The sequence below is a fragment of the Phyllobates terribilis genome, unplaced genomic scaffold (genome assembly GCF_046119375.1).
Source record: "Phyllobates terribilis strain yellow unplaced genomic scaffold, ASM4611937v1 Scaffold_8__6_contigs__length_399053987, whole genome shotgun sequence".
NCBI lineage: Eukaryota > Metazoa > Chordata > Amphibia > Anura > Dendrobatidae > Phyllobates > Phyllobates terribilis.
Window position 1 is genome coordinate 230,778,653 of NW_027362768.1, and position 72,089 is coordinate 230,850,741.

Here is a 72,089-nt window from a genome sequence, read left to right on the forward strand (position 1 = left end):
GGGGTACCCTCACACATATTATTCCCTCATTTAGTGGATATTTTCACAAAAAAGAGAAATTTTCAAAAATCCAGAAAATTGGCTGAAAACGACTAAATATCAAGGACTCATTGGGCAAATCGCTCTGGAACTGAAATCGGAACACTCACTGACATTTGCCCTATCTGAAAGTCTGATAAACGCCGGAAAAATGACTAAATCCAAAAAAAAATTTTTTTCAACTTTTTTCAATTTTACCCCCGTGGGATATATATTCTACCCACACACATTTGGAACTCTCCTGGGGTACCCTCACACATATTATTCCCTCATTTAGTGGATATTTTCACAAAAAAGTGACATTTTCAAAAATCCAGAAAATTGGCTGAAAACGACTAAATATCAAGGACTCATTGGGTGAGTCGCTCTGGAACTGAAATTGAAACGCTCACTGACATTTGCCCTATCTGAAAGTCTGATAAACGCCGGAAAAATGACTAAGTCCAAAAATGTTTTTTTCAAGTTTTTTTAATTTTACCCCCGTGGGATATATATTCTACCCACACACATTTGGAACTCTCCTGGGGTACCCTCACACATATTATTCCCTCATTTAGTGGATATTTTCACAAAAAAGTGAAATTTTCAAAAATCCAGAAAATTGGCTGAAAACGACTAAATATCAAGGACTCATTGGGCGAGTCGCTCTGGATCTGAAATCGGAACGCTCACTGACATTTGACCTATCTGAAAGTCTGATAAACGCCAGAAAAATGACTAAGTCCAAAAAAAATTTTTTTTAAACTTTTTTTAATTTTAACCCCGTGGGATATATATTCTACCCACACACATTTGGAACTCTCCTGGGGTACCATCACACATATTATTCCCTCATTTAGTGGATATTTTCACAAAAAGAGAAATTTTCAAAAATCCAGAAAATTGGCTGAAAACGACTAAATATCAAGGACTCATTGGGCAAATCGCTCTGGAACTGAAATCGGAACGCTCACTGACATTTGCCCTATCTGAAAGTCTGATAAACGCCGGAAAAATGACTAAATCCAAAAAAAATTTTTTTTCAACTTTTTTCAATTTTACCCCCGTGGGATATATATTCTACCCACACACATTTGGAACTCTCCTGGGGTACCCTCACACATATTATTCCCTCATTTAGTGGATATTTTCACAAAAAAGTGACATTTTCAAAAATCCAGAAAATTGGCTGAAAACGACTAAATATCAAGGACTCATTGGGTGAGTCGCTCTGGAACTGAAATTGAAACGCTCACTGACATTTGCCCTATCTGAAAGTCTGATAAACGCCGGAAAAATGACTAAGTCCAAAAAAATGTTTTTTTCAACTTTTTTTAATTTTACCCCCGTGGGATATATATTCTGCCCACACACATTTGGAACTCTCCTGGGGTACCCTCACACATATTATTCCCTCATTTAGTGGATATTTTCACAAAAAAGTGAAATTTTCAAAAATCCAGAAAATTGGCTGAAAACGACTAAATATCAAGGACTCATTGGGCGAGTCGCTCTGGAACTGAAATCGGAACGCTCACTGACATTTGCCCTATCTGAAAGTCTGATAAACGCCGGAAAAATGACTAAGTCCAAAAAAAAATTTTTTTCAACTTTTTTCAATTTTACCCCCGTGGGATATATATTCTACCCACACACATTTGGAACTCTCCTGGGGTACCCTCACACATATTATTCCCTCATTTAGTGGATATTTTCACAAAAAAGAGAAATTTTCAAAAATCCAGAAAATTGGCTGAAAACGACTAAATATCAAGGACTCATTGGGCGAATCGCTCTGGAACTGAAATCGGAATGCTCACTGACATTTACCCTATCTGAAAGTCTGATAAACGCCGGAAAAATGACTAAGTCCAAAAAAAAATTTTTTTCAACTTTTTTCAATTTTACCCCCGTGGGATATATATTCTACCCACACACATTTGGAACTCTCCTGGAGTACCCTCACACATATTATTCCCTCATTTAGTGGATATTTTCACAAAAATGTGAAATTTTCAAAAAATCCAGAAAATTGGCTGAAAACGACTAAATATCAAGGACTCATTGGGCGAATCGCTCTGGAACTGAAATCGGAACGCTCACTGACATTTCCCCTATCTGAAAGTCTGATAAACGCCGGAAAAATGACTAAGTCCAAAAAAAAATTGTTTTCAACTTTTTTTAATTTTACCCCCGTGGGATATATATTCTACCCACACACATTTGGAACTCTCCTGGGGTACCCTCACACATATTATTCCCTCATTTAGTGGATATTTTCACAAAAAAGTGAAATTTTCAAAAATCCAGAAAATTGGCTGAAAATGACTAAATATCAAGGACTCATTGGGCGAGTCGCTCTGGATCTGAAATCGGAACGCTCACTGACATTTGACCTATCTGAAAGTCTGATAAACGCCGGAAAAATGACAGTCCAAAAAAAATTTTTTTTCAACTTTTTTCAATTTTACCCTCGTGGGATATATATTCTACCCACACACATTTGGAACTCTCCTGGGGTACCGTCACACATATTATTCCCTCATTTAGTGGATATTTTCACAAAAAAGTGAAATTTTCAAAAATCTAGAAAATTGGCTGAAAACGACTAAATATCAAGGACTCATTGGGCGAGTCGCTCTGGAACTGAAATCGGAACGCTCACTGACATTTGACCTATCTGAAAGTCTGATAAACGCCAGAAAAATGACTAAGTCCAAAAAAAATTTTTTTTAAACTTTTTTTAATTTTAACCCCGTGGGATATATATTCTACCCACACACATTTGGAACTCTCCTGGGGTACCCTCACACATATTATTCCCTCATTTAGTGGATATTTTCACAAAAAAGTGAAATTTTCAAAAAACCAGAAAATTGGCTGAAAATGACTAAATATCAAGGACTCATTGGGCGAGTCGCTCTGGAACTGAAATCGGAAAGCTCACTGACATTTCCCCTATCTGAAAGTCTGATAAATGCCAGAAAAATGACTAAGTCCAAAAAAATATTTTTTTCAACTTTTTTTAATTTTACCCCGTGGGATATATATTCTACCCACACACATTTGGAACTCTCCTGGGGTACCCTCACACATATTATTCCCTCATTTAGTGGATATTTTCACAAAAAAGTGAAATTTTCAAAAATCCAGAAAATTGGCTGAAAATGACTAAATATCAAGGACTCATTGGGCGAGTCGCTCTGGATCTGAAATCGGAACGCTCACTGACATTTGACCTATCTGAAAGTCTGATAAACGCCAGAAAAATGACTAAGTCCAAAAAAAATTTTTTTTAAACTTTTTTTAATTTTAACCCCGTGGGATATATATTCTACCCACACACATTTGGAACTCTCCTGGGGTACCATCACACATATTATTCCCTCATTTAGTGGATATTTTCACAAAAAGAGAAATTTTCAAAAATCCAGAAAATTGGCTGAAAACGACTAAATATCAAGGACTCATTGGGCAAATCGCTCTGGAACTGAAATCGGAACGCTCACTGACATTTGCCCTATCTGAAAGTCTGATAAACGCCGGAAAAATGACTAAATCCAAAAAAAATTTTTTTTCAACTTTTTTCAATTTTACCCCCGTGGGATATATATTCTACCCACACACATTTGGAACTCTCCTGGGGTACCCTCACACATATTATTCCCTCATTTAGTGGATATTTTCACAAAAAAGTGACATTTTCAAAAATCCAGAAAATTGGCTGAAAACGACTAAATATCAAGGACTCATTGGGTGAGTCGCTCTGGAACTGAAATTGAAACGCTCACTGACATTTGCCCTATCTGAAAGTCTGATAAACGCCGGAAAAATGACTAAGTCCAAAAAAATGTTTTTTTCAACTTTTTTTAATTTTACCCCCGTGGGATATATATTCTGCCCACACACATTTGGAACTCTCCTGGGGTACCCTCACACATATTATTCCCTCATTTAGTGGATATTTTCACAAAAAAGTGAAATTTTCAAAAATCCAGAAAATTGGCTGAAAACGACTAAATATCAAGGACTCATTGGGCGAGTCGCTCTGGAACTGAAATCGGAACGCTCACTGACATTTGCCCTATCTGAAAGTCTGATAAACGCCGGAAAAATGACTAAGTCCAAAAAAAAATTTTTTTCAACTTTTTTCAATTTTACCCCCGTGGGATATATATTCTACCCACACACATTTGGAACTCTCCTGGGGTACCCTCACACATATTATTCCCTCATTTAGTGGATATTTTCACAAAAAAGAGAAATTTTCAAAAATCCAGAAAATTGGCTGAAAATGACTAAATATCAAGGACTCATTGGGCGAATCGCTCTGGAACTGAAATCGGAATGCTCACTGACATTTGCCCTATCTGAAAGTCTGATAAACGCCGGAAAAATGACTAAGTCCAAAAAAAAATTTTTTTCAACTTTTTTCAATTTTACCCCCGTGGGATATATATTCTACCCACACACATTTGGAACTCTCCTGGGGTACCCTCACACATATTATTCCCTCATTTAGTGGATATTTTCACAAAAATGTGAAATTTTCAAAAAATCCAGAAAATTGGCTGAAAACGACTAAATATCAAGGACTCATTGGGCGAATCGCTCTGGAACTGAAATCGGAATGCTCACTGACATTTCCCCTATCTGAAAGTCTGATAAACGCCGGAAAAATGACTAAGTCCAAAAAAAAATTTTTTTCAACTTTTTTTAATTTTACCCCCGTGGGATATATATTCTACCCACACACATTTGGAACTCTCCTGGGGTACCCTCACACATATTATTCCCTCATTTAGTGGATATTTTCACAAAAAAGTGAAATTTTCAAAAATCCAGAAAATTGGCTGAAAATGACTAAATATCAAGGACTCATTGGGCGAGTCGCTCTGGAACTGAAATCGGAACGCTCACTGACATTTGCCCTATCTGAAAGTCTGATAAACGCCGGAAAAATGACTAAATCCAAAAAAAAATTTTTTTCAACTTTTTTCAATTTTACCCCCGTGGGATATATATTCTACCCACACACATTTGGAACTCTCCTGGGGTACCCTCACACATATTATTCCCTCATTTAGTGGATATTTTCACAAAAAAGTGACATTTTCAAAAATCCAGAAAATTGGCTGAAAACGACTAAATATCAAGGACTCATTGGGTGAGTCGCTCTGGAACTGAAATTGAAACGCTCACTGACATTTGCCCTATCTGAAAGTCTGATAAACGCCGGAAAAATGACTAAGTCCAAAAATGTTTTTTTCAACTTTTTTTAATTTTACCCCCGTGGGATATATATTCTACCCACACACATTTGGAACTCTCCTGGGGTACCCTCACACATATTATTCCCTCATTTAGTGGATATTTTCACAAAAAAGTGAAATTTTCAAAAATCCAGAAAATTGGCTGAAAATGACTAAATATCAAGGACTCATTGGGCGAGTCGCTCTGGATCTGAAATCAGAACGCTCACTGACATTTGACCTATCTGAAAGTCTGATAAACGCCGGAAAAATGACTAAGTCCAAAAAAATATTTTTTTAAACTTTTTTTAATTTTAACCCCGTGGGATATATATTCTACCCATACACATTTGGAACTCTCCTGGGGTACCCTCACACATATTATTCCCTCATTTAGTGGATATTTTCACAAAAAAGTGAAATTTTCAAAAATCCAGAAAATTGGCTGAAAACGACTAAATATCAAGGACTCATTGGGCGAGTCGCTCTGGAACTGAAATCGGAACGCTCACTGACATTTGACCTATCTGAAAGTCTGATAAACGCCAGAAAAATGACTAAGTCCAAAAAAAAATTTTTTTCAACTTTTTTCAATTTTACCCCCGTGGGATATATATTCTACCCACACACATTTGGAACTCTCCTGGGGTACCCTCACACATATTATTCCCTCATTTAGTGGATATTTTCACAAAAAGAGAAATTTTCAAAAATCCAGAAAATTGGCTGAAAACGACTAAATATCAAGGACTCATTGGGCAAATCGCTCTGGAACTGAAATCGGAACGCTCACTGACATTTGCCCTATCTGAAAGTCTGATAAACGCCGGAAAAATGACTAAATCCAAAAAAAAATTTTTTTCAACTTTTTTCAATTTTACCCCCGTGGGATATATATTCTACCCACACACATTTGGAACTCTCCTGGGGTACCCTCACACATATTATTCCCTCATTTAGTGGATATTTTCACAAAAAAGTGACATTTTCAAAAATCCAGAAAATTGGCTGAAAACGACTAAATATCAAGGACTCATTGGGTGAGTCGCTCTGGAACTGAAATTGAAACGCTCACTGACATTTGCCCTATCTGAAAGTCTGATAAACGCCGGAAAAATGACTAAGTCCAAAAAAATGTTTTTTTCAACTTTTTTTAATTTTACCCCCGTGGGATATATATTCTACCCACACACATTTGGAACTCTCCTGGGGTACCCTCACACATATTATTCCCTCATTTAGTGGATATTTTCACAAAAAAGTGAAATTTTCAAAAATCCAGAAAATTGGCTGAAAACGACTAAATATCAAGGACTCATTGGGCGAGTCGCTCTGGAACTGAAATCGGAATGCTCACTGACATTTGCCCTATCTGAAAGTCTGATAAACGCCGGAAAAATGACAGTCCAAAAAAAATTTTTTTTCAACTTTTTTCAATTTTACCCTCGTGGGATATATATTCTACCCACACACATTTGGAACTCTCCTGGGGTACCGTCACACATATTATTCCCTCATTTAGTGGATATTTTCACAAAAAAGTGAAATTTTCAAAAATCTAGAAAATTGGCTGAAAACGACTAAATATCAAGGACTCATTGGGTGAGTCGCTCTGGAACTGAAATCGGAACGCTCACTGACATTTGACCTATCTGAAAGTCTGATAAACGCCAGAAAAATGACTAAGTCCAAAAAAAATTTTTTTTAAACTTTTTTTAATTTTAACCCCGTGGGATATATATTCTACCCACACACATTTGGAACTCTCCTGGGGTACCCTCACACATATTATTCCCTCATTTAGTGGATATTTTCACAAAAAAGTGAAATTTTCAAAAATCCAGAAAATTGGCTGAAAATGACTAAATATCAAGGACTCATTGGGCGAGTCGCTCTGGAACTGAAATCGGAACGCTCACTGACATTTCCCCTATCTGAAAGTCTGATAAATGCCAGAAAAATGACTAAGTCCAAAAAAATATTTTTTTCAACTTTTTTTAATTTTACCCCGTGGGATATATATTCTACCCACACACATTTGGAACTCTCCTGGGGTACCCTCACACATATTATTCCCTCATTTAGTGGATATTTTCACAAAAAAGTGAAATTTTCAAAAATCCAGAAAATTGGCTGAAAATGACTAAATATCAAGGACTCATTGGGCGAGTTGCTCTGGATCTGAAATCGGAACGCTCACTGACTTTTGACCTCTCTGAAAGTCTGATAAACGCCAGAAAAATGACTAAGTCCAAAAAAAATTTTTTTAAAACTTTTTTTAATTTTAACCCCGTGGGATATATATTCTACCCACACACATTTGGAACTCTCCTGGGGTACCCTCACACATATTATTCCCTCATTTAGTGGATATTTTCACAAAAAAGAGAAATTTTCAAAAATCCAGAAAATTGGCTGAAAACGACTAAATATCAAGGACTCATTGGGCAAATCGCTCTGGAACTGAAATCGGAACACTCACTGACATTTGCCCTATCTGAAAGTCTGATAAACGCCGGAAAAATGACTAAATCCAAAAAAAAATTTTTTTCAACTTTTTTCAATTTTACCCCCGTGGGATATATATTCTACCCACACACATTTGGAACTCTCCTGGGGTACCCTCACACATATTATTCCCTCATTTAGTGGATATTTTCACAAAAAAGTGAAATTTTCAAAAATCCAGAAAATTGGCTGAAAACGACTAAATATCAAGGACTCATTGGGCTAATCGCTCTGGAACTGAAATCGGAACGCTCACTGACATTTGACCTATCTGAAAGTCTGATAAACGCCAGAAAAATGACTAAGTCCAAAAAAATATTTTTTTCAACTTTTTTTAATTTTACCCCGTGGGATATATATTCTACCCACACACATTTGGAACTCTCCTGGGGTACCCTCACACATATTATTCCCTCATTTAGTGGATATTTTCACAAAAAAGTGAAATTTTCAAAAATCCAGAAAATTGGCTGAAAACGACTAAATATCAAGGACTCATTGGGCGAGTCGCTCTGGAACTGAAATCGGAACGCTCACTGACATTTGTCCTATCTGAAAGTCTGATAAACGCCAGAAAAATGACTAAGTCCAAAAAAAAATTTTTTTAAACTTTTTTTAATTTTAACCCCGTGGGATATATATTCTACCCACACACATTTGGAACTCTCCAGGGGTACCCTCACACATATTATTCCCTCATTTAGTGGATATTTTCCCAAAAAAAGAAATTTTCAAAAATCCAGACAATTGGCTGAAAACGACTAAATATCAAGGACTCATTGGGCGAATCGCTCTGGATCTGAAATCGGAACGCTCACTGACATTTGACCTATCTGAAAGTCTGATAAACGCCGGAAAAATGACTAAATCCAAAAAAAAATTTTTTTAAACTTTTTTCAATTTTACCCCCGTGGGATATATATTCTACCCACACACATTTGGAACTCTCCTGGGGTACCCTCACACATATTATTCCCTCATTTAGTGGATATTTTCACAAAAAAGTGACATTTTCAAAAATCCAGAAAATTGGCTGAAAACGACTAAATATCAAGGACTCATTGGGTGAGTCGCTCTGGAACTGAAATTGAAACGCTCACTGACATTTGCCCTATCTGAAAGTCTGATAAACGCCGGAAAAATGACTAAGTCCAAAAATGTTTTTTTCAACTTTTTTTAATTTTACCCCCGTGGGATATATATTCTACCCACACACATTTGGAACTCTCCTGGGGTACCCTCACACATATTATTCCCTCATTTAGTGGATATTTTCACAAAAAAGTGAAATTTTCAAAAATCCAGAAAATTGGCTGAAAACGACTAAATATCAAGGACTCATTGGGCGAATCGCTCTGGAACTGAAATCGGAACGCTCACTGACATTTGACCTATCTGAAAGTCTGATAAACGCCAGAAAAATGACTAAGTCCAAAAAAAAATTTTTTTAAACTTTTTTTAATTTTAACCCCGTGGGATATATATTCTACCCACACACATTTGGAACTCTCCAGGGGTACCCTCACACATATTATTCCCTCATTTAGTGGATATTTTCCCAAAAAAAGAAATTTTCAAAAATCCAGACAATTGGCTGAAAACGACTAAATATCAAGGACTCATTGGGCGAATCGCTCTGGAACTGAAATCGGAACGCTCACTGACATTTGTCCTATCTGAAAGTCTGATAAACGCCAGAAAAATGACTAAGTCCAAAAAAAATTTTTTTTCAACTTTTTTCAATTTTACCCCCGTGGGATATATATTCTACCCACACACATTTGGAACTCTCCTGGGGTACCCTCACACATATTATTCCCTCATTTAGTGGATATTTTCACAAAAAAGTGAAATTTTCAAATATCCAGAAAATTGGCTGAAAATGACTAAATATCAAGGACTCATTGGGCGAGTCGCTCTGGAACTGAAATCGGAACGATCACTGACATTTGACCTATCTGAAAGTCTGATAAACGCCAGAAAAATGACTAAGTCCAAAAAAAAATTTTTTTAAACTTTTTTTAATTTTAACCCCGTGGGATATATATTCTACCCACACACATTTGGAACTCTCCAGGGGTACCCTCACACATATTATTCCCTCATTTAGTTGATATTTTCACAAAAAAGAGAAATTTTCAAAAATCCAGAAAATTGTCTGAAAACGACTAAATATCAAGGACTCATTGGGCGAATCGCTCTGGAACTGAAATCGGAACGCTCACTGACATTTGCCCTATCTGAAAGTCTGATAAACGCCGGAAAAATGACTAAGTCCAAAAAAAAATTTTTTTCAACTTTTTTCAATTTTACCCCCGTGGGATATATATTCTACCCACACACATTTGGAACTCTCCTGGGGTACCCTCACACATATTATTCCCTCATTTAGTGGATATTTTCACAAAAAAGAGAAATTTTCAAAAATCCAGAAAATTGGCTGAAAACGACTAAATATCAAGGACTCATTGGGCGAATCGCTCTGGAACTGAAATCGGAATGCTCACTGACATTTGCCCTATCTGAAAGTCTGATAAACGCCGGAAAAATGACTAAGTCCAAAAAAAAATTTTTTTCAACTTTTTTCAATTTTACCCCCGTGGGATATATATTCTACCCACACACATTTGGAACTCTCCTGGGGTACCCTCACACATATTATTCCCTCATTTAGTGGATATTTTCACAAAAAAGTGAAATTTTCAAAAATCCAGAAAATTGGCTGAAAACGACTAAATATCAAGGACTCATTGGGCGAATCGCTCTGGAACTGAAATCGGAACGCTCACTGACATTTCCCCTATCTGAAAGTCTGATAAACGCCGGAAAAATGACTAAGTCCAAAAAAATATTTTTTTCAACTTTTTTTAATTTTACCCCCGTGGGATATATATTCTACCCATACACATTTGGAACTCTCCTGGGGTACCCTCACACATATTATTCCCTCATTTAGTGGATATTTTCACAAAAAAGTGAAATTTTCAAAAATCCAGAAAATTGGCTGAAAACGACTAAATATCAAGGACTCATTGGGCGAATCGCTCTGGAACTGAAATCGGAATGCTCACTGACATTTGCCCTATCTGAAAGTCTGATAAACGCCGGAAAAATGACTAAGTCCAAAAAAAATTTTTTTTCAACTTTTTTCAATTTTACCCCCGTGGGATATATATTCTACCCACACACATTTGGAACTCTCCTGGGGTACCCTCACACATATTATTCCCTCATTTAGTGGATATTTTCACAAAAAAGTGAAATTTTCAAAAATCCAGAAAATTGGCTGAAAATGACTAAATATCAAGGACTCATTGGGCGAGTCGCTCTGGAACTGAAATCGGAACGCTCACTGACATTTCCCCTATCTGAAAGTCTGATAAATGCCAGAAAAATGACTAAGTCCAAAAAAATATTTTTTTCAACTTTTTTTAATTTTACCCCCGTGGGATATATATTCTACCCATACACATTTGGAACTCTCCTGGGGTACCCTCACACATATTATTTCCTCATTTAGTGGATATTTTCACAAAAAAGTGAAATTTTCAAAAATCCAGAAAATTGGCTGAAAACGACTAAATATCAAGGACTCATTGGGCGAGTCGCTCTGGAACTGAAATCGGAATGCTCACTGACATTTCCCCTATCTGAAAGTCTGATAAATGCCAGAAAAATGACAAAGTCCAAAAAAATATTTTTTTCAACTTTTTTTAATTTTACCCCGTGGGATATATATTCTACCCACACACATTTGGAACTCTCCTGGGGTACCCTCACACATATTATTCCCTCATTTAGTGGATATTTTCACAAAAAAGTGAAATTTTCAAAAATCCAGAAAATTGGCTGAAAACGACTAAATATCAAGGACTCATTGGGCGAGTCGCTCTGGAACTGAAATCGGAACGCTCACTGACATTTGACCTATCTGAAAGTCTGATAAACGCCAGAAAAATGACTAAGTCCAAAAAAAAATTTTTTTAAACTTTTTTTAATTTTAACCCCGTGGGATATATATTCTACCCACACACATTTGGAACTCTCCAGGGGTACCCTCACACATATTATTCCCTCATTTAGTGGATATTTTCACAAAAAAGTGAAATTTTCAAAAATCCAGAAAATTGGCTGAAAACGACTAAATATCAAGGACTCATTGGGCGAGTAGCTCTGGAACTGAAATCGGAACGCTCACTGACATTTGACCTATCTGAAAGTCTGATAAACGCCAGAAAAATGACTAAGTCCAAAAAAAAATTTTTTTAAACTTTTTTTAATTTTAACCCCGTGGGATATATATTCTACCCACACACATTTGGAACTCTCCAGGGGTACCCTCACACATATTATTCCCTCATTTAGTGGATATTTTCACAAAAAAGAGAAATTTTCAAAAATCCAGAAAATTGGCTGAAAACGACTAAATATCAAGGACTCATTGGGCGAATCGCTCTGGAACTGAAATCGGAATGCTCACTGACATTTGCCCTATCTGAAAGTCTGATAAACGCCGGAAAAATGACTAAGTCCAAAAAAAAATTTTTTTCAACTTTTTTCAATTTTACCCCCGTGGGATATATATTCTACCCACACACATTTGGAACTCTCCTGGGGTACCCTCACACATATTATTCCCTCATTTAGTGGATATTTTCACAAAAAAGAGAAATTTTCAAAAATCCAGAAAATTGGCTGAAAACGACTAAATATCAAGGACTCATTGGGCGAATCGCTCTGGAACTGAAATCGTAATGCTCACTGACATTTGCCCTATCTGAAAGTCTGATAAACGCCGGAAAAATGACTAAGTCCAAAAAAAAATTTTTTTCAACTTTTTTCAATTTTACCCCCGTGGGATATATATTCTACCCACACACATTTGGAACTCTCCTGGGGTACCCTCACACATATTATTCCCTCATTTAGTGGATATTTTCACAAAAAAGTGAAATTTTCAAAAATCCAGAAAATTGGCTGAAAATGACTAAATATCAAGGACTCATTGGGCGAGTCGCTCTGGAACTGAAATCGGAACGCTCACTGACATTTCCCCTATCTGAAAGTCTGATAAATGCCAGAAAAATGACTAAGTCCAAAAAAATATTTTTTTCAACTTTTTTTAATTTTACCCCCGTGGGATATATATTCTACCCATACACATTTGGAACTCTCCTGGGGTACCCTCACACATATTATTCCCTCATTTAGTGGATATTTTCACAAAAAAGTGAAATTTTCAAAAATCCAGAAAATTGGCTGAAAACGACTAAATATCAAGGACTCATTGGGCGAGTCGCTCTGGAACTGAAATCGGAATGCTCACTGACATTTCCCCTATCTGAAAGTCTGATAAATGCCAGAAAAATGACTAAGTCCAAAAAAATATTTTTTTCAACTTTTTTTAATTTTACCCCGTGGGATATATATTCTACCCACACACATTTGGAACTCTCCTGGGGTACCCTCACACATATTATTCCCTCATTTAGTGGATATTTTCACAAAAAAGTGAAATTTTCAAAAATCCAGAAAATTGGCTGAAAACGACTAAATATCAAGGACTCATTGGGCGAGTCGCTCTGGAACTGAAATCGGAACGCTCACTGACATTTGACCTATCTGAAAGTCTGATAAACGCCAGAAAAATGACTAAGTCCAAAAAAAAATTTTTTTTAACTTTTTTTAATTTTAACCCCGTGGGATATATATTCTACCCACACACATTTGGAACTCTCCAGGGGTACCCTCACACATATTATTCCCTCATTTAGTGGATATTTTCACAAAAAAGTGAAATTTTCAAAAATCCAGAAAATTGGCTGAAAATGACTAAATATCAAGGACTCATTGGGCGAGTCGCTCTGGAACTGAAATCGGAACGCTCACTGACATTTCCCCTATCTGAAAGTCTGATAAACGCCGGAAAAATGACTAAGTCCAAAAAAAAATTTTTTTCAACTTTTTTCAATTTTACCCCCGTGGGATATATATTCTACCCACACACATTTGGAACTCTCCTGGGGTACCCTCACACATATTATTCCCTCATTTAGTGGATATTTTCACAAAAAAGAGAAATTTTCAAAAATCCAGAAAATTGGCTGAAAACGACTAAATATCAAGGACTCATTGGGCGAATCGCTCTGGAACTGAAATCGTAATGCTCACTGACATTTGCCCTATCTGAAAGTCTGATAAACGCCGGAAAAATGACTAAGTCCAAAAAAAATTTTTTTTCAACTTTTTTCAATTTTACCCCCGTGGGATATATATTCTACCCACACACATTTGGAACTCTCCTGGGGTACCCTCACACATATTATTCCCTCATTTAGTGGATATTTTCACAAAAAAGTGAAATTTTCAAAAATCCAGAAAATTGGCTGAAAATGACTAAATATCAAGGACTCATTGGGCGAGTCGCTCTGGAACTGAAATCGGAACGCTCACTGACATTTCCCCTATCTGAAAGTCTGATAAATGCCAGAAAAATGACTAAGTCCAAAAAAATATTTTTTTCAACTTTTTTTAATTTTACCCCCGTGGGATATATATTCTACCCATACACATTTGGAACTCTCCTGGGGTACCCTCACACATATTATTCCCTCATTTAGTGGATATTTTCACAAAAAAGTGAAATTTTCAAAAATCCAGAAAATTGGCTGAAAACGACTAAATATCAAGGACTCATTGGGCGTATCGCTCTGGAACTGAAATCGGAATGCTCACTGACATTTGCCCTATCTGAAAGTCTGATAAACGCCGGAAAAATGACTAAGTCCAAAAAAAATTTTTTTTCAACTTTTTTCAATTTTACCCCCGTGGGATATATATTCTACCCACACACATTTGGAACTCTCCTGGGGTACCCTCACACATATTATTCCCTCATTTAGTGGATATTTTCACAAAAAAGTGAAATTTTCAAAAATCCAGAAAATTGGCTGAAAATGACTAAATATCAAGGACTCATTGGGCGAGTCGCTCTGGAACTGAAATCGGAACGCTCACTGACATTTCCCCTATCTGAAAGTCTGATAAATGCCAGAAAAATGACTAAGTCCAAAAAAATATTTTTTTCAACTTTTTTTAATTTTACCCCCGTGGGATATATATTCTACCCATACACATTTGGAACTCTCCTGGGGTACCCTCACACATATTATTCCCTCATTTAGTGGATATTTTCACAAAAAAGTGAAATTTTCAAAAATCCAGAAAATTGGCTGAAAACGACTAAATATCAAGGACTCATTGGGCGAGTCGCTCTGGAACTGAAATCGGAATGCTCACTGACATTTCCCCTATCTGAAAGTCTGATAAATGCCAGAAAAATGACAAAGTCCAAAAAAATATTTTTTTCAACTTTTTTTAATTTTACCCCGTGGGATATATATTCTACCCACACACATTTGGAACTCTCCTGGGGTACCCTCACACATATTATTCCCTCATTTAGTGGATATTTTCACAAAAAAGTGAAATTTTCAAAAATCCAGAAAATTGGCTGAAAATGACTAAATATCAAGGACTCATTGGGCGAGTCGCTCTGGAACTGAAATCGGAACGCTCACTGACATTTGACCTATCTGAAAGTCTGATAAACGCCAGAAAAATGACTAAGTCCAAAAAAAAATTTTTTTAAACTTTTTTTAATTTTAACCCCGTGGGATATATATTCTACCCACACACATTTGGAACTCTCCAGGGGTACCCTCACACATATTATTCCCTCATTTAGTGGATATTTTCACAAAAAAGTGAAATTTTCAAAAATCCAGAAAATTGGCTGAAAACGACTAAATATCAAGGACTCATTGGGCGAGTAGCTCTGGAACTGAAATCGGAACGCTCACTGACATTTGACCTATCTGAAAGTCTGATAAACGCCAGAAAAATGACTAAGTCCAAAAAAAAATTTTTTTAAACTTTTTTTAATTTTAACCCCGTGGGATATATATTCTACCCACACACATTTGGAACTCTCCAGGGGTACCCTCACACATATTATTCCCTCATTTAGTGGATATTTTCACAAAAAAGAGAAATTTTCAAAAATCCAGAAAATTGGCTGAAAACGACTAAATATCAAGGACTCATTGGGCGAATCGCTCTGGAACTGAAATCGGAATGCTCACTGACATTTGCCCTATCTGAAAGTCTGATAAACGCCGGAAAAATGACTAAGTCCAAAAAAAAATTTTTTTCAACTTTTTTCAATTTTACCCCCGTGGGATATATATTCTACCCACACACATTTGGAACTCTCCTGGGGTACCCTCACACATATTATTCCCTCATTTAGTGGATATTTTCACAAAAAAGAGAAATTTTCAAAAATCCAGAAAATTGGCTGAAAACGACTAAATATCAAGGACTCATTGGGCGAGTCGCTCTGGAACTGAAATCGGAATGCTCACTGACATTTCCCCTATCTGAAAGTCTGATAAATGCCAGAAAAATGACTAAGTCCAAAAAAATATTTTTTTCAACTTTTTTTAATTTTACCCCGTGGGATATATATTCTACCCACACACATTTGGAACTCTCCTGGGGTACCCTCACACATATTATTCCCTCATTTAGTGGATATTTTCACAAAAAAGTGAAATTTTCAAAAATCCAGAAAATTGGCTGAAAACGACTAAATATCAAGGACTCATTGGGCGAGTCGCTCTGGAACTGAAATCGGAACGCTCACTGACATTTGACCTATCTGAAAGTCTGATAAACGCCAGAAAAATGACTAAGTCCAAAAAAAAATTTTTTTAAACTTTTTTTAATTTTAACCCCGTGGGATATATATTCTACCCACACACATTTGGAACTCTCCAGGGGTACCCTCACACATATTATTCCCTCATTTAGTGGATATTTTCACAAAAAAGTGAAATTTTCAAAAATCCAGAAAATTGGCTGAAAATGACTAAATATCAAGGACTCATTGGGCGAGTCGCTCTGGAACTGAAATCGGAACGCTCACTGACATTTCCCCTATCTGAAAGTCTGATAAACGCCGGAAAAATGACTAAGTCCAAAAAAAAAATTTTTTCAACTTTTTTCAATTTTACCCCCGTGGGATATATATTCTACCCACACACATTTGGAACTCTCCTGGGGTACCCTCACACATATTATTCCCTCATTTAGTGGATATTTTCACAAAAAAGAGAAATTTTCAAAAATCCAGAAAATTGGCTGAAAACGACTAAATATCAAGGACTCATTGGGCGAATCGCTCTGGAACTGAAATCGTAATGCTCACTGACATTTGCCCTATCTGAAAGTCTGATAAACGCCGGAAAAATGACTAAGTCCAAAAAAAATTTTTTTTCAACTTTTTTCAATTTTACCCCCGTGGGATATATATTCTACCCACACACATTTGGAACTCTCCTGGGGTACCCTCACACATATTATTCCCTCATTTAGTGGATATTTTCACAAAAAAGTGAAATTTTCAAAAATCCAGAAAATTGGCTGAAAATGACTAAATATCAAGGACTCATTGGGCGAGTCGCTCTGGAACTGAAATCGGAACGCTCACTGACATTTCCCCTATCTGAAAGTCTGATAAATGCCAGAAAAATGACTAAGTCCAAAAAAATATTTTTTTCAACTTTTTTTAATTTTACCCCCGTGGGATATATATTCTACCCATACACATTTGGAACTCTCCTGGGGTACCCTCACACATATTATTCCCTCATTTAGTGGATATTTTCACAAAAAAGTGAAATTTTCAAAAATCCAGAAAATTGGCTGAAAACGACTAAATATCAAGGACTCATTGGGCGTATCGCTCTGGAACTGAAATCGGAATGCTCACTGACATTTGCCCTATCTGAAAGTCTGATAAACGCCGGAAAAATGACTAAGTCCAAAAAAAATTTTTTTTCAACTTTTTTCAATTTTACCCCCGTGGGATATATATTCTACCCACACACATTTGGAACTCTCCTGGGGTACCCTCACACATATTATTCCCTCATTTAGTGGATATTTTCACAAAAAAGTGAAATTTTCAAAAATCCAGAAAATTGGCTGAAAATGACTAAATATCAAGGACTCATTGGGCGAGTCGCTCTGGAACTGAAATCGGAACGCTCACTGACATTTCCCCTATCTGAAAGTCTGATAAATGCCAGAAAAATGACTAAGTCCAAAAAAATATTTTTTTCAACTTTTTTTAATTTTACCCCCGTGGGATATATATTCTACCCATACACATTTGGAACTCTCCTGGGGTACCCTCACACATATTATTCCCTCATTTAGTGGATATTTTCACAAAAAAGTGAAATTTTCAAAAATCCAGAAAATTGGCTGAAAACGACTAAATATCAAGGACTCATTGGGCGAGTCGCTCTGGAACTGAAATCGGAATGCTCACTGACATTTCCCCTATCTGAAAGTCTGATAAATGCCAGAAAAATGACAAAGTCCAAAAAAATATTTTTTTCAACTTTTTTTAATTTTACCCCGTGGGATATATATTCTACCCACACACATTTGGAACTCTCCTGGGGTACCCTCACACATATTATTCCCTCATTTAGTGGATATTTTCACAAAAAAGTGAAATTTTCAAAAATCCAGAAAATTGGCTGAAAATGACTAAATATCAAGGACTCATTGGGCGAGTCGCTCTGGAACTGAAATCGGAACGCTCACTGACATTTGACCTATCTGAAAGTCTGATAAACGCCAGAAAAATGACTAAGTCCAAAAAAAATTTTTTTAAACTTTTTTTAATTTTAACCCCGTGGGATATATATTCTACCCACACACATTTGGAACTCTCCAGGGGTACCCTCACACATATTATTCCCTCATTTAGTGGATATTTTCACAAAAAAGTGAAATTTTCAAAAATCCAGAAAATTGGCTGAAAACGACTAAATATCAAGGACTCATTGGGCGAGTAGCTCTGGAACTGAAATCGGAACGCTCACTGACATTTGACCTATCTGAAAGTCTGATAAACGCCAGAAAAATGACTAAGTCCAAAAAAAAATTTTTTTAAACTTTTTTTAATTTTAACCCCGTGGGATATATATTCTACCCACACACATTTGGAACTCTCCAGGGGTACCCTCACACATATTATTCCCTCATTTAGTGGATATTTTCACAAAAAAGAGAAATTTTCAAAAATCCAGAAAATTGGCTGAAAACGACTAAATATCAAGGACTCATTGGGCGAATCGCTCTGGAACTGAAATCGGAATGCTCACTGACATTTGCCCTATCTGAAAGTCTGATAAACGCCGGAAAAATGACTAAGTCCAAAAAAAAATTTTTTTCAACTTTTTTCAATTTTACCCCCGTGGGATATATATTCTACCCACACACATTTGGAACTCTCCTGGGGTACCCTCACACATATTATTCCCTCATTTAGTGGATATTTTCACAAAAAAGAGAAATTTTCAAAAATCCAGAAAATTGGCTGAAAACGACTAAATATCAAGGACTCATTGGGCGAATCGCTCTGGAACTGAAATCGTAATGCTCACTGACATTTGCCCTATCTGAAAGTCTGATAAACGCCGGAAAAATGACTAAGTCCAAAAAAAAATTTTTTTCAACTTTTTTCAATTTTACCCCCGTGGGATATATATTCTACCCACACACATTTGGAACTCTCCTGGGGTACCCTCACACATATTATTCCCTCATTTAGTGGATATTTTCACAAAAAAGTGAAATTTTCAAAAATCCAGAAAATTGGCTGAAAATGACTAAATATCAAGGACTCATTGGGCGAGTCGCTCTGGAACTGAAATCGGAACGCTCACTGACATTTCCCCTATCTGAAAGTCTGATAAATGCCAGAAAAATGACTAAGTCCAAAAAAATATTTTTTTCAACTTTTTTTAATTTTACCCCCGTGGGATATATATTCTACCCATACACATTTGGAACTCTCCTGGGGTACCCTCACACATATTATTCCCTCATTTAGTGGATATTTTCACAAAAAAGTGAAATTTTCAAAAATCCAGAAAATTGGCTGAAAACGACTAAATATCAAGGACTCATTGGGCGAGTCGCTCTGGAACTGAAATCGGAATGCTCACTGACATTTCCCCTATCTGAAAGTCTGATAAATGCCAGAAAAATGACAAAGTCCAAAAAAATATTTTTTTCAACTTTTTTTAATTTTACCCCGTGGGATATATATTCTACCCACACACATTTGGAACTCTCCTGGGGTACCCTCACACATATTATTCCCTCATTTAGTGGATATTTTCACAAAAAAGTGAAATTTTCAAAAATCCAGAAAATTGGCTGAAAATGACTAAATATCAAGGACTCATTGGGCGAGTCGCTCTGGAACTGAAATCGGAACGCTCACTGACATTTGACCTATCTGAAAGTCTGATAAACGCCAGAAAAATGACTAAGTCCAAAAAAAAATTTTTTTAAACTTTTTTTAATTTTAACCCCGTGGGATATATATTCTACCCACACACATTTGGAACTCTCCAGGGGTACCCTCACACATATTATTCCCTCATTTAGTGGATATTTTCACAAAAAAGTGAAATTTTCAAAAATCCAGAAAATTGGCTGAAAACGACTAAATATCAAGGACTCATTGGGCGAGTAGCTCTGGAACTGAAATCGGAACGCTCACTGACATTTGACCTATCTGAAAGTCTGATAAACGCCAGAAAAATGACTAAGTCCAAAAAAAAATTTTTTTAAACTTTTTTTAATTTTAACCCCGTGGGATATATATTCTACCCACACACATTTGGAACTCTCCAGGGGTACCCTCACACATATTATTCCCTCATTTAGTGGATATTTTCACAAAAAAGAGAAATTTTCAAAAATCCAGAAAATTGGCTGAAAACGACTAAATATCAAGGACTCATTGGGCGAATCGCTCTGGAACTGAAATCGGAATGCTCACTGACATTTGCCCTATCTGAAAGTCTGATAAACGCCGGAAAAATGACTAAGTCCAAAAAAAAATTTTTTTCAACTTTTTTCAATTTTACCCCCGTGGGATATATATTCTACCCACACACATTTGGAACTCTCCTGGGGTACCCTCACACATATTATTCCCTCATTTAGTGGATATTTTCACAAAAAAGAGAAATTTTCAAAAATCCAGAAAATTGGCTGAAAACGACTAAATATCAAGGACTCATTGGGCGAATCGCTCTGGAACTGAAATCGTAATGCTCACTGACATTTGCCCTATCTGAAAGTCTGATAAACGCCGGAAAAATGACTAAGTCCAAAAAAAAATTTTTTTCAACTTTTTTCAATTTTACCCCCGTGGGATATATATTCTACCCACACACATTTGGAACTCTCCTGGGGTACCCTCACACATATTATTCCCTCATTTAGTGGATATTTTCACAAAAAAGTGAAATTTTCAAAAATCCAGAAAATTGGCTGAAAATGACTAAATATCAAGGACTCATTGGGCGAGTCGCTCTGGAACTGAAATCGGAACGCTCACTGACATTTCCCCTATCTGAAAGTCTGATAAATGCCAGAAAAATGACTAAGTCCAAAAAAATATTTTTTTCAACTTTTTTTAATTTTACCCCCGTGGGATATATATTCTACCCATACACATTTGGAACTCTCCTGGGGTACCCTCACACATATTATTCCCTCATTTAGTGGATATTTTCACAAAAAAGTGAAATTTTCAAAAATCCAGAAAATTGGCTGAAAACGACTAAATATCAAGGACTCATTGGGCGAGTCGCTCTGGAACTGAAATCGGAATGCTCACTGACATTTCCCCTATCTGAAAGTCTGATAAATGCCAGAAAAATGACTAAGTCCAAAAAAATATTTTTTTCAACTTTTTTTAATTTTACCCCGTGGGATATATATTCTACCCACACACATTTGGAACTCTCCTGGGGTACCCTCACACATATTATTCCCTCATTTAGTGGATATTTTCACAAAAAAGTGAAATTTTCAAAAATCCAGAAAATTGGCTGAAAACGACTAAATATCAAGGACTCATTGGGCGAGTCGCTCTGGAACTGAAATCGGAACGCTCACTGACATTTGACCTATCTGAAAGTCTGATAAACGCCAGAAAAATGACTAAGTCCAAAAAAAAATTTTTTTAAACTTTTTTTAATTTTAACCCCGTGGGATATATATTCTACCCACACACATTTGGAACTCTCCAGGGGTACCCTCACACATATTATTCCCTCATTTAGTGGATATTTTCACAAAAAAGTGAAATTTTCAAAAATCCAGAAAATTGGCTGAAAATGACTAAATATCAAGGACTCATTGGGCGAGTCGCTCTGGAACTGAAATCGGAACGCTCACTGACATTTCCCCTATCTGAAAGTCTGATAAACGCCGGAAAAATGACTAAGTCCAAAAAAAAATTTTTTTCAACTTTTTTCAATTTTACCCCCGTGGGATATATATTCTACCCACACACATTTGGAACTCTCCTGGGGTACCCTCACACATATTATTCCCTCATTTAGTGGATATTTTCACAAAAAAGAGAAATTTTCAAAAATCCAGAAAATTGGCTGAAAACGACTAAATATCAAGGACTCATTGGGCGAATCGCTCTGGAACTGAAATCGTAATGCTCACTGACATTTGCCCTATCTGAAAGTCTGATAAACGCCGGAAAAATGACTAAGTCCAAAAAAAATTTTTTTTCAACTTTTTTCAATTTTACCCCCGTGGGATATATATTCTACCCACACACATTTGGAACTCTCCTGGGGTACCCTCACACATATTATTCCCTCATTTAGTGGATATTTTCACAAAAAAGTGAAATTTTCAAAAATCCAGAAAATTGGCTGAAAATGACTAAATATCAAGGACTCATTGGGCGAGTCGCTCTGGAACTGAAATCGGAACGCTCACTGACATTTCCCCTATCTGAAAGTCTGATAAATGCCAGAAAAATGACTAAGTCCAAAAAAATATTTTTTTCAACTTTTTTTAATTTTACCCCCGTGGGATATATATTCTACCCATACACATTTGGAACTCTCCTGGGGTACCCTCACACATATTATTCCCTCATTTAGTGGATATTTTCACAAAAAAGTGAAATTTTCAAAAATCCAGAAAATTGGCTGAAAACGACTAAATATCAAGGACTCATTGGGCGAGTCGCTCTGGAACTGAAATCGGAATGCTCACTGACATTTCCCCTATCTGAAAGTCTGATAAATGCCAGAAAAATGACTAAGTCCAAAAAAATATTTTTTTCAACTTTTTTTAATTTTACCCCGTGGGATATATATTCTACCCACACACATTTGGAACTCTCCTGGGGTACCCTCACACATATTATTCCCTCATTTAGTGGATATTTTCACAAAAAAGTGAAATTTTCAAAAATCCAGAAAATTGGCTGAAAACGACTAAATATCAAGGACTCATTGGGCGAGTCGCTCTGGAACTGAAATCGGAACGCTCACTGACATTTGACCTATCTGAAAGTCTGATAAACGCCAGAAAAATGACTAAGTCCAAAAAAAAATTTTTTTAAACTTTTTTTAATTTTAACCCCGTGGGATATATATTCTACCCACACACATTTGGAACTCTCCAGGGGTACCCTCACACATATTATTCCCTCATTTAGTGGATATTTTCACAAAAAAGAGAAATTTTCAAAAATCCAGAAAATTGGCTGAAAACGACTAAATATCAAGGACTCATTGGGCGAATCGCTCTGGAACTGAAATCGGAATGCTCACTGACATTTGCCCTATCTGAAAGTCTGATAAACGCCGGAAAAATGACTAAGTCCAAAAAAAAATTTTTTTCAACTTTTTTCAATTTTACCCCCGTGGGATATATATTCTACCCACACACATTTGGAACTCTCCTGGGGTACCCTCACACATATTATTCCCTCATTTAGTGGATATTTTCACAAAAAAGAGAAATTTTCAAAAATCCAGAAAATTGGCTTTAAATGACTAAATATCAAGGACTCATTGGGCGAATCGCTCTGGAACTGAAAGTGCAATGCTCACTGACATTTGCCCTATCTGAAAGTCTGATAAACGCCGGAAAAATGACTAAGTCCAAAAAAAAATTTTTTTCAACTTTTTTCAATTTTACCCCCGTGGGATATATATTCTACCCACACACATTTGGAACTCTCCTGGGGTACCCTCACACATATTATTCCCTCATTTAGTGGATATTTTCACAAAAAAGTGAAATTTTCAAAAATCCAGAAAATTGGCTGAAAATGACTAAATATCAAGGACTCATTGGGCGAGTCGCTCTGGAACTGAAATCGGAACGCTCACTGACATTTCCCCTATCTGAAAGTCTGATAAACGCCAGAAAAATGACTAAGTCCAAAAAAATATTTTTTTCAACTTTTTTTAATTTTACCCCCGTGGGATATATATTCTACCCATACACATTTGGAACTCTCCTGGGGTACCCTCACACATATTATTCCCTCATTTAGTGGATATTTTCACAAAAAAGTGAAATTTTCAAAAATCCAGAAAATTGGCTGAAAATGACTAAATATCAAGGACTCATTGGGCGAGTCGCTCTGGAACTGAAATCGGAACGCTCACTGACATTTCCCCTATCTGAAAGTCTGATAAATGCCAGAAAAATGACTAAGTCCAAAAAAATATTTTTTTCAACTTTTTTTAATTTTACCCCCGTGGGATATATATTCTACCCATACACATTTGGAACTCTCCTGGGGTACCCTCACACATATTATTCCCTCATTTAGTGGATATTTTCACAAAAAAGTGAAATTTTCAAAAATCCAGAAAATTGGCTGAAAACGACTAAATATCAAGGACTCATTGGGCAAGTCGCTCTGGAACTGAAATCGGAATGCTCACTGACATTTCCCCTATCTGAAAGTCTGATAAATGCCAGAAAAATGACTAAGTCCAAAAAAATATTTTTTTCAACTTTTTTTAATTTTACCCCGTGGGATATATATTCTACCCACACACATTTGGAACTCTCCTGGGGTACCCTCACACATATTATTCCCTCATTTAGTGGATATTTTCACAAAAAAGTGAAATTTTCAAAAATCCAGAAAATTGGCTGAAAACGACTAAATATCAAGGACTCATTGGGCGAGTCGCTCTGGAACTGAAATCGGAACGCTCACTGACATTTGACCTATCTGAAAGTCTGATAAACGCCAGAAAAATGACTAAGTCCAAAAAAAAATTTTTTTAAACTTTTTTTAATTTTAACCCCGTGGGATATATATTCTACCCACACACATTTGGAACTCTCCAGGGGTACCCTCACACATATTATTCCCTCATTTAGTGGATATTTTCACAAAAAAGTGAAATTTTCAAAAATCCAGAAAATTGGCTGAAAATGACTAAATATCAAGGACTCATTGGGCGAGTCGCTCTGGAACTGAAATCGGAACGCTCACTGACATTTCCCCTATCTGAAAGTCTGATAAATGCCAGAAAAATGACTAAGTCCAAAAAAATATTTTTTTCAACTTTTTTTAATTTTACCCCGTGGGATATATATTCTACCCACACACATTTGGAACTCTCCTGGGGTACCCTCACACATATTATTCCCTCATTTAGTGGATATTTTCACAAAAAAGTGAAATTTTCAAAAATCCAGAAAATTGGCTGAAAACGACTAAATATCAAGGACTCATTGGGCGAGTCGCTCTGGAACTGAAATCGGAACGCTCACTGACATTTGACCTATCTGAAAGTCTGATAAACGCCAGAAAAATGACTAAGTCCAAAAAAAAATTTTTTTAAACTTTTTTTAATTTTAACCCCGTGGGATATATATTCTACCCACACACATTTGGAACTCTCCAGGGGTACCCTCACACATATTATTCCCTCATTTAGTGGATATTTTCACAAAAAAGTGAAATTTTCAAAAATCCAGAAAATTGGCTGAAAATGACTAAATATCAAGGACTCATTGGGCGAGTCGCTCTGGAACTGAAATCGGAACGCTCACTGACATTTCCCCTATCTGAAAGTCTGATAAACGCCGGAAAAATGACTAAGTCCAAAAAAAAATTTTTTTCAACTTTTTTCAATTTTACCCCCGTGGGATATATATTCTACCCACACACATTTGGAACTCTCCTGGGGTACCCTCACACATATTATTCCCTCATTTAGTGGATATTTTCACAAAAAAGAGAAATTTTCAAAAATCCAGAAAATTGGCTGAAAACGACTAAATATCAAGGACTCATTGGGCGAATCGCTCTGGAACTGAAATCGTAATGCTCACTGACATTTGCCCTATCTGAAAGTCTGATAAACGCCGGAAAAATGACTAAGTCCAAAAAAAATTTTTTTTCAACTTTTTTCAATTTTACCCCCGTGGGATATATATTCTACCCACACACATTTGGAACTCTCCTGGGGTACCCTCACACATATTATTCCCTCATTTAGTGGATATTTTCACAAAAAAGTGAAATTTTCAAAAATCCAGAAAATTGGCTGAAAATGACTAAATATCAAGGACTCATTGGGCGAGTCGCTCTGGAACTGAAATCGGAACGCTCACTGACATTTCCCCTATCTGAAAGTCTGATAAATGCCAGAAAAATGACTAAGTCCAAAAAAATATTTTTTTCAACTTTTTTTAATTTTACCCCCGTGGGATATATATTCTACCCATACACATTTGGAACTCTCCTGGGGTACCCTCACACATATTATTCCCTCATTTAGTGGATATTTTCACAAAAAAGTGAAATTTTCAAAAATCCAGAAAATTGGCTGAAAACGACTAAATATCAAGGACTCATTGGGCGAGTCGCTCTGGAACTGAAATCGGAATGCTCACTGACATTTCCCCTATCTGAAAGTCTGATAAATGCCAGAAAAATGACTAAGTCCAAAAAAATATTTTTTTCAACTTTTTTTAATTTTACCCCGTGGGATATATATTCTACCCACACACATTTGGAACTCTCCTGGGGTACCCTCACACATATTATTCCCTCATTTAGTGGATATTTTCACAAAAAAGTGAAATTTTCAAAAATCCAGAAAATTGGCTGAAAACGACTAAATATCAAGGACTCATTGGGCGAGTCGCTCTGGAACTGAAATCGGAACGCTCACTGACATTTGACCTATCTGAAAGTCTGATAAACGCCAGAAAAATGACTAAGTCCAAAAAAAAATTTTTTTAAACTTTTTTTAATTTTAACCCCGTGGGATATATATTCTACCCACACACATTTGGAACTCTCCAGGGGTACCCTCACACATATTATTCCCTCATTTAGTGGATATTTTCACAAAAAAGAGAAATTTTCAAAAATCCAGAAAATTGGCTGAAAACGACTAAATATCAAGGACTCATTGGGCGAATCGCTCTGGAACTGAAATCGGAATGCTCACTGACATTTGCCCTATCTGAAAGTCTGATAAACGCCGGAAAAATGACTAAGTCCAAAAAAAAATTTTTTTCAACTTTTTTCAATTTTACCCCCGTGGGATATATATTCTACCCACACACATTTGGAACTCTCCTGGGGTACCCTCACACATATTATTCCCTCATTTAGTGGATATTTTCACAAAAAAGAGAAATTTTCAAAAATCCAGAAAATTGGCTTTAAATGACTAAATATCAAGGACTCATTGGGCGAATCGCTCTGGAACTGAAAGTGCAATGCTCACTGACATTTGCCCTATCTGAAAGTCTGAAAAACGCCGGAAAAATGACTAAGTCCAAAAAAAAATTTTTTTCAACTTTTTTCAATTTTACCCCCGTGGGATATATATTCTACCCACACACATTTGGAACTCTCCTGGGGTACCCTCACACATATTATTCCCTCATTTAGTGGATATTTTCACAAAAAAGTGAAATTTTCAAAAATCCAGAAAATTGGCTGAAAATGACTAAATATCAAGGACTCATTGGGCGAGTCGCTCTGGAACTGAAATCGGAACGCTCACTGACATTTCCCCTATCTGAAAGTCTGATAAACGCCAGAAAAATGACTAAGTCCAAAAAAATATTTTTTTCAACTTTTTTTAATTTTACCCCCGTGGGATATATATTCTACCCATACACATTTGGAACTCTCCTGGGGTACCCTCACACATATTATTCCCTCATTTAGTGGATATTTTCACAAAAAAGTGAAATTTTCAAAAATCCAGAAAATTGGCTGAAAATGACTAAATATCAAGGACTCATTGGGCGAGTCGCTCTGGAACTGAAATCGGAACGCTCACTGACATTTCCCCTATCTGAAAGTCTGATAAATGCCAGAAAAATGACTAAGTCCAAAAAAATATTTTTTTCAACTTTTTTTAATTTTACCCCCGTGGGATATATATTCTACCCATACACATTTGGAACTCTCCTGGGGTACCCTCACACATATTATTCCCTCATTTAGTGGATATTTTCACAAAAAAGTGAAATTTTCAAAAATCCAGAAAATTGGCTGAAAACGACTAAATATCAAGGACTCATTGGGCAAGTCGCTCTGGAACTGAAATCGGAATGCTCACTGACATTTCCCCTATCTGAAAGTCTGATAAATGCCAGAAAAATGACTAAGTCCAAAAAAATATTTTTTTCAACTTTTTTTAATTTTACCCCGTGGGATATATATTCTACCCACACACATTTGGAACTCTCCTGGGGTACCCTCACACATATTATTCCCTCATTTAGTGGATATTTTCACAAAAAAGTGAAATTTTCAAAAATCCAGAAAATTGGCTGAAAACGACTAAATATCAAGGACTCATTGGGCGAGTCGCTCTGGAACTGAAATCGGAACGCTCACTGACATTTGACCTATCTGAAAGTCTGATAAACGCCAGAAAAATGACTAAGTCCAAAAAAAAATTTTTTTAAACTTTTTTTAATTTTAACCCCGTGGGATATATATTCTACCCACACACATTTGGAACTCTCCAGGGGTACCCTCACACATATTATTCCCTCATTTAGTGGATATTTTCACAAAAAAGTGAAATTTTCAAAAATCCAGAAAATCTGCTGAAAACGACTAAATATCAAGGACTCATTGGGCGAGTCGCTCTGGAACTGAAATCAGAACGCTCACTGACATTTGACCTATCTGAAAGTCTGATAAACGCCAGAAAAATGACTAAGTCCAAAAAAAAATTTTTTTCAACTTTTTTCAATTTTACCCCGTGGGATATATATTCTACCCACACACATTTGGAACTCTCCTGGGGTACCCTCACACATATTATTCCCTCATTTAGTGGATATTTTCACAAAAAAGTGAAATTTTCAAAAATCCAGAAAATTGGCTGAAAACGACTAAATATCAAGGACTCATTGGGCGAGTCGCTCTGGAACTGAAATCGGAACGCTCACTGACATTTGACCTATCTGAAAGTCTGATAAACGCCAGAAAAATGACTAAGTCCAAAAAAAAATTTTTTTAAACTTTTTTTAATTTTAACCCCGTGGGATATATATTCTACCCACACACATTTGGAACTCTCCAGGGGTACCCTCACACATATTATTCCCTCATTTAGTGGATATTTTCACAAAAAAGAGAAATTTTCAAAAATCCAGAAAATTGGCTGAAAACGACTAAATATCAAGGACTCATTGGGCGAATCGCTCTGGAACTGAAATCGGAATGCTCACTGACATTTGCCCTATCTGAAAGTCTGATAAACGCCGGAAAAATGACTAAGTCCAAAAAAAAATTTTTTTCAACTTTTTTCAATTTTACCCCCGTGGGATATATATTCTACCCACACACATTTGGAACTCTCCTGGGGTACCCTCACACATATTATTCCCTCATTTAGTGGATATTTTCACAAAAAAGAGAAATTTTCAAAAATCCAGAAAATTGGCTTTAAATGACTAAATATCAAGGACTCATTGGGCGAATCGCTCTGGAACTGAAAGTGCAATGCTCACTGACATTTGCCCTATCTGAAAGTCTGATAAACGCCGGAAAAATGACTAAGTCCAAAAAAAAATTTTTTTCAACTTTTTTCAATTTTACCCCCGTGGGATATATATTCTACCCACACACATTTGGAACTCTCCTGGGGTACCCTCACACATATTATTCCCTCATTTAGTGGATATTTTCACAAAAAAGTGAAATTTTCAAAAATCCAGAAAATTGGCTGAAAATGACTAAATATCAAGGACTCATTGGGCGAGTCGCTCTGGAACTGAAATCGGAACGCTCACTGACATTTCCCCTATCTGAAAGTCTGATAAACGCCAGAAAAATGACTAAGTCCAAAAAAATATTTTTTTCAACTTTTTTTAATTTTACCCCCGTGGGATATATATTCTACCCATACACATTTGGAACTCTCCTGGGGTACCCTCACACATATTATTCCCTCATTTAGTGGATATTTTCACAAAAAAGTGAAATTTTCAAAAATCCAGAAAATTGGCTGAAAATGACTAAATATCAAGGACTCATTGGGCGAGTCGCTCTGGAACTGAAATCGGAACGCTCACTGACATTTCCCCTATCTGAAAGTCTGATAAATGCCAGAAAAATGACTAAGTCCAAAAAAATATTTTTTTCAACTTTTTTTAATTTTACCCCCGTGGGATATATATTCTACCCATACACATTTGGAACTCTCCTGGGGTACCCTCACACATATTATTCCCTCATTTAGTGGATATTTTCACAAAAAAGTGAAATTTTCAAAAATCCAGAAAATTGGCTGAAAACGACTAAATATCAAGGACTCATTGGGCAAGTCGCTCTGGAACTGAAATCGGAATGCTCACTGACATTTCCCCTATCTGAAAGTCTGATAAATGCCAGAAAAATGACTAAGTCCAAAAAAATATTTTTTTCAACTTTTTTTAATTTTACCCCGTGGGATATATATTCTACCCACACACATTTGGAACTCTCCTGGGGTACCCTCACACATATTATTCCCTCATTTAGTGGATATTTTCACAAAAAAGTGAAATTTTCAAAAATCCAGAAAATTGGCTGAAAACGACTAAATATCAAGGACTCATTGGGCGAGTCGCTCTGGAACTGAAATCGGAACGCTCACTGACATTTGACCTATCTGAAAGTCTGATAAACGCCAGAAAAATGACTAAGTCCAAAAAAAAATTCTTTTCAACTTTTTTCAATTTTACCCCCGTGGGATATATATTCTACCCACACACATTTGGAACTCTCCTGGGGTACCCTCACACATATTATTCCCTCATTTAGTGGATATTTTCACAAAAAAGAGAAATTTTCAAAAATCCAGAAAATTGGCTTTAAATGACTAAATATCAAGGACTCATTGGGCGAATCGCTCTGGAACTGAAAGTGCAATGCTCACTGACATTTGCCCTATCTGAAAGTCTGATAAACGCCGGAAAAATGACTAAGTCCAAAAAAAAATTTTTTTCAACTTTTTTCAATTTTACCCCCGTGGGATATATATTCTACCCACACACATTTGGAACTCTCCTGGGGTACCCTCACACATATTATTCCCTCATTTAGTGGATATTTTCACAAAAAAGTGAAATTTTCAAAAATCCAGAAAATTGGCTGAAAATGACTAAATATCAAGGACTCATTGGGCGAGTCGCTCTGGAACTGAAATCGGAACGCTCACTGACATTTCCCCTATCTGAAAGTCTGATAAACGCCAGAAAAATGACTAAGTCCAAAAAAATATTTTTTTCAACTTTTTTTAATTTTACCCCCGTGGGATATATATTCTACCCATACACATTTGGAACTCTCCTGGGGTACCCTCACACATATTATTCCCTCATTTAGTGGATATTTTCACAAAAAAGTGAAATTTTCAAAAATCCAGAAAATTGGCTGAAAATGACTAAATATCAAGGACTCATTGGGCGAGTCGCTCTGGAACTGAAATCGGAACGCTCACTGACATTTCCCCTATCTGAAAGTCTGATAAATGCCAGAAAAATGACTAAGTCCAAAAAAATATTTTTTTCAACTTTTTTTAATTTTACCCCCGTGGGATATATATTCTACCCATACACATTTGGAACTCTCCTGGGGTACCCTCACACATATTATTCCCTCATTTAGTGGATATTTTCACAAAAAAGTGAAATTTTCAAAAATCCAGAAAATTGGCTGAAAACGACTAAATATCAAGGACTCATTGGGCAAGTCGCTCTGGAACTGAAATCGGAATGCTCACTGACATTTCCCCTATCTGAAAGTCTGATAAATGCCAGAAAAATGACTAAGTCCAAAAAAATATTTTTTTCAACTTTTTTTAATTTTACCCCGTGGGATATATATTCTACCCACACACATTTGGAACTCTCCTGGGGTACCCTCACACATATTATTCCCTCATTTAGTGGATATTTTCACAAAAAAGTGAAATTTTCAAAAATCCAGAAAATTGGCTGAAAACGACTAAATATCAAGGACTCATTGGGCGAGTCGCTCTGGAACTGAAATCGGAACGCTCACTGACATTTGACCTATCTGAAAGTCTGATAAACGCCAGAAAAATGACTAAGTCCAAAAAAAAATTTTTTTAAACTTTTTTTAATTTTAACCCCGTGGGATATATATTCTACCCACACACATTTGGAACTCTCCAGGGGTACCCTCACACATATTATTCCCTCATTTAGTGGATATTTTCACAAAAAAGTGAAATTTTCAAAAATCCAGAAAATCTGCTGAAAACGACTAAATATCAAGGACTCATTGGGCGAGTCGCTCTGGAACTGAAATCAGAACGCTCACTGACATTTGACCTATCTGAAAGTCTGATAAACGCCAGAAAAATGACTAAGTCCAAAAAAAAATTTTTTTCAACTTTTTTCAATTTTACCCCCGTGGGATATATATTCTACCCACACACATTTGGAACTCTCCTGGGGTACCCTCACACATATTATTCCCTCATTTAGTGGATATTTTCACAAAAAAGAGAAATTTTCAAAAATCCAGAAAATTGGCTTTAAATGACTAAATATCAAGGACTCATTGGGCGAATCGCTCTGGAACTGAAATCGGAATGCTCACTGACATTTGCCCTATCTGAAAGTCTGATAAACGCCGGAAAAATGACTAAGTCCAAAAAATAATTTTTTTCAACTTTTTTCAATTTTACCCCCGTGGGATATATATTCTACCCACACACATTTGGAACTCTCCTGGGGTACCCTCACACATATTATTCCCTCATTTAGTGGATATTTTCACAAAAAAGAGAAATTTTCAAAAATCCAGAAAATTGGCTTTAAATGACTAAATATCAAGGACTCATTGGGCGAATCGCTCTGGAACTGAAAGCGCAATGCTCACTGACATTTGCCCTATCTGAAAGTCTGATAAACGCCGGAAAAATGACTAAGTCCAAAAAAAAATTTTTTTCAACTTTTTTCAATTTTACCCCCGTGGGATATATATTCTACCCACACACATTTGGAACTCTCCTGGGGTACCCTCACACATATTATTCCCTCATTTAGTGGATATTTTCACAAAAAAGTGAAATTTTCAAAAATCCAGAAAATTGGCTGAAAATGACTAAATATCAAGGACTCATTGGGCGAGTCGCTCTGGAACTGAAATCGGAACGCTCACTGACATTTGACCTATCTGAAAGTCTGATAAACGCCAGAAAAATGACTAAGTCCAAAAAAAAATTTTTTTAAACTTTTTTTAATTTTAACCCCGTGGGATATATATTCTACCCACACACATTTGGAACTCTCCAGGGGTACCCTCACACATATTATTCCCTCATTTAGTGGATATTTTCACAAAAAAGAGAAATTTTCAAAAATCCAGAAAATTGGCTGAAAACGACTAAATATCAAGGACTCATTGGGCGAATCGCTCTGGAACTGAAATCGGAACGCTCACTGACATTTGCCCTATCTGAAAGTCTGATAAACGCCGGAAAAATGAATAAGTCCAAAAAAAAATTTTTTTCAACTTTTTTCAATTTTACCCCCGTGGGATATATATTCTACCCACACACATTTGGAACTCTCCTGGGGTACCCTCACACATATTATTCCCTCATTTAGTGGATATTTTCACAAAAAAGTGAAATTTTCAAAAATCCAGAAAATTGGCTGAAAATGACTAAATATCAAGGACTCATTGGGCGAGTCGCTCTGGAACTGAAATCGGAACGCTCACTGACATTTCCCCTATCTGAAAGTCTGATAAATGCCAGAAAAATGACTAAGTCCAAAAAAATATTTTTTTCAACTTTTTTTAATTTTACCCCCGTGGGATATATATTCTACCCATACACATTTGGAACTCTCCTGGGGTACCCTCACACATATTATTCCCTCATTTAGTGGATATTTTCACAAAAAAGTGAAATTTTCAAAATCCAGAAAATTGGCTGAAAACGACTAAATATCAAGGACTCATTGGGCGAGTCGCTCTGGAACTGAAATCGGAATGCTCACTGACATTTGCCCTATCTGAAAGTCTGATAAACGCCGGAAAAATGACTAAGTCCAAAAAAAAATTTTTTTCAACTTTTTTCAATTTTACCCCCGTGGGATATATATTCTACCCACACACATTTGGAACTCTCCTGGGGTACCCTCACACATATTATTCCCTCATTTAGTGGATATTTTCACAAAAAAGAGAAATTTTCAAAAATCCAGAAAATTGGCTTTAAATGACTAAATATCAAGGACTCATTGGGCGAATCGCTCTGGAACTGAAATCAGAACGCTCACTGACATTTGACCTATCTGAAAGTCTGATAAACGCCAGAAAAATGACTAAGTCCAAAAAAAAATTTTTTTAAACTTTTTTTAATTTTAACCCCGTGGGATATATATTCTACCCACACACATTTGGAACTCTCCAGGGGTACCCTCACACATATTATTCCCTCATTTAGTGGATATTTTCACAAAAAAGAGAAATTTTCAAAAATCCAGAAAATTGGCTGAAAACGACTAAATATCAAGGACTCATTGGGCGAATCGCTCTGGAACTGAAATCGGAATGCTCACTGACATTTGCCCTATCTGAAAGTCTGATAAACGCCGGAAAAATGACTAAGTCCAAAAAATAATTTTTTTCAACTTTTTTCAATTTTACCCCCGTGGGATATATATTCTACCCACACACATTTGGAACTCTCCTGGGGTACCCTCACACATATTATTCCCTCATTTAGTGGATATTTTCACAAAAAAGTGAAATTTTCAAAAATCCAGAAAATTGGCTGAAAATGACTAAATATCAAGGACTCATTGGGCGAGTCGCTCTGGAACTGAAATCGGAACGCTCACTGACATTTGACCTATCTGAAAGTCTGATAAACGCCAGAAAAATGACTAAGTCCAAAAAAAAATTTTTTTAAACTTTTTTTAATTTTAACCCCGTGGGATATATATTCTACCCACACACATTTGGAACTCTCCAGGGGTACCCTCACACATATTATTCCCTCATTTAGTGGATATTTTCACAAAAAAGAGAAATTTTCAAAAATCCAGAAAATTGGCTGAAAACGACTAAATATCAAGGACTCATTGGGCGAATCGCTCTGGAACTGAAATCGGAACGCTCACTGACATTTGCCCTATCTGAAAGTCTGATAAACGCCGGAAAAATGAATAAGTCCAAAAAAAAATTTTTTTCAACTTTTTTCAATTTTACCCCCGTGGGATATATCTTCTACCCACACACATTTGGAACTCTCCTGGGGTACCCTCACACATATTATTCCCTCATTTAGTGGATATTTTCACAAAAAAGTGAAATTTTCAAAAATCCAGAAAATTGGCTGAAAATGACTAAATATCAAGGACTCATTGGGCGAGTCGCTCTGGAACTGAAATCGGAACGCTCACTGACATTTCCCCTATCTGAAAGTCTGATAAATGCCAGAAAAATGACTAAGTCCAAAAAAAAATTTTTTTAAACTTTTTTTAATTTTAACCCCGTGGGTTATATATTCTACCCACACACATTTGGAACTCTCCTGGGGTACCATCACACATATTATTCCCTCATTTAGTGGATATTTTCACAAAAAGTGAAATTTTCAAAAATCCAGAAAATTGGCTGAAAACGACTAAATATCAAGGACTCATTGGGCGAATCGCTCTGGAACTGAAATCGGAACGCTCACTGACATTTCCCCTATCTGAAAGTCTGATAAACGCCGGAAAAATGACTAAGTCCAAAAAAATATTTTTTTCAACTTTTTTTAATTTTACCCCCGTGGGATATATATTCTACCCATACACATTTGGAACTCTCCTGGGGTACCCTCACACATATTATTCCCTCATTTAGTGGATATTTTCACAAAAAAGTGAAATTTTCAAAAATCCAGAAAATTGGCTGAAAACGACTAAATATCAAGGACTCATTGGGCGAGTCGCTCTGGAACTGAAATCGGAACGCTCACTGACATTTCCCCTATCTGAAAGTCTGATAAATGCCAGAAAAATGACTAAGTCCAAAAAAATATTTTTTTCAACTTTTTTTAATTTTACCCCCGTGGGATATATATTCTACCCATACACATTTGGAACTCTCCTGGGGTACCCTCACACATATTATTCCCTCATTTAGTGGATATTTTCACAAAAAAGTGAAATTTTCAAAATCCAGAAAATTGGCTGAAAACGACTAAATATCAAGGACTCATTGGGCGAGTCGCTCTGGAACTGAAATCGGAACGCTCACTGACATTTGACCTATCTGAAAGTCTGATAAACGCCAGAAAAATGACTAAGTCCAAAAAAAAATTTTTTTAAACTTTTTTTAATTTTAACCCCGTGGGATATATATTCTACCCACACACATTTGGAACTCTCCTGGGGTACCATCACACATATTATTCCCTCATTTAGTGGATATTTTCACAAAAAGTGAAATTTTCAAAAATCCAGAAAATTGGCTGAAAACGACTAAATATCAAGGACTCATTGGGCGAGTCGCTCTGGAACTGAAATCGGAACGCTCACTGACATTTGACCTATCTGAAAGTCTGATAAACGCCAGAAAAATGACTAAGTCCAAAAAAAAATTTTTTTAAACTTTTTTTAATTTTAACCCCGTGGGATATATATTCTACCCACACACATTTGGAACTCTCCAGGGGTACCCTCACACATATTATTCCCTCATTTAGTGGATATTTTCACAAAAAAGTGAAATTTTCAAAAATCCAGAAAATCTGCTGAAAACGACTAAATATCAAGGACTCATTGGGCGAGTCGCTCTGGAACTGAAATCAGAACGCTCACTGACATTTGACCTATCTGAAAGTCTGATAAACGCCAGAAAAATGACTAAGTCCAAAAAAAAATTTTTTTAAACTTTTTTTAATTTTAACCCCGTGGGATATATATTCTACCCACACACATTTGGAACTCTCCAGGGGTACCCTCACACATATTATTCCCTCATTTAGTGGATATTTTCACAAAAAAGAGAAATTTTCAAAAATCCAGAAAATTGGCTGAAAACGACTAAATATCAAGGACTCATTGGGCGAATCGCTCTGGAACTGAAATCGGAACGCTCACTGACATTTGCCCTATCTGAAAGTCTGATAAACGCCGGAAAAATGACTAAGTCCAAAAAAAAATTTTTTTCAACTTTTTTCAATTTTACCCCCGTGGGATATATATTCTACCCACACACATTTGGAACTCTCCTGGGGTACCCTCACACATATTATTCCCTCATTTAGTGGATATTTTCACAAAAAAGAGAAATTTTCAAAAATCCAGAAAATTGGCTTTAAATGACTAAATATCAAGGACTCATTGGGCGAATCGCTCTGGAACTGAAATCGGAACGCTCACTGACATTTGCCCTATCTGAAAGTCTGATAAACGCCGGAAAAATGAATAAGTCCAAAAAAAAATTTTTTTCAACTTTTTTCAATTTTACCCCCGTGGGATATATATTCTACCCACACACATTTGGAACTCTCCTGGGGTACCCTCACACATATTATTCCCTCATTTAGTGGATATTTTCACAAAAAAGTGAAATTTTCAAAATCCAGAAAATTGGCTGAAAACGACTAAATATCAAGGACTCATTGGGCGAGTCGCTCTGGAACTGAAATCGGAACGCTCACTGACATTTGACCTATCTGAAAGTCTGATAAACGCCAGAAAAATGACTAAGTCCAAAAAAAAATTTTTTTAAACTTTTTTTAATTTTAACCCCGTGGGATATATATTCTACCCACACACATTTGGAACTCTCCTGGGGTACCATCACACATATTATTCCCTCATTTAGTGGATATTTTCACAAAAAGTGAAATTTTCAAAAATCCAGAAAATTGGCTGAAAACGACTAAATATCAAGGACTCATTGGGCGAATCGCTCTGGAACTGAAATCGGAACGCTCACTGACATTTCCCCTATCTGAAAGTCTGATAAACGCCGGAAAAATGACTAAGTCCAAAAAAATATTTTTTTCAACTTTTTTTAATTTTAACCCCGTGGGATATATATTCTACCCACACACATTTGGAACTCTCCAGGGGTACCCTCACACATATTATTCCCTCATTTAGTGGATATTTTCACAAAAAAGTGAAATTTTCAAAAATCCAGAAAATCTGCTGAAAACGACTAAATATCAAGGACTCATTGGGCGAGTCGCTCTGGAACTGAAATCAGAACGCTCACTGACATTTGACCTATCTGAAAGTCTGATAAACGCCAGAAAAATGACTAAGTCCAAAAAAAAATTTTTTTAAACTTTTTTTAATTTTAACCCCGTGGGATATATATTCTACCCACACACATTTGGAACTCTCCAGGGGTACCCTCACACATATTATTCCCTCATTTAGTGGATATTTTCACAAAAAAGAGAAATTTTCAAAAATCCAGAAAATTGGCTGAAAACGACTAAATATCAAGGACTCATTGGGCGAATCGCTCTGGAACTGAAATCGGAATGCTCACTGACATTTGCCCTATCTGAAAGTCTGATAAACGCCGGAAAAATGACTAAGTCCAAAAAAATATTTTTTTCAACTTTTTTTAATTTTACCCCCGTGGGATATATATTCTACCCATACACATTTGGAACTCTCCTGGGGTACCCTCACACATATTATTCCCTCATTTAGTGGATATTTTCACAAAAAAGTGAAATTTTCAAAATCCAGAAAATTGGCTGAAAACGACTAAATATCAAGGACTCATTGGGCGAGTCGCTCTGGAACTGAAATCGGAACGCTCACTGACATTTGACCTATCTGAAAGTCTGATAAACGCCAGAAAAATGACTAAGTCCAAAAAAAAATTTTTTTAAACTTTTTTTAATTTTAACCCCGTGGGATATATATTCTACCCACACACATTTGGAACTCTCCTGGGGTACCATCACACATATTATTCCCTCATTTAGTGGATATTTTCACAAAAAGTGAAATTTTCAAAAATCCAGAAAATTGGCTGAAAACGACTAAATATCAAGGACTCATTGGGCGAATCGCTCTGGAACTGAAATCGGAACGCTCACTGACATTTCCCCTATCTGAAAGTCTGATAAACGCCGGAAAAATGACTAAGTCCAAAAAAATATTTTTTTCAACTTTTTTTAATTTTACCCCCGTGGGATATATATTCTACCCATACACATTTGGAACTCTCCTGGGGTACCCTCACACATATTATTCCCTCATTTAGTGGATATTTTCACAAAAAAGTGAAATTTTCAAAAATCCAGAAAATTGGCTGAAAACGACTAAATATCAAGGACTCATTGGGCGAGTCGCTCTGGAACTGAAATCGGAACGCTCACTGACATTTGACCTATCTGAAAGTCTGATAAACGCCAGAAAAATGACTAAGTCCAAAAAAAAATTTTTTTAAACTTTTTTTAATTTTAACCCCGTGGGATATATATTCTACCCACACACATTTGGAACTCTCCTGGGGTACCATCACACATATTATTCCCTCATTTAGTGGATATTTTCACAAAAAGTGAAATTTTCAAAAATCCAGAAAATTGGCTGAAAACGACTAAATATCAAGGACTCATTGGGCGAGTCGCTCTGGAACTGAAATCGGAACGCTCACTGACATTTGCCCTATCTGAAAGTCTGATAAACGCCGGAAAAATGACTAAGTCCAAAAAAAAATTTTTTTCAACTTTTTTCAATTTTACCCCCGTGGGATATATATTCTACCCACACACATTTGGAACTCTCCTGGGGTACCCTCACACATATTATTCCCTCATTTAGTGGATATTTTCACAAAAAAGAGAAATTTTCAAAAATCCAGAAAATTGGCTTTAAATGACTAAATATCAAGGACTCATTGGGCGAATTGCTCTGGAACTGAAATCGAAACGCTCACTGACATTTGCCCTATCTGAAAGTCTGATAAACGCCGGAAAAATGAATAAGTCCAAAAAAAAATTTTTTTCAACTTTTTTCAATTTTACCCCCGTGGGATATATATTCTACCCACACACATTTGGAACTCTCCTGGGGTACCCTCACACATATTATTCCCTCATTTAGTGGATATTTTCACAAAAAAGTGAAATTTTCAAAAATCCAGAAAATTGGCTGAAAATGACTAAATATCAAGGACTCATTGGGCGAGTCGCTCTGGAACTGAAATCGGAACGCTCACTGACATTTCCCCTATCTGAAAGTCTGATAAATGCCAGAAAAATGACTAAGTCCAAAAAAATATTTTTTTCAACTTTTTTTAATTTTACCCCCGTGGGATATATATTCTACCCATACACATTTGGAACTCTCCTGGGGTACCCTCACACATATTATTCCCTCATTTAGTGGATATTTTCACAAAAAAGTGAAATTTTCAAAATCCAGAAAATTGGCTGAAAACGACTAAATATCAAGGACTCATTGGGCGAGTCGCTCTGGAACTGAAATCGGAACGCTCACTGACATTTGACCTATCTGAAAGTCTGATAAACGCCAGAAAAATGACTAAGTCCAAAAAAAAATTTTTTTAAACTTTTTTTAATTTTAACCCCGTGGGATATATATTCTACCCACACACATTTGGAACTCTCCTGGGGTACCATCACACATATTATTCCCTCATTTAGTGGATATTTTCACAAAAAGTGAAATTTTCAAAAATCCAGAAAATTGGCTGAAAACGACTAAATATCAAGGACTCATTGGGCGAATCGCTCTGGAACTGAAATCGGAACGCTCACTGACATTTCCCCTATCTGAAAGTCTGATAAACGCCGGAAAAATGACTAAGTCCAAAAAAATATTTTTTTCAACTTTTTTTAATTTTACCCCCGTGGGATATATATTCTACCCATACACATTTGGAACTCTCCTGGGGTACCCTCACACATATTATTCCCTCATTTAGTGGATATTTTCACAAAAAAGTGAAATTTTCAAAAATCCAGAAAATTGGCTGAAAACGACTAAATATCAAGGACTCATTGGGCGAGTCGCTCTGGAACTGAAATCGGAACGCTCACTGACATTTGACCTATCTGAAAGTCTGATAAACGCCAGAAAAATGACTAAGTCCAAAAAAAAATTTTTTTAAACTTTTTTTAATTTTAACCCCGTGGGATATATATTCTACCCACACACATTTGGAACTCTCCTGGGGTACCATCACACATATTATTCCCTCATTTAGTGGATATTTTCACAAAAAGTGAAATTTTCAAAAATCCAGAAAATTGGCTGAAAACGACTAAATATCAAGGACTCATTGGGCGAGTCGCTCTGGAACTGAAATCGGAACGCTCACTGACATTTGACCTATCTGAAAGTCTGATAAACGCCAGAAAAATGACTAAGTCCAAAAAAAAATTTTTTTAAACTTTTTTTAATTTTAACCCCGTGGGATATATATTCTACCCACACACATTTGGAACTCTCCAGGGGTACCCTCACACATATTATTCCCTCATTTAGTGGATATTTTCACAAAAAAGTGAAATTTTCAAAAATCCAGAAAATCTGCTGAAAACGACTAAATATCAAGGACTCATTGGGCGAGTCGCTCTGGAACTGAAATCAGAACGCTCACTGACATTTGACCTATCTGAAAGTCTGATAAACGCCAGAAAAATGACTAAGTCCAAAAAAAAATTTTTTTAAACTTTTTTTAATTTTAACCCCGTGGGATATATATTCTACCTACACACATTTGGAACTCTCCAGGGGTACCCTCACACATATTATTCCCTCATTTAGTGGATATTTTCACAAAAAAGAGAAATTTTCAAAAATCCAGAAAATTGGCTGAAAACGACTAAATATCAAGGACTCATTGGGCGAATCGCTCTGGAACTGAAATCGGAATGCTCACTGACATTTGCCCTATCTGAAAGTCTGATAAACGCCGGAAAAATGACTAAGTCCAAAAAAAAATTTTTTTCAACTTTTTTCAATTTTACCCCCGTGGGATATATATTCTACCCACACACATTTGGAACTCTCCTGGGGTACCCTCACACATATTATTCCCTCATTTAGTGGATATTTTCACAAAAAAGAGAAATTTTCAAAAATCCAGAAAATTGGCTTTAAATGACTAAATATCAAGGACTCATTGGGCGAATCGCTCTGGAACTGAAATCGGAACGCTCACTGACATTTGCCCTATCTGAAAGTCTGATAAACGCCGGAAAAATGAATAAGTCCAAAAAAAAATTTTTTTCAACTTTTTTCAATTTTACCCCCGTGGGATATATATTCTACCCACACACATTTGGAACTCTCCTGGGGTACCCTCACACATATTATTCCCTCATTTAGTGGATATTTTCACAAAAAAGTGAAATTTTCAAAAATCCAGAAAATTGGCTGAAAATGACTAAATATCAAGGACTCATTGGGCGAGTCGCTCTGGAACTGAAATCGGAACGCTCACTGACATTTCCCCTATCTGAAAGTCTGATAAATGCCAGAAAAATGACTAAGTCCAAAAAAATATTTTTTTCAACTTTTTTTAATTTTACCCCCGTGGGATATATATTCTACCCATACACATTTGGAACTCTCCTGGGGTACCCTCACACATATTATTCCCTCATTTAGTGGATATTTTCACAAAAAAGTGAAATTTTCAAAATCCAGAAAATTGGCTGAAAACGACTAAATATCAAGGACTCATTGGGCGAGTCGCTCTGGAACTGAAATCGGAACGCTCACTGACATTTGACCTATCTGAAAGTCTGATAAACGCCGGAAAAATGACTAAGTCCAAAAAAATATTTTTTTCAACTTTTTTTAATTTTAACCCCGTGGGATATATATTCTACCCACACACATTTGGAACTCTCCAGGGGTACCCTCACACATATTATTCCCTCATTTAGTGGATATTTTCACAAAAAAGTGAAATTTTCAAAAATCCAGAAAATCTGCTGAAAACGACTAAATATCAAGGACTCATTGGGCGAGTCGCTCTGGAACTGAAATCAGAACGCTCACTGACATTTGACCTATCTGAAAGTCTGATAAACGCCAGAAAAATGACTAAGTCCAAAAAAAAATTTTTTTAAACTTTTTTTAATTTTAACCCCGTGGGATATATATTCTACCCACACACATTTGGAACTCTCCAGGGGTACCCTCACACATATTATTCCCTCATTTAGTGGATATTTTCACAAAAAAGAGAAATTTTCAAAAATCCAGAAAATTGGCTGAAAACGACTAAATATCAAGGACTCATTGGGCGAATCGCTCTGGAACTGAAATCGGAATGCTCACTGACATTTGCCCTATCTGAAAGTCTGATAAACGCCGGAAAAATGACTAAGTCCAAAAAAAAATTTTTTTCAACTTTTTTCAAGTTTACCCCCGTGGGATATATATTCTACCCACACACATTTGGAACTCTCCTGGGGTACCCTCACACATATTATTCCCTCATTTAGTGGATATTTTCACAAAAAAGAGAAATTTTCAAAAATCCAGAAAATTGGCTTTAAATGACTAAATATCAAGGACTCATTGGGCGAATCGCTCTGGAACTGAAATCGGAACGCTCACTGACATTTGCCCTATCTGAAAGTCTGATAAACGCCGGAAAAATGAATAAGTCCAAAAAAAAATTTTTTTCAACTTTTTTCAATTTTACCCCCGTGGGATATATATTCTACCCACACACATTTGGAACTCTCCTGGGGTACCCTCACACATATTATTCCCTCATTTAGTGGATATTTTCACAAAAAAGTGAAATTTTCAAAAATCCAGAAAATTGGCTGAAAATGACTAAATATCAAGGACTCATTGGGCGAGTCGCTCTGGAACTGAAATCGGAACGCTCACTGACATTTCCCCTATCTGAAAGTCTGATAAATGCCAGAAAAATGACTAAGTCCAAAAAAATATTTTTTTCAACTTTTTTTAATTTTACCCCCGTGGGATATATATTCTACCCATACACATTTGGAACTCTCCTGGGGTACCCTCACACATATTATTCCCTCATTTAGTGGATATTTTCACAAAAAAGTGAAATTTTCAAAATCCAGAAAATTGGCTGAAAACGACTAAATATCAAGGACTCATTGGGCGAGTCGCTCTGGAACTGAAATCGGAACGCTCACTGACATTTGACCTATCTGAAAGTCTGATAAACGCCAGAAAAATGACTAAGTCCAAAAAAAAATTTTTTTAAACTTTTTTTAATTTTAACCCCGTGGGATATATATTCTACCCACACACATTTGGAACTCTCCTGGGGTACCATCACACATATTATTCCCTCATTTAGTGGATATTTTCACAAAAAGTGAAATTTTCAAAAATCCAGAAAATTGGCTGAAAACGACTAAATATCAAGGACTCATTGGGCGAATCGCTCTGGAACTGAAATCGGAACGCTCACTGACATTTCCCCTATCTGAAAGTCTGATAAACGCCGGAAAAATGACTAAGTCCAAAAAAATATTTTTTTCAACTTTTTTTAATTTTACCCCCGTGGGATATATATTCTACCCATACACATTTGGAACTCTCCTGGGGTACCCTCACACATATTATTCCCTCATTTAGTGGATATTTTCACAAAAAAGTGAAATTTTCAAAAATCCAGAAAATTGGCTGAAAACGACTAAATATCAAGGACTCATTGGGCGAGTCGCTCTGGAACTGAAATCGGAACGCTCACTGACATTTCCCCTATCTGAAAGTCTGATAAATGCCAGAAAAATGACTAAGTCCAAAAAAATATTTTTTTCAACTTTTTTTAATTTTACCCCCGTGGGATATATATTCTACCCATACACATTTGGAACTCTCCTGCGGTACCCTCACACATATTATTCCCTCATTTAGTGGATATTTTCACAAAAAAGTGAAATTTTCAAAATCCAGAAAATTGGCTGAAAACGACTAAATATCAAGGACTCATTGGGCGAGTCGCTCTGGAACTGAAATGGGAACGCTCACTGACATTTGACCTATCTGAAAGTCTGATAAACGCCAGAAAAATGATTAAGTCCAAAAAAAAATTTTTTTAAACTTTTTTTAATTTTAACCCCGTGGGATATATATTCTACCCACACACATTTGGAACTCTCCTGGGGTACCATCACACATATTATTCCCTCATTTAGTGGATATTTTCACAAAAAGTGAAATTTTCAAAAATCCAGAAAATTGGCTGAAAACGACTAAATATCAAGGACTCATTGGGCGAGTCGCTCTGGAACTGAAATCAGAACGCTCACTGACATTTGACCTATCTGAAAGTCTGATAAACGCCAGAAAAATGACTAAGTCCAAAAAAAAATTTTTTTAAACTTTTTTTAATTTTAACCCCGTGGGATATATATTCTACCCACACACATTTGGAACTCTCCAGGGGTACCCTCACACATATTATTCCCTCATTTAGTGGATATTTTCACAAAAAAGAGAAATTTTCAAAAATCCAGAAAATTGGCTGAAAACGACTAAATATCAAGGACTCATTGGGCGAATCGCTCTGGAACTGAAATCGGAATGCTCACTGACATTTGCCCTATCTGAAAGTCTGATAAACGCCGGAAAAATGACTAAGTCCAAAAAAAAATTTTTTTCAACTTTTTTCAATTTTACCCCCGTGGGATATATATTCTACCCACACACATTTGGAACTCTCCTGGGGTACCCTCACACATATTATTCCCTCATTTAGAGGATATTTTCACAAAAAAGAGAAATTTTCAAAAATCCAGAAAATTGGCTTTAAATGACTAAATATCAAGGACTCATTGGGCGAATCGCTCTGGAACTGAAATCGGAACGCTCACTGACATTTGCCCTATCTGAAAGTCTGATAAACGCCGGAAAAATGAATAAGTCCAAAAAAAAATTTTTTTCAACTTTTTTCAATTTTACCCCCGTGGGATATATATTCTACCCACACACATTTGGAACTCTCCTGGGGTACCCTCACACATATTATTCCCTCATTTAGTGGATATTTTCACAAAAAAGTGAAATTTTCAAAAATCCAGAAAATTGGCTGAAAATGACTAAATATCAAGGACTCATTGGGCGAGTCGCTCTGGAACTGAAATCGGAACGCTCACTGACATTTCCCCTATCTGAAAGTCTGATAAATGCCAGAAAAATGACTAAGTCCAAAAAAATATTTTTTTCAACTTTTTTTAATTTTACCCCCGTGGGATATATATTCTACCCATACACATTTGGAACTCTCCTGGGGTACCCTCACACATATTATTCCCTCATTTAGTGGATATTTTCACAAAAAAGTGAAATTTTCAAAATCCAGAAAATTGGCTGAAAACGACTAAATATCAAGGACTCATTGGGCGAGTCGCTCTGGAACTGAAATCGGAACGCTCACTGACATTTGACCTATCTGAAAGTCTGATAAACGCCAGAAAAATGACTAAGTCCAAAAAAAAATTTTTTTAAACTTTTTTTAATTTTAACCCCGTGGGATATATATTCTACCCACACACATTTGGAACTCTCCTGGGGTACCATCACACATATTATTCCCTCATTTAGTGGATATTTTCACAAAAAGTGAAATTTTCAAAAATCCAGAAAATTGGCTGAAAACGACTAAATATCAAGGACTCATTGGGCGAATCGCTCTGGAACTGAAATCGGAACGCTCACTGACATTTCCCCTATCTGAAAGTCTGATAAACGCCGGAAAAATGACTAAGTCCAAAAAAATATTTTTTTCAACTTTTTTTAATTTTACCCCCGTGGGATATATATTCTACCCATACACATTTGGAACTCTCCTGGGGTACCCTCACACATATTATTCCCTCATTTAGTGGATATTTTCACAAAAAAGTGAAATTTTCAAAAATCCAGAAAATTGGCTGAAAACGACTAAATATCAAGGACTCATTGGGCGAGTCGCTCTGGAACTGAAATCGGAACGCTCACTGACATTTCCCCTATCTGAAAGTCTGATAAATGCCAGAAAAATGACTAAGTCCAAAAAAATATTTTTTTCAACTTTTTTTAATTTTACCCCCGTGGGATATATATTCTACCCATACACATTTGGAACTCTCCTGCGGTACCCTCACACATATTATTCCCTCATTTAGTGGATATTTTCACAAAAAAGTGAAATTTTCAAAATCCAGAAAATTGGCTGAAAACGACTAAATATCAAGGACTCATTGGGCGAGTCGCTCTGGAACTGAAATGGGAACGCTCACTGACATTTGACCTATCTGAAAGTCTGATAAACGCCAGAAAAATGATTAAGTCCAAAAAAAAATTTTTTTAAACTTTTTTTAATTTTAACCCCGTGGGATATATATTCTACCCACACACATTTGGAACTCTCCTGGGGTACTATCACACATATTATTCCCTCATTTAGTGGATATTTTCACAAAAAGTGAAATTTTCAAAAATCCAGAAAATTGGCTGAAAACGACTAAATATCAAGGACTCATTGGGCGAGTCGCTCTGGAACTGAAATCAGAACGCTCACTGACATTTGACCTATCTGAAAGTCTGATAAACGCCAGAAAAATGACTAAGTCCAAAAAAAATTTTTTTTAAACTTTTTTTAATTTTAACCCCGTGGGATATATATTCTACCCACACACATTTGGAACTCTCCAGGGGTACCCTCACACATATTATTCCCTCATTTAGTGGATATTTTCACAAAAAAGAGAAATTTTCAAAAATCCAGAAAATTGGCTGAAAACGACTAAATATCAAGGACTCATTGGGCGAATCGCTCTGGAACTGAAATCGGAATGCTCACTGACATTTGCCCTATCTGAAAGTCTGATAAACGCCGGAAAAATGACTAAGTCCAAAAAAAAATTTTTTTCAACTTTTTTCAATTTTACCCCCGTTGGATATATATTCTACCCACACACATTTGGAACTCTCCTGGGGTACCCTCACACATATTATTCCCTCATTTAGTGGATATTTTCACAAAAAAGTGAAATTTTCAAAAATCCAGAAAATTGGCTGAAAATGACTAAATATCAAGGACTCATTGGGCGAGTCGCTCTGGAACTGAAATCGGAACGCTCACTGACATTTCCCCTATCTGAAAGTCTGATAAACGCCAGAAAAATGACTAAGTCCAAAAAAATATTTTTTTCAACTTTTTTTAATTTTACCCCCGTGGGATATATATTCTACCCATACACATTTGGAACTCTCCTGGGGTACCCTCACACATATTATTCCCTCATTTAGTGGATATTTTCACAAAAAAGTGAAATTTTCAAAAATCCAGAAAATTGGCTGAAAACGACTAAATATCAAGGACTCATTGGGCGAATCGCTCTGGAACTGAAATCGGAATGCTCACTGACATTTCCCCTATCTGAAAGTCTGATAAACGCCGGAAAAATGACTAAGTCCAAAAAAAAATTTTTTTAAACTTTTTTTAATTTTAACCCCGTGGGATATATATTCTACCCACACACATTTGGAACTCTCCTGGGGTACCATCACACATATTATTCCCTCATTTAGTGGATATTTTCACAAAAAGTGAAATTTTCAAAAATCCAGAAAATTGGCTGAAAACGACTAAATATCAAGGACTCATTGGGCGAATCGCTCTGGAACTGAAATCGGAACGCTCACTGACATTTCCCCTATCTGAAAGTCTGATAAACGCCGGAAAAATGACTAAGTCCAAAAAAATATTTTTTTCAACTTTTTTTAATTTTACCCCCGTGGGATATATATTCTACCCATACACATTTGGAACTCTCCTGGGGTACCCTCACACATATTATTCCCTCATTTAGTGGATATTTTCACAAAAAAGTGAAATTTTCAAAAATCCAGAAAATTGGCTGAAAACGACTAAATATCAAGGACTCATTGGGCGAGTCGCTCTGGAACTGAAATCGGAACGCTCACTGACATTTCCCCTATCTGAAAGTCTGATAAATGCCAGAAAAATGACTAAGTCCAAAAAAATATTTTTTTCAACTTTTTTTAATTTTACCCCCGTGGGATATATATTCTACCCATACACATTTGGAACTCTCCTGGGGTACCCTCACACATATTATTCCCTCATTTAGTGGATATTTTCACAAAAAAGTGAAATTTTCAAAATCCAGAAAATTGGCTGAAAACGACTAAATATCAAGGACTCATTGGGCGAGTCGCTCTGGAACTGAAATCGGAACGCTCACTGACATTTGACCTATCTGAAAGTCTGATAAACGCCAGAAAAATGACTAAGTCCAAAAAAAAATTTTTTTTAACTTTTTTTAATTTTAACCCCGTGGGATATATATTCTACCCACACACATTTGGAACTCTCCTGGGGTACCATCACACATATTATTCCCTCATTTAGTGGATATTTTCACAAAAAGTGAAATTTTCAAAAATCCAGAAAATTGGCTGAAAACGACTAAATATCAAGGACTCATTGGGCGAATCGCTCTGGAACTGAAATCGGAACGCTCACTGACATTTCCCCTATCTGAAAGTCTGATAAACGCCGGAAAAATGACTAAGTCCAAAAAAATATTTTTTTCAACTTTTTTTAATTTTAACCCCGTGGGATATATATTCTACCCACACACATTTGGAACTCTCCAGGGGTACCCTCACACATATTATTCCCTCATTTAGTGGATATTTTCACAAAAAAGTGAAATTTTCAAAAATCCAGAAAATCTGCTGAAAACGACTAAATATCAAGGACTCATTGGGCGAGTCGCTCTGGAACTGAAATCAGAACGCTCACTGACATTTGACCTATCTGAAAGTCTGATAAACGCCAGAAAAATGACTAAGTCCAAAAAAAAATTTTTTTAAACTTTTTTTAATTTTAACCCCGTGGGATATATATTCTACCCACACACATTTGGAACTCTCCAGGGGTACCCTCACACATATTATTCCCTCATTTAGTGGATATTTTCACAAAAAAGAGAAATTTTCAAAAATCCAGAAAATTGGCTGAAAACGACTAAATATCAAGGACTCATTGGGCGAATCGCTCTGGAACTGAAATCGGAATGCTCACTGACATTTGCCCTATCTGAAAGTCTGATAAACGCCGGAAAAATGACTAAGTCCAAAAAAAAATTTTTTTCAACTTTTTTCAATTTTACCCCCGTGGGATATATATTCTACCCACACACATTTGGAACTCTCCTGGGGTACCCTCACACATATTATTCCCTCATTTAGTGGATATTTTCACAAAAAAGAGAAATTTTCAAAAATCCAGAAATTTGGCTTTAAATGACTAAATATCAAGGACTCATTGGGCGAATCGCTCTGGAACTGAAATCGGAACGCTCACTGACATTTGCCCTATCTGAAAGTCTGATAAACGCCGGAAAAATGAATAAGTCCAAAAAAAAATTTTTTTCAACTTTTTTCAATTTTACCCCCGTGGGATATATATTCTACCCACACACATTTGGAACTCTCCTGGGGTACCCTCACACATATTATTCCCTCATTTAGTGGATATTTTCACAAAAAAGTGAAATTTTCAAAAATCCAGAAAATTGGCTGAAAATGACTAAATATCAAGGACTCATTGGGCGAGTCGCTCTGGAACTGAAATCGGAACGCTCACTGACATTTCCCCTATCTGAAAGTCTGATAAATGCCAGAAAAATGACTAAGTCCAAAAAAATATTTTTTTCAACTTTTTTTAATTTTACCCCCGTGGGATATATATTCTACCCATACACATTTGGAACTCTCCTGGGGTACCCTCACACATATTATTCCCTCATTTAGTGGATATTTTCACAAAAAAGTGAAATTTTCAAAATCCAGAAAATTGGCTGAAAACGACTAAATATCAAGGACTCATTGGGCGAGTCGCTCTGGAACTGAAATCGGAACGCTCACTGACATTTGACCTATCTGAAAGTCTGATAAACGCCAGAAAAATGACTAAGTCCAAAAAAAAATTTTTTTAAACTTTTTTTAATTTTAACCCCGTGGGATATATATTCTACCCACACACATTTGGAACTCTCCTGGGGTACCATCACACATATTATTCCCTCATTTAGTGGATATTTTCACAAAAAGTGAAATTTTCAAAAATCCAGAAAATTGGCTGAAAACGACTAAATATCAAGGACTCATTGGGCGAATCGCTCTGGAACTGAAATCGGAACGCTCACTGACATTTCCCCTATCTGAAAGTCTGATAAACGCCGGAAAAATGACTAAGTCCAAAAAAATATTTTTTTCAACTTTTTTTAATTTTACCCCCGTGGGATATATATTCTACCCATACACATTTGGAACTCTCCTGGGGTACCCTCACACATATTATTCCCTCATTTAGTGGATATTTTCACAAAAAAGTGAAATTTTCAAAAATCCAGAAAATTGGCTGAAAACGACTAAATATCAAGGACTCATTGGGCGAGTCGCTCTGGAACTGAAATCGGAACGCTCACTGACATTTCCCCTATCTGAAAGTCTGATAAATGCCAGAAAAATGACTAAGTCCAAAAAAATATTTTTTTCAACTTTTTTTAATTTTACCCCCGTGGGATATATATTCTACCCATACACATTTGGAACTCTCCTGCGGTACCCTCACACATATTATTCCCTCATTTAGTGGATATTTTCACAAAAAAGTGAAATTTTCAAAATCCAGAAAATTGGCTGAAAACGACTAAATATCAAGGACTCATTGGGCGAGTCGCTCTGGAACTGAAATCGGAACGCTCACTGACATTTGACCTATCTGAAAGTCTGATAAACGCCAGAAAAATGATTAAGTCCAAAAAAAAATTTTTTTAAACTTTTTTTAATTTTAACCCCGTGGGATATATATTCTACCCACACACATTTGGAACTCTCCTGGGGTACCATCACACATATTATTCCCTCATTTAGTGGATATTTTCACAAAAAGTGAAATTTTCAAAAATCCAGAAAATTGGCTGAAAACGACTAAATATCAAGGACTCATTGGGCGAGTCGCTCTGGAACTGAAATCAGAACGCTCACTGACATTTGACCTATCTGAAAGTCTGATAAACGCCAGAAAAATGACTAAGTCCAAAAAAAATTTTTTTTAAACTTTTTTTAATTTTAACCCCGTGGGATATATATTCTACCCACACACATTTAGAACTCTCCAGGGGTACCCTCACACATATTATTCCCTCATTTAGTGGATATTTTCACAAAAAAGAGAAATTTTCAAAAATCCAGAAAATTGGCTGAAAACGACTAAATATCAAGGACTCATTGGGCGAATCGCTCTGGAACTGAAATCGGAATGCTCACTGACATTTGCCCTATCTGAAAGTCTGATAAACGCCGGAAAAATGACTAAGTCCAAAAAAAATTTTTTTCAACTTTTTTCAATTTTACCCCCGTGGGATATATATTCTACCCACACACATTTGGAACTCTCCTGGGGTACCATCACACATATTATTCCCTCATTTAGTGGATATTTTCACAAAAAGTGAAATTTTCAAAAATCCAGAAAATTGGCTGAAAACGACTAAATATCAAGGACTCATTGGGCGAATCGCTCTGGAACTGAAATCGGAACACTCACTGACATTTCCCCTATCTGAAAGTCTGATAAACGCCGGAAAAATGACTAAGTCCAAAAAAATATTTTTTTCAACTTTTTTTAATTTTACCCCCGTGGGATATATATTCTACCCATACACATTTGGAACTCTCCTGGGGTACCCTCACACATATTATTCCCTCATTTAGTGGATATTTTCACAAAAAAGTGAAATTTTCAAAATCCAGAAAATTGGCTGAAAACGACTAAATATCAAGGACTCATTGGGCGAGTCGCTCTGGAACTGAAATCGGAACGCTCACTGACATTTGACCTATCTGAAAGTCTGATAAACGCCAGAAAAATGACTAAGTCCAAAAAAAAATTTTTTTAAACTTTTTTTAATTTTAACCCCGTGGGATATATATTCTACCCACACACATTTGGAACTCTCCTGGGGTACCATCACACATATTATTCCCTCATTTAGTGGATATTTTCACAAAAAGTGAAATTTTCAAAAATCCAGAAAATTGGCTGAAAACGACTAAATATCAAGGACTCATTGGGCGAATCGCTCTGGAACTGAAATCGGAACGCTCACTGACATTTCCCCTATCTGAAAGTCTGATAAACGCCGGAAAAATGACTAAGTCCAAAAAAATATTTTTTTCAACTTTTTTTAATTTTACCCCCGTGGGATATATATTCTACCCATACACATTTGGAACTCTCCTGGGGTACCCTCACACATATTATTCCCTCATTTAGTGGATATTTTCACAAAAAAGTGAAATTTTCAAAAATCCAGAAAATTGGCTGAAAACGACTAAATATCAAGGACTCATTGGGCGAGTCGCTCTGGAACTGAAATCGGAACGCTCACTGACATTTCCCCTATCTGAAAGTCTGATAAATGCCAGAAAAATGACTAAGTCCAAAAAAATATTTTTTTCAACTTTTTTTAATTTTACCCCCGTGGGATATATATTCTACCCATACACATTTGGAACTCTCCTGCGGTACCCTCACACATATTATTCCCTCATTTAGTGGATATTTTCACAAAAAAGTGAAATTTTCAAAATCCAGAAAATTGGCTGAAAACGACTAAATATCAAGGACTCATTGGGCGAGTCGCTCTGGAACTGAAATCGGAACGCTCACTGACATTTGACCTATCTGAAAGTCTGATAAACGCCAGAAAAATGATTAAGTCCAAAAAAAAATTTTTTTAAACTTTTTTTAATTTTAACCCCGTGGGATATATATTCTACCCACACACATTTGGAACTCTCCTGGGGTACCATCACACATATTATTCCCTCATTTAGTGGATATTTTCACAAAAAGTGAAATTTTCAAAAATCCAGAAAATTGGCTGAAAACGACTAAATATCAAGGACTCATTGGGCGAGTCGCTCTGGAACTGAAATCAGAACGCTCACTGACATTTGACCTATCTGAAAGTCTGATAAACGCCAGAAAAATGACTAAGTCCAAAAAAAATTTTTTTTAAACTTTTTTTAATTTTAACCCCGTGGGATATATATTCTACCCACACACATTTGGAACTCTCCAGGGGTACCCTCACACATATTATTCCCTCATTTAGTGGATATTTTCACAAAAAAGAGAAATTTTCAAAAATCCAGAAAATTGGCTGAAAACGACTAAATATCAAGGACTCATTGGGCGAATCGCTCTGGAACTGAAATCGGAATGCTCACTGACATTTGCCCTATCTGAAAGTCTGATAAACGCCGGAAAAATGACTAAGTCCAAAAAAAATTTTTTTCAACTTTTTTCAATTTTACCCCCGTGGGATATATATTCTACCCACACACATTTGGAACTCTCCTGGGGTACCATCACACATATTATTCCCTCATTTAGTGGATATTTTCACAAAAAGTGAAATTTTCAAAAATCCAGAAAATTGGCTGAAAACGACTAAATATCAAGGACTCATTGGGCGAATCGCTCTGGAACTGAAATCGGAACACTCACTGACATTTCCCCTATCTGAAAGTCTGATAAACGCCGGAAAAATGACTAAGTCCAAAAAAATATTTTTTTCAACTTTTTTTAATTTTACCCCCGTGGGATATATATTCTACCCATACACATTTGGAACTCTCCTGGGGTACCCTCACACATATTATTCCCTCATTTAGTGGATATTTTCACAAAAAAGTGAAATTTTCAAAATCCAGAAAATTGGCTGAAAACGACTAAATATCAAGGACTCATTGGGCGAGTCGCTCTGGAACTGAAATCGGAACGCTCACTGACATTTGACCTATCTGAAAGTCTGATAAACGCCAGAAAAATGACTAAGTCCAAAAAAAAATTTTTTTTAACTTTTTTTAATTTTAACCCCGTGGGATATATATTCTACCCACACACATTTGGAACTCTCCTGGGGTACCATCACACATATTATTCCCTCATTTAGTGGATATTTTCACAAAAAGTGAAATTTTCAAAAATCCAGAAAATTGGCTGAAAACGACTAAATATCAAGGACTCATTGGGCGAATCGCTCTGGAACTGAAATCGGAACGCTCACTGACATTTCCCCTATCTGAAAGTCTGATAAACGCCGGAAAAATGACTAAGTCCAAAAAAATATTTTTTTCAACTTTTTTTAATTTTAACCCCGTGGGATATATATTCTACCCACACACATTTGGAACTCTCCAGGGGTACCCTCACACATATTATTCCCTCATTTAGTGGATATTTTCACAAAAAAGTGAAATTTTCAAAAATCCAGAAAATCTGCTGAAAACGACTAAATATCAAGGACTCATTGGGCGAGTCGCTCTGGAACTGAAATCAGAACGCTCACTGACATTTGACCTATCTGAAAGTCTGATAAACGCCAGAAAAATGACTAAGTCCAAAAAAAAATTTTTTTAAACTTTTTTTAATTTTAACCCCGTGGGATATATATTCTACCCACACACATTTGGAACTCTCCAGGGGTACCCTCACACATATTATTCCCTCATTTAGTGGATATTTTCACAAAAAAGAGAAATTTTCAAAAATCCAGAAAATTGGCTGAAAACGACTAAATATCAAGGACTCATTGGGCGAATCGCTCTGGAACTGAAATCGGAATGCTCACTGACATTTGCCCTATCTGAAAGTCTGATAAACGCCGGAAAAATGACTAAGTCCAAAAAAAAATTTTTTTCAACTTTTTTCAATTTTACCCCCGTGGGATATATATTCTACCCACACACATTTGGAACTCTCCTGGGGTACCCTCACACATATTATTCCCTCATTTAGTGGATATTTTCACAAAAAAGAGAAATTTTCAAAAATCCAGAAAATTGGCTTTAAATGACTAAATATCAAGGACTCATTGGGCGAATCGCTCTGGAACTGAAATCGGAACGCTCACTGACATTTGCCCTATCTGAAAGTCTGATAAACGCCGGAAAAATGAATAAGTCCAAAAAAAAATTTTTTTCAACTTTTTTCAATTTTACCCCCGTGGGATATATATTCTACCCACACACATTTGGAACTCTCCTGGGGTACCCTCACACATATTATTCCCTCATTTAGTGGATATTTTCACAAAAAAGTGAAATTTTCAAAAATCCAGAAAATTGGCTGAAAATGACTAAATATCAAGGACTCATTGGGCGAGTCGCTCTGGAACTGAAATCGGAACGCTCACTGACATTTCCCCTATCTGAAAGTCTGATAAATGCCAGAAAAATGACTAAGTCCAAAAAAATATTTTTTTCAACTTTTTTTAATTTTACCCCCGTGGGATATATATTCTACCCATACACATTTGGAACTCTCCTGGGGTACCCTCACACATATTATTCCCTCATTTAGTGGATATTTTCACAAAAAAGTGAAATTTTCAAAATCCAGAAAATTGGCTGAAAACGACTAAATATCAAGGACTCATTGGGCGAGTCGCTCTGGAACTGAAATCGGAACGCTCACTGACATTTGACCTATCTGAAAGTCTGATAAACGCCAGAAAAATGACTAAGTCCAAAAAAAAATTTTTTTAAACTTTTTTTAATTTTAACCCCGTGGGATATATATTCTACCCACACACATTTGGAACTCTCCTGGGGTACCATCACACATATTATTCCCTCATTTAGTGGATATTTTCACAAAAAGTGAAATTTTCAAAAATCCAGAAAATTGGCTGAAAACGACTAAATATCAAGGACTCATTGGGCGAATCGCTCTGGAACTGAAATCGGAACGCTCACTGACATTTCCCCTATCTGAAAGTCTGATAAACGCCGGAAAAATGACTAAGTCCAAAAAAATATTTTTTTCAACTTTTTTTAATTTTACCCCCGTGGGATATATATTCTACCCATACACATTTGGAACTCTCCTGGGGTACCCTCACACATATTATTCCCTCATTTAGTGGATATTTTCACAAAAAAGTGAAATTTTCAAAAATCCAGAAAATTGGCTGAAAACGACTAAATATCAAGGACTCATTGGGCGAGTCGCTCTGGAACTGAAATCGGAACGCTCACTGACATTTCCCCTATCTGAAAGTCTGATAAATGCCAGAAAAATGACTAAGTCCAAAAAAATATTTTTTTCAACTTTTTTTAATTTTACCCCCGTGGGATATATATTCTACCCATACACATTTGGAACTCTCCTGCGGTACCCTCACACATATTATTCCCTCATTTAGTGGATATTTTCACAAAAAAGTGAAATTTTCAAAATCCAGAAAATTGGCTGAAAACGACTAAATATCAAGGACTCATTGGGCGAGTCGCTCTGGAACTGAAATCGGAACGCTCACTGACATTTGACCTATCTGAAAGTCTGATAAACGCCAGAAAAATGATTAAGTCCAAAAAAAAATTTTTTTTAACTTTTTTTAATTTTAACCCCGTGGGATATATATTCTACCCACACACATTTGGAACTCTCCTGGGGTACCATCACACATATTATTCCCTCATTTAGTGGATATTTTCACAAAAAGTGAAATTTTCAAAAATCCAGAAAATTGGCTGAAAACGACTAAATATCAAGGACTCATTGGGCGAGTCGCTCTGGAACTGAAATCAGAACGCTCACTGACATTTGACCTATCTGAAAGTCTGATAAACGCCAGAAAAATGACTAAGTCCAAAAAAAATTTTTTTTAAACTTTTTTTAATTTTAACCCCGTGGGATATATATTCTACCCACACACATTTGGAACTCTCCAGGGGTACCCTCACACATATTATTCCCTCATTTAGTGGATATTTTCACAAAAAAGAGAAATTTTCAAAAATCCAGAAAATTGGCTGAAAACGACTAAATATCAAGGACTCATTGGGCGAATCGCTCTGGAACTGAAATCGGAATGCTCACTGACATTTGCCCTATCTGAAAGTCTGATAAACGCCGGAAAAATGACTAAGTCCAAAAAAAATTTTTTTCAACTTTTTTCAATTTTACCCCCGTGGGATATATATTCTACCCACACACATTTGGAACTCTCCTGGGGTACCCTCACACATATTATTCCCTCATTTAGTGGATATTTTCACAAAAAAGTGAAATTTTCAAAAATCCAGAAAATTGGCTGAAAATGACTAAATATCAAGGACTCATTGGGCGAGTCGCTCTGGAACTGAAATCGGAACGCTCACTGACATTTCCCCTATCTGAAAGTCTGATAAACGCCAGAAAAATGACTAAGTCCAAAAAAATATTTTTTTCAACTTTTTTTAATTTTACCCCCGTGGGATATATATTCTACCCATACACATTTGGAACTCTCCTGGGGTACCCTCACACATATTATTCCCTCATTTAGTGGATATTTTCACAAAAAAGTGAAATTTTCAAAAATCCAGAAAATTGGCTGAAAACGACTAAATATCAAGGACTCATTGGGCGAATCGCTCTGGAACTGAAATCGGAATGCTCACTGACATTTCCCCTATCTGAAAGTCTGATAAACGCCGGAAAAATGACTAAGTCCAAAAAAATATTTTTTTCAACTTTTTTTAATTTTACCCCCGTGGGATATATATTCTACCCATACACATTTGGAACTCTCCTGGGGTACCCTCACACATATTATTCCCTCATTTAGTGGATATTTTCACAAAAAAGTGAAATTTTCAAAAATCCAGAAAATTGGCTGAAAACGACTAAATATCAAGGACTCATTGGGCGAGTCGCTCTGGAACTGAAATCGGAACGCTCACTGACATTTGACCTATCTGAAAGTCTGATAAACGCCAGAAAAATGACTAAGTCCAAAAAAAAATTTTTTTAAACTTTTTTTAATTTTAACCCCGTGGGATATATATTCTACCCACACACATTTGGAACTCTCCTGGGGTACCATCACACATATTATTCCCTCATTTAGTGGATATTTTCACAAAAAGTGAAATTTTCAAAAATCCAGAAAATTGGCTGAAAACGACTAAATATCAAGGACTCATTGGGCGAATCGCTCTGGAACTGAAATCGGAACGCTCACTGACATTTCCCCTATCTGAAAGTCTGATAAACGCCGGAAAAATGACTAAGTCCAAAAAAATATTTTTTTCAACTTTTTTTAATTTTACCCCCGTGGGATATATATTCTACCCATACACATTTGGAACTCTCCTGGGGTACCCTCACACATATTATTCCCTCATTTAGTGGATATTTTCACAAAAAAGTGAAATTTTCAAAAATCCAGAAAATTGGCTGAAAACGACTAAATATCAAGGACTCATTGGGCGAGTCGCTCTGGAACTGAAATCGGAACGCTCACTGACATTTCCCCTATCTGAAAGTCTGATAAATGCCAGAAAAATGACTAAGTCCAAAAAAATATTTTTTTCAACTTTTTTTAATTTTACCCCCGTGGGATATATATTCTACCCATACACATTTGGAACTCTCCTGGGGTACCCTCACACATATTATTCCCTCATTTAGTGGATATTTTCACAAAAAAGTGAAATTTTCAAAATCCATAAAATTGGCTGAAAACGACTAAATATCAAGGACTCATTGGGCGAGTCGCTCTGGAACTGAAATCGGAACGCTCACTGACATTTGACCTATCTGAAAGTCTGATAAACGCCAGAAAAATGACTAAGTCCAAAAAAAAATTTTTTTAAACTTTTTTTAATTTTAACCCCGTGGGATATATATTCTACCCACACACATTTGGAACTCTCCTGGGGTACCATCACACATATTATTCCCTCATTTAGTGGATATTTTCACAAAAAGTGAAATTTTCAAAAATCCAGAAAATTGGCTGAAAACGACTAAATATCAAGGACTCATTGGGCGAATCGCTCTGGAACTGAAATCGGAACGCTCACTGACATTTCCCCTATCTGAAAGTCTGATAAACGCCGGAAAAATGACTAAGTCCAAAAAAATATTTTTTTCAACTTTTTTTAATTTTACCCCCGTGGGATATATATTCTACCCATACACATTTGGAACTCTCCTGGGGTACCCTCACACATATTATTCCCTCATTTAGTGGATATTTTCACAAAAAAGTGAAATTTTCAAAAATCCAGAAAATTGGCTGAAAACGACTAAATATCAAGGACTCATTGGGCGAGTCGCTCTGGAACTGAAATCGGAACGCTCACTGACATTTCCCCTATCTGAAAGTCTGATAAATGCCAGAAAAATGACTAAGTCCAAAAAAATATTTTTTTCAACTTTTTTTAATTTTACCCCCGTGGGATATATATTCTACCCATACACATTTGGAACTCTCCTGGGGTACCCTCACACATATTATTCCCTCATTTAGTGGATATTTTCACAAAAAAGTGAAATTTTCAAAATCCAGAAAATTGGCTGAAAACGACTAAATATCAAGGACTCATTGGGCGAGTCGCTCTGGAACTGAAATCGGAACGCTCACTGACATTTGACCTATCTGAAAGTCTGATAAACGCCAGAAAAATGATTAAGTCCAAAAAAAAATTTTTTTAAACTTTTTTTAATTTTAACCCCGTGGGATATATATTCTACCCACACACATTTGGAACTCTCCTGGGGTACCATCACACATATTATTCCCTCATTTAGTGGATATTTTCACAAAAAGTGAAATTTTCAAAAATCCAGAAAATTGGCTGAAAACGACTAAATATCAAGGACTCATTGGGCGAGTCGCTCTGGAACTGAAATCAGAACGCTCACTGACATTTGACCTATCTGAAAGTCTGATAAACGCCAGAAAAATGACTAAGTCCAAAAAAAATTTTTTTTAAACTTTTTTTAATTTTAACCCCGTGGGATATATATTCTACCCACACACATTTGGAACTCTCCAGGGGTACCCTCACACATATTATTCCCTCATTTAGTGGATATTTTCACAAAAAAGAGAAATTTTCAAAAATCCAGAAAATTGGCTGAAAACGACTAAATATCAAGGACTCATTGGGCGAATCGCTCTGGAACTGAAATCGGAATGCTCACTGACATTTGCCCTATCTGAAAGTCTGATAAACGCCGGAAAAATGACTAAGTCCAAAAAAAAATTTTTTTCAACTTTTTTCAATTTTACCCCCGTGGGATATATATTCTACCCACACACATTTGGAACTCTCCTGGGGTACCCTCACACATATTATTCCCTCATTTAGTGGATATTTTCACAAAAAAGTGAAATTTTCAAAAATCCAGAAAATTGGCTGAAAATGACTAAATATCAAGGACTCATTGGGCGAGTCGCTCTGGAACTGAAATCGGAACGCTCACTGACATTTCCCCTATCTGAAAGTCTGATAAACGCCAGAAAAATGACTAAGTCCAAAAAAATATTTTTTTCAACTTTTTTTAATTTTACCCCCGTGGGATATATATTCTACCCATACACATTTGGAACTCTCCTGGGGTACCCTCACACATATTATTCCCTCATTTAGTGGATATTTTCACAAAAAAGTGAAATTTTCAAAAATCCAGAAAATTGGCTGAAAACGACTAAATATCAAGGACTCATTGGGCGAATCGCTCTGGAACTGAAATCGGAATGCTCACTGACATTTCCCCTATCTGAAAGTCTGATAAACGCCGGAAAAAAGACTAAGTCCAAAAAAATATTTTTTTCAACTTTTTTTAATTTTACCCCCGTGGGATATATATTCTACCCATACACATTTGGAACTCTCCTGGGGTACCCTCACACATATTATTCCCTCATTTAGTGGATATTTTCACAAAAAAGTGAAATTTTCAAAAATCCAGAAAATTGGCTGAAAACGACTAAATATCAAGGACTCATTGGGCGAGTCGCTCTGGAACTGAAATCGGAACGCTCACTGACATTTGACCTATCTGAAAGTCTGATAAACGCCAGAAAAATGACTAAGTCCAAAAAAAAATTTTTTTAAACTTTTTTTAATTTTAACCCCGTGGGATATATATTCTACCCACACACATTTGGAACTCTCCTGGGGTACCATCACACATATTATTCCCTCATTTAGTGGATATTTTCACAAAAAGTGAAATTTTCAAAAATCCAGAAAATTGGCTGAAAACGACTAAATATCAAGGACTCATTGGGCGAATCGCTCTGGAACTGAAATCGGAACGCTCACTGACATTTCCCCTATCTGAAAGTCTGATAAACGCCGGAAAAATGACTAAGTCCAAAAAAATATTTTTTTCAACTTTTTTTAATTTTACCCCCGTGGGATATATATTCTACCCATACACATTTGGAACTCTCCTGGGGTACCCTCACACATATTATTCCCTCATTTAGTGGATATTTTCACAAAAAAGTGAAATTTTCAAAAATCCAGAAAATTGGCTGAAAACGACTAAATATCAAGGACTCATTGGGCGAGTCGCTCTGGAACTGAAATCGGAACGCTCACTGACATTTCCCCTATCTGAAAGTCTGATAAATGCCAGAAAAATGACTAAGTCCAAAAAAATATTTTTTTCAACTTTTTTTAATTTTACCCCCGTGGGATATATATTCTACCCATACACATTTGGAACTCTCCTGGGGTACCCTCACACATATTATTCCCTCATTTAGTGGATATTTTCACAAAAAAGTGAAATTTTCAAAATCCAGAAAATTGGCTGAAAACGACTAAATATCAAGGACTCATTGGGCGAGTCGCTCTGGAACTGAAATCGGAACGCTCACTGACATTTGACCTATCTGAAAGTCTGATAAACGCCAGAAAAATGACTAAGTCCAAAAAAAAATTTTTTTAAACTTTTTTTAATTTTAACCCCGTGGGATATATATTCTACCCACACACATTTGGAACTCTCCTGGGGTACCATCACACATATTATTCCCTCATTTAGTGGATATTTTCACAAAAAGTGAAATTTTCAAAAATCCAGAAAATTGGCTGAAAACGACTAAATATCAAGGACTCATTGGGCGAATCGCTCTGGAACTGAAATCGGAACGCTCACTGACATTTCCCCTATCTGAAAGTCTGATAAACGCCGGAAAAATGACTAAGTCCAAAAAAATATTTTTTTCAACTTTTTTTAATTTTACCCCCGTGGGATATATATTCTACCCATACACATTTGGAACTCTCCTGGGGTACCCTCACACATATTATTCCCTCATTTAGTGGATATTTTCACAAAAAAGTGAAATTTTCAAAAATCCAGAAAATTGGCTGAAAACGACTAAATATCAAGGACTCATTGGGCGAGTCGCTCTGGAACTGAAATCGGAACGCTCACTGACATTTCCCCTATCTGAAAGTCTGATAAATGCCAGAAAAATGACTAAGTCCAAAAAAATATTTTTTTAAACTTTTTTTAATTTTACCCCCGTGGGATATATATTCTACCCATACACATTTGGAACTCTCCTGGGGTACCCTCACACATATTATTCCCTCATTTAGTGGATATTTTCACAAAAAAGTGAAATTTTCAAAATCCAGAAAATTGGCTGAAAACGACTAAATATCAAGGACTCATTGGGCGAGTCGCTCTGGAACTGAAATCGGAACGCTCACTGACATTTGACCTATCTGAAAGTCTGATAAACGCCAGAAAAATGACTAAGTCCAAAAAAAAATTTTTTTAAACTTTTTTTAATTTTAACCCCGTGGGATATATATTCTACCCACACACATTTGGAACTCTCCTGGGGTACCATCACACATATTATTCCCTCATTTAGTGGATATTTTCACAAAAAGTGAAATTTTCAAAAATCCAGAAAATTGGCTGAAAACGACTAAATATCAAGGACTCATTGGGCGAATCGCTCTGGAACTGAAATCGGAACGCTCACTGACATTTCCCCTATCTGAAAGTCTGATAAACGCCGGAAAAATGACTAAGTCCAAAAAAATATTTTTTTCAACTTTTTTTAATTTTACCCCCGTGGGATATATATTCTACCCATACACATTTGGAACTCTCCTGGGGTACCCTCACACATATTATTCCCTCATTTAGTGGATATTTTCACAAAAAAGTGAAATTTTCAAAAATCCAGAAAATTGGCTGAAAACGACTAAATATCAAGGACTCATTGGGCGAGTCGCTCTGGAACTGAAATCGGAACGCTCACTGACATTTGACCTATCTGAAAGTCTGATAAACGCCAGAAAAATGACTAAGTCCAAAAAAAAATTTTTTTAAACTTTTTTTAATTTTAACCCCGTGGGATATATATTCTACCCACACACATTTGGAACTCTCCAGGGGTACCCTCACACATATTATTCCCTCATTTAGTGGATATTTTCACAAAAAAGAGAAATTTTCAAAAATCCAGAAAATTGGCTGAAAACGACTAAATATCAAGGACTCATTGGGCGAATCGCTCTGGAACTGAAATCGGAATGCTCACTGACATTTGCCCTATCTGAAAGTCTGATAAACGCCGGAAAAATGACTAAGTCCAAAAAAAAATTTTTTTCAACTTTTTTCAATTTTACCCCCGTGGGATATATATTCTACCCACACACATTTGGAACTCTCCTGGGGTACCCTCACACATATTATTCCCTCATTTAGTGGATATTTTCACAAAAAAGAGAAATTTTCAAAAATCCAGAAAATTGGCTGAAAATGACTAAATATCAAGGACTCATTGGGCGAGTCGCTCTGGAACTGAAATCGGAACGCTCACTGACATTTCCCCTATCTGAAAGTCTGATAAATGCCAGAAAAATGACTAAGTCCAAAAAAATATTTTTTTCAACTTTTTTTAATTTTACCCCCGTGGGATATATATTCTACCCATACACATTTGGAACTCTCCTGGGGTACCCTCACACATATTATTCCCTCATTTAGTGGATATTTTCACAAAAAAGTGAAATTTTCAAAAATCCAGAAAATTGGCTGAAAACGACTAAATATCAAGGACTCATTGGGCGAATCGCTCTGGAACTGAAATCGGAATGCTCACTGACATTTCCCCTATCTGAAAGTCTGATAAACGCCAGAAAAATGACTAAGTCCAAAAAAATATTTTTTTCAACTTTTTTTAATTTTACCCCCGTGGGATATATATTCTACCCATACACATTTGGAACTCTCCTGGGGTACCCTCACACATATTATTCCCTCATTTAGTGGATATTTTCACAAAAAAGTGAAATTTTCAAAAATCCAGAAAATTGGCTCAAAACGACTAAATATCAAGGACTCATTGGGCGAGTCGCTCTGGAACTGAAATCGGAACGCTCACTGACATTTGACCTATCTGAAAGTCTGATAAACGCCAGAAAAATGACTAAGTCCAAAAAAAAATTTTTTTAAACTTTTTTTAATTTTAACCCCGTGGGATATATATTCTACCCACACACATTTGGAACTCTCCAGGGGTACCCTCACACATATTATTCCCTCATTTAGTGGATATTTTCACAAAAAAGAGAAATTTTCAAAAATCCAGAAAATTGGCTGAAAACGACTAAATATCAAGGACTCATTGGGCGAATCGGTCTGGAACTGAAATCGGAACGCTCACTGACATTTGCCCTATCTGAAAGTCTGATAAACGCCGGAAAAATGACTAAGTCCAAAAAAAAATTTTTTTCAACTTTTTTCAATTTTACCCCCGTGGGATATATATTCTACCCACACACATTTGGAACTCTCCTGGGGTACCCTCACACATATTATTCCCTCATTTAGTGGATATTTTCACAAAAAAGAGAAATTTTCAAAAATCCAGAAAATTGGCTGAAAACGACTAAATATCAAGGACTCATTGGGCGAGTCGCTCTGGATCTGAAATCGGAACGCTCACTGACATTTGACCTATCTGAAAGTCTGATAAACGCCGGAAAAATGACAGTCCAAAAAAAAATTTTTTCCAACTTTTTTCAATTTTACCCTTGTGGGATATATATTCTACCCACACACATTTGGAACTCTCATGGGGTACCCTCACACATATTATTCCCTCATTTAGTGGATATTTTCTCAAAAAAGTGAAATTTTCAAAAATCCAGAAAATTGGCTGAAAATGACTAAATATCAAGGACTCATTGGGCGAGTCGCTCTGGAACTGAAATCGGAACGCTCACTGACATTTCCCCTATCTGAAAGTCTGATAAACGCCGGAAAAATGACTAAGTCCAAAAAAATATTTTTTTCAACTTTTTTTAATTTTACCCCCGTGGGATATATATTCTACCCACACACATTTGGAACTCTCCTGGGGTACCCTCACACATATTATTCCCTCATTTAGTGGATATTTTCACAAAAAAGTGAAATTTTCAAAAATCCAGAAAATTGGCTGAAAACGACTAAATATCAAGGATTCATTGGGCGAATCGCTCTGGAACTGAAATCGGAATGCTCACTGACATTTGCCCTATCTGAAAGTCTGATAAACGCCGGAAAAATAACTAAGTCCAAAAAAAAAATTTTTTCAACTTTTTTCAATTTTACCCCCGTGGGATATATATTCTACCCACACACATTTGGAACTCTCCTGGGGTACCCTCACACATATTATTCCCTCATTTAGTGGATATTTTTACAAAAAAGTGAAATTTTCAAAAATCCAGAAAATTGGCTGAAAACGACTAAATATCAAGGACTCATTGGGCGAATCGCTCTGCAACTGAAATCGGAACGCTCACTGACATTTCCCCTATCTGAAAGTCTGATAAACGCCGGAAAAATGACTAAGTCCAAAAAAAAATTTTTTTCAACTTTTTTTAATTTTACCCCCGTGGGATATATATTCTACCCACACACATTTGGAACTCTCCTGGGGTACCCTCACACATATTATTCCCTCATTTAGTGGATATTTTCACAAAAAAGTGAAATTTTCAAAAATCCAGAAAATTGGCTGAAAACGACTAAATATCAAGGACTCATTGGGCGAGTCGCTCTGGAAATGAAATCGGAACGCTCACTGACATTTGACCTATCTGAAAGTCTGATAAACGCCAGAAAAATGACTAAGTCCAAAAAAAAATTTTTTTAAACTTTTTTTAATTTTAACCCCGTGGGATATATATTCTACCCACACACATTTGGAACTCTCCAGGGGTACCCTCACACATATTATTCCCTCATTTAGTGGATATTTTCACAAAAAAGAGAAATTTTCAAAAATCCAGAAAATTGGCTGAAAACGACTAAATATCAAGGACTCATTGGGCGAATCGCTCTGGAACTGAAATCGGAATGCTCACTGACATTTGCCCTATCTGAAAGTCTGATAAACGCCGGAAAAATGACTAAGTCCAAAAAAAAATTTTTTTCAACTTTTTTCAATTTTACCCCCGTGGGATATATATTCTACCCACACACATTTGGAACTCTCCTGGGGTACCCTCACACATATTATTCCCTCATTTAGTGGATATTTTCACAAAAAAGAGAAATTTTCAAAAATCCAGAAAATTGGCTGAAAATGACTAAATATCAAGGACTCATTGGGCGAGTCGCTCTGGAACTGAAATCGGAACGCTCACTGACATTTCCCCTATCTGAAAGTCTGATAAATGCCAGAAAAATGACTAAGTCCAAAAAAATATTTTTTTCAACTTTTTTTAATTTTACCCCCGTGGGATATATATTCTACCCATACACATTTGGAACTCTCCTGGGGTACCCTCACACATATTATTCCCTCATTTAGTGGATATTTTCACAAAAAAGTGAAATTTTCAAAAATCCAGAAAATTGGCTGAAAACGACTAAATATCAAGGACTCATTGGGCGAATCGCTCTGGAACTGAAATCGGAATGCTCACTGACATTTCCCCTATCTGAAAGTCTGATAAACGCCAGAAAAATGACTAAGTCCAAAAAAATATTTTTTTCAACTTTTTTTAATTTTACCCCCGTGGGATATATATTCTACCCATACACATTTGGAACTCTCCTGGGGTACCCTCACACATATTATTCCCTCATTTAGTGGATATTTTCACAAAAAAGTGAAATTTTCAAAAATCCAGAAAATTGGCTCAAAACGACTAAATATCAAGGACTCATTGGGCGAGTCGCTCTGGAACTGAAATCGGAACGCTCACTGACATTTGACCTATCTGAAAGTCTGATAAACGCCAGAAAAATGACTAAGTCCAAAAAAAAATTTTTTTAAACTTTTTTTAATTTTAACCCCGTGGGATATATATTCTACCCACACACATTTGGAACTCTCCAGGGGTACCCTCACACATATTATTCCCTCATTTAGTGGATATTTTCACAAAAAAGAGAAATTTTCAAAAATCCAGAAAATTGGCTGAAAACGACTAAATATCAAGGACTCATTGGGCGAATCGGTCTGGAACTGAAATCGGAACGCTCACTGACATTTGCCCTATCTGAAAGTCTGATAAACGCCGGAAAAATGACTAAGTCCAAAAAAAAATTTTTTTCAACTTTTTTCAATTTTACCCCCGTGGGATATATATTCTACCCACACACATTTGGAACTCTCCTGGGGTACCCTCACACATATTATTCCCTCATTTAGTGGATATTTTCACAAAAAAGAGAAATTTTCAAAAATCCAGAAAATTGGCTGAAAACGACTAAATATCAAGGACTCATTGGGCGAGTCGCTCTGGATCTGAAATCGGAACGCTCACTGACATTTGACCTATCTGAAAGTCTGATAAACGCCGGAAAAATGACAGTCCAAAAAAAAATTTTTTCCAACTTTTTTCAATTTTACCCTTGTGGGATATATATTCTACCCACACACATTTGGAACTCTCATGGGGTACCCTCACACATATTATTCCCTCATTTAGTGGATATTTTCTCAAAAAAGTGAAATTTTCAAAAATCCAGAAAATTGGCTGAAAATGACTAAATATCAAGGACTCATTGGGCGAGTCGCTCTGGAACTGAAATCGGAACGCTCACTGACATTTCCCCTATCTGAAAGTCTGATAAACGCCGGAAAAATGACTAAGTCCAAAAAAATATTTTTTTCAACTTTTTTTAATTTTACCCCCGTGGGATATATATTCTACCCACACACATTTGGAACTCTCCTGGGGTACCCTCACACATATTATTCCCTCATTTAGTGGATATTTTCACAAAAAAGTGAAATTTTCAAAAATCCAGAAAATTGGCTGAAAACGACTAAATATCAAGGATTCATTGGGCGAATCGCTCTGGAACTGAAATCGGAATGCTCACTGACATTTGCCCTATCTGAAAGTCTGATAAACGCCGGAAAAATAACTAAGTCCAAAAAAAAAATTTTTTCAACTTTTTTCAATTTTACCCCCGTGGGATATATATTCTACCCACACACATTTGGAACTCTCCTGGGGTACCCTCACACATATTATTCCCTCATTTAGTGGATATTTTTACAAAAAAGTGAAATTTTCAAAAATCCAGAAAATTGGCTGAAAACGACTAAATATCAAGGACTCATTGGGCGAATCGCTCTGCAACTGAAATCGGAACGCTCACTGACATTTCCCCTATCTGAAAGTCTGATAAACGCCGGAAAAATGACTAAGTCCAAAAAAAAATTTTTTTCAACTTTTTTTAATTTTACCCCCGTGGGATATATATTCTACCCACACACATTTGGAACTCTCCTGGGGTACCCTCACACATATTATTCCCTCATTTAGTGGATATTTTCACAAAAAAGTGAAATTTTCAAAAATCCAGAAAATTGGCTGAAAACGACTAAATATCAAGGACTCATTGGGCGAGTCGCTCTGGAAATGAAATCGGAACGCTCACTGACATTTGACCTATCTGAAAGTCTGATAAACGCCAGAAAAATGACTAAGTCCAAAAAAAAATTTTTTTAAACTTTTTTTAATTTTAACCCCGTGGGATATATATTCTACCCACACACATTTGGAACTCTCCAGGGGTACCCTCACACATATTATTCCCTCATTTAGTGGATATTTTCACAAAAAAGTGAAATTTTCAAAAATCCAGAAAATTGGCTGAAAACGACTAAATATCAAGGACTCATTGGGCGAGTCGCTCTGGATCTGAAATCGGAACGCTCACTGACATTTGACCTATCTGAAAGTCTGATAAACGCCGGAAAAATGACAGTCCAAAAAAAAATTTTTTCCAACTTTTTTCAATTTTACCCTTGTGGGATATATATTCTACCCACACACATTTGGAACTCTCCTGGGGTACCCTCACACATATTATTCCCTCATTTAGTGGATATTTTCACAAAAAAGTGAAATTTTCAAAAATCCAGAAAATTGGCTGAAAACGACTAAATATCAAGGATTCATTGGGCGAATCGCTCGGGAACTGAAATCGGAACACTCACTGACATTTGCCCTATCTGAAAGTCTGATAAACGCCGGAAAAATAACTAAGTCCAAAAAAAAAATTTTTTCAACTTTTTTCAATTTTACCCCCGTGGGATATATATTCTACCCACACACATTTGGAACTTTCCTGGGGTACCCTCACACATATTATTCCCTCATTTAGTGGATATTTTTACAAAAAAGTGAAATTTTCAAAAATCCAGAAAATTGGCTGAAAACGACTAAATATCAAGGACTCATTGGGCGAATCGCTCTGGAACTGAAATCGGAACGCTCACTGACATTTCCCCTATCTGAAAGTCTGATAAACGCCGGAAAAATGACTAAGTCCAAAAAGAAATTTTTTTCAACTTTTTTCAATTTTACCCCCGTGGGATATATATTCTACCCACACACATTTGGAACTCTCCTGGGGTACCCTCACACATATTATTCCCTCATTTAGTGGATATTTTCACAAAAAAGAGAAATTTTCAAAAATCCAGAAAATTGGCTTTAAACGACTAAATATCAAGGACTCATTGGGCGAATCGCTCTGGAACTGAAATCGGAATGCTCACTGACATTTGCCCTATCTGAAAGTCTGATAAACGCCGGAAAAATGACTAAGTCCAAAAAAAAATTTTTTTCAACTTTTTTCAATTTTACCCCCGTGGGATATATATTCTACCCACACACATTTGGAACTCTCCTGGGGTACCCTCACACATATTATTCCCTCATTTAGTGGATATTTTCACAAAAAAGTGAAATTTTCAAAAATCCAGAAAATTGGCTGAAAATGACTAAATATCAAGGACTCATTGGGCGAGTCGCTCTGGAACTGAAATCGGAACGCTCACTGACATTTCCCCTATCTGAAAGTCTGATAAATGCCAGAAAAATGACTAAGTCCAAAAAAATATTTTTTTCAACTTTTTTTAATTTTACCCCCGTGGGATATATATTCTACCCATACACATTTGGAACTCTCCTGGGGTACCCTCACACATATTATTCCCTCATTTAGTGGATATTTTCACAAAAAAGTGAAATTTTCAAAAATCCAGAAAATTGGCTGAAAACGACTAAATATCAAGGACTCATTGGGCGAATCGCTCTGGAACTGAAATCGGAATGCTCACTGACATTTCCCCTATCTGAAAGTCTGATAAACGCCAGAAAAATGACTAAGTCCAAAAAAATATTTTTTTCAACTTTTTTTAATTTTACCCCCGTGGGATATATATTCTACCCATACACATTTGGAACTCTCCTGGGGTACCCTCACACATATTATTCCCTCATTTAGTGGATATTTTCACAAAAAAGTGAAATTTTCAAAAATCCAGAAAATTGGCTCAAAACGACTAAATATCAAGGACTCATTGGGCGAGTCGCTCTGGAACTGAAATCGGAACGCTCACTGACATTTGACCTATCTGAAAGTCTGATAAACGCCAGAAAAATGACTAAGTCCAAAAAAAAATTTTTTTAAACTTTTTTTAATTTTAACCCCGTGGGATATATATTCTACCCACACACATT